Source organism: Nelumbo nucifera, chromosome 5, assembly GCF_055504915.1.
Source record: "Nelumbo nucifera cultivar China Antique chromosome 5, China Antique-T2T, whole genome shotgun sequence".
Lineage (NCBI taxonomy): Eukaryota > Viridiplantae > Streptophyta > Magnoliopsida > Proteales > Nelumbonaceae > Nelumbo > Nelumbo nucifera.
In genome coordinates this window covers 27,321,936-27,384,104 of record NC_142653.1, presented here as the reverse complement: position 1 = coordinate 27,384,104, position 62,169 = coordinate 27,321,936, and the positions used below count along the sequence as shown (strand labels likewise).

General features: G+C 37.8%; 1 protein-coding gene across 2 annotated transcripts; it reads left to right on the top strand.

Annotated features, from left to right (window-relative positions):
• The first annotated feature begins 11,421 nt into the window (after window positions 1-11,421).
• Window positions 11,422-61,033, top strand: LOC104607553 (FG-GAP repeat-containing protein). 2 transcript variants are annotated; one of them, XM_010273214.3, is made up of 13 exons: window positions 11,422-11,708; window positions 11,917-12,075; window positions 12,485-12,736; window positions 12,826-12,945; window positions 32,776-32,856; window positions 34,944-35,039; window positions 42,492-42,587; window positions 43,729-43,782; window positions 43,872-44,075; window positions 51,994-52,119; window positions 54,158-54,223; window positions 59,786-60,085; window positions 60,214-61,033. In XM_010273214.3, the coding sequence occupies exons 1-13, from the start codon at window positions 11,646-11,648 to the stop codon at window positions 60,688-60,690; spliced, it is 2,094 nt and encodes a 697-aa protein (XP_010271516.1). In that variant the 5' UTR covers window positions 11,422-11,645; the 3' UTR covers window positions 60,691-61,033. The 2 variants fall into 2 exon arrangements, with proteins under 2 accessions (XP_010271516.1, XP_010271517.1); XM_010273215.3 differs by lacking the exon at window positions 34,944-35,039.
• The last annotated feature ends 1,136 nt before the right edge of the window (window positions 61,034-62,169 follow it).

Here is a 62,169-nt window from a genome sequence, read left to right as displayed (position 1 = left end):
CCCATCCCTGTCCCCCCCCTGCCAAAGCAATCCCTATCCTCAACTATGCCGGGTTGAGAAAGTCATGTACCCATTGGGGTAAGGAAAATTGTTATACATATTATATTCTTAATATCATAAAAGCATAATAAAAATGAGCCTAAAAAGTACATTCAACTAAAAACACAATTGAATTCGAATAGATTAGGTGATGCTACGTTGCAAATGACTAGACCAAAACGAGAGGTGGGTCTTGTGCAATTGATTGTAGCTTGACACAAGGAATAACTAATCATGGAGAGCTTTATAATTAAGAATGATGGAGAAATTAACCAAAAAAAATAACAAAAATGAATAAGAATTTTGTGATTATGAATAACAAGGTTTTCAATTAATCATATGAATTATAAGGAAGAAAGTAATGTCGCCAAGAAATTATACCATTACCTCTCCATTTTCTTTAGATGGTTGTCTTTTAGACAAAATCAAAGGCAGCTATATTCATTTTTAATTGTGTCAATTAATATAAAGCATTTTATCAAAATATAATTACATGTATGTGCATCAAAGGTCTAAAAATATAGGGCCAAAGCTATCCAATGAAAGTTCCAGAAGCCAAGACCCCCATCCGCACCTTTATAAGTATAATAGATTGTACAAACAGTGTCGCCCATAGGCCACGAGACTGGGCTCCACTCCCTAATTTGTGTAGGGCGCAACTATAATCCATGTGGCACTGACACAACAAAACTGTGTCATGTTGGCCTACATTATATCTATAAAAATATATAAATAAATACATTAGTGGTAGTATTTTCAGTAAATATAAACATCCCAATGGAAGGTTTTATCATTTATAGAGAAACTTGTTTTGCGGCAACGAGAAATAATGATCATGTGACCTATAAATACATAATACGTCAAAGACCCCATAGTTATTCCCCCAAGGTGGAGTCTTTGACACTCAAGTTAGACGAGATAATAATAGAAAGGGAGGGAAGTTAGCTCAGGAGCTCATAAATTATTGTGTGTTGATGTGAGAGCCATTCTTGGTATAGCATAAGGCTCCTCATTGCATGGCTATTTATAGATGAGAGGTGACATTTTATGCATGGCCATTACCGACCTGGCATATTCAAATCGACAAAATTTCCACTTTACCCATAGCTCAATGTCACATATCAACTATTGATTGGTAGTCATTTCTGGTTGGATCACATACCCCCATTTATAAGGACAATGTGTTAACTATATATCTGAATAAAGTATCAAGTCACCCATTTTGCCCAATTGGCCTGTTAGGACGGACTTATCTTTCGCAAAGTTATCACACATTGTCTTTCCAACTCAAGTTGGCTTCACCACACTCCTTAATTGATGGTTAATTTAAGTAATGGTCTCTAAAGTGGATCTACGTATGTAGGCAATTGCCCCCATCGTCATTTGAAAATGTTATATATAGTTAAGAAGAAATTTGATTTTTTTTGGTTTGTTTTTTACAATTGTCCACACTCGGAATGAATTGCATGACACTTGCCGCCCATGAACCATTTAAAATTTGAAACTAAAATGAAATGATGAAAAGTTACATAAATCTTAGTGTCTTATTTTTCAATATGATAAGCATTAGCCCTAATAACTAAATATGTCATATAAACCATCTATTATCTTTTCAAATTTAGGGTTGGAGCAGGTTGTTGAACTGTCGAGGAGGAAATTGGGGAGACAAACCAAGTAGAATCCTTCCTTTGATCTCTATTCATTATTGAAGGACAAAACACACTTGTGTTTGTTGATGTATTATTGCCTTCAAGGTGAGAATGTGAGATCTTCCACTTGGTGTTCTATAACTAGGGGTGGCAATTTCTCATCGAACCCGTTGAATCCGCCCAACTCACCCAGTATCTAATTCACCCAACCCGCCCATTTACTTGACGGGTTGTGTAATTAACTCGTCACCCAACCCACCCATTTAAATGGGTTGGGTTTATTTTTTTCATTTGAATTAAATAATGTATAATTAATGCATTAATTTTCTATTAATTATTGACTAAATTTAGTTTTGTCTTAATCAACACACTTCACCCAACATAAATCTAAGTCAATTTGACCCAAGTTCAGACCAATTCAACACGGTCTGACCCGAACCAAATCCAAAATAGACCTTGGACGGGATGGCTTGGTACTGCTTGCTTTGCCCGGTTTGGGTCGTCCGGTCCAACCATTATTCATGTAGTCAGCTCAACCCGCCACAAGCTGATATGGGTCGATCTGAATCCAAAAACGGGTCGAACCAGGCGGGTCTGAACCCTGAACCACTCCGCTTGCTTTGCCTGGGTTGGATTGTCCAGTTTGGTTCATATCCGTACAAACCCGACCCGGTCCGATTTACTTCTTTTGACCTGCTTTGAGCCAATTGGTTCGGTCCCAAACCCGTGCACAAACTTGATATGAGCCCGATCTAAGTCAATCCACCATTGATTGAACCAGTCTGATCTGGTCCAACCAAACTAAACTGGCCCGGTCGAGGTCTGTTCCGACCGAACTAAACCAGCCCTGTCTGGTTTGGGTCTGGTCCGACTAGACTGAACCAGTTCGGGCGGGGTCTAGTCCGACCAGACTGATCCGGATCTAAATGGTTCAACCACTCTTGAACTTCATGTGATTACCTCGAAGACGATCCAATTAGATAGTTCAAGTTGGTATGACCGGTTTGAACCTATGTGGTTCGTCAAATCCAAAACCCGAACATAGTTAAATGGCTTTGCTGCTTGTATAAAAACAATATGCATGTAATGTGATTTAAACCTTCACCACTTGTGTAAATAGCAACTACCATTACCACTAAGTTATGACTAACTTATTTGTTAAAAAAGAGATTTTTTTTTTTTGTTTTAAGTACATAAATATAAGATTAATGGGTTTGGGCGGGTACGATTGGGTTAAAGCGGGTTTGAATTTAACCCAACCCATTTAACTTTATATAACCGAGTCATCAACGGGTTGGCGGGTTAAATTAGTTGGGTTGAAACTTAACTCAAACCAAGCCGAACCCAATCCGCCCAATTGTCACCACTATTTATAACCTATAATTTCTCTTTTTGACAAATAATTTATATAACAATTGTCTTAACCTTTTTGCGTTAGGAACAACATTTTCTTTCCTCTCTTTGTAGTTGTTAGATCTATATATCACTATATGACTTCGAATATCAAGAAAATAAATGAATAAAAGATGATCCATTTGGATCTTCAGATATCAACATTGTTTGTAGCAAGCCTTCAAACTATAAAGTTCTATTTGATTATCTTTAATTTATTTGATGTTATGAGTAAGTTATTGAAATGATAATGCCTGCCCCACTAAATAAAGGTCTTTAATCCACCACGGAGGATGTTAATACTCCAACACACTTTTTTATTTGTACCCATGGGGCTATATAATAGGAGGTATCCCATCCCCCAGACCCATAACCCCCCCAACCAAAGCTCAAAATTTTATCATGTATCAAGGTGTGATGTATTGCATCAACTTAGCCCCGATACACTTAATATTAGGTACTCGGTGTTTGGCCCCTAGTCAAATTTGAAAATATAAACAAAAAAAAAAGAGCAAGTGGATTAAACTCCCGATATGCAAGTTCGACATGTATTGATACTTTGAACCATGCCCCCAATTATATTGCAAGCGAGATTACACATTGCCAATATATAGATACATGATACACTTTAATCTTTGCAATAGTGCTTTTTTTCGTTTGGCGGGTAAGGATAATTGATGTGTTTGCATAAGCTTCGGATTTGTGCTTCCAAAGACGAAAAGCAAAAACCCTAATTTTAGGTTTTTTTCAGTGGGCTTGGAAGTGTTTTGGCAAATTAGGTTTTAGAGTATGATGTTTAAAGTAATTTTTTACCAAATGCTCAAGGCATTTTTTTTGCTCACGGCCGAGTGCTCAAAAGCAATAGCTTATTCAAATAGAAAAATATCTGAACTATTGGTTGAGGAGGGAGGAGCTATTGTGGTTGCAAAAATCTATAGTGACTTGGCTGCAAGCTGGGAACAAAAATACCAAGTTTTTTCACTTAGTAGCAAAAGGAATGAGCAATAGGGATAAAATAACAACTCTCAAAGCTGCAAATGGGGAGTGGTTAACTTCAGTAGAGGAAATCCCTAGGGAGTTGGAAAACCATTTCAATAGTATTTTTATATCTTCGAAGCCATAGTAGCAAAAGGATTTTCTCAGTTGTGTAATAGCCAAATTGAGCGAGCAGGAAAAATATATTTTAGAAAGAGAAGTCACATATGAAGAGATAAAGGAGGCTCTATTTCAAACAGATCCTAGGAATGCTCCAGGACCTGATGGGTTCCTAAATTTCTTTTTCCAAAAGTTTTGAGGAATTGTAGAAGCTAATGTGATTAAGGCGGTTAAAGCTTTTTTTTGAGTCAGGATACTTACTTAGGGAGTTTAATGAAACCTATATAGCCTTGATTCCAAAAATCAAAAACCCAGAGGAAGCTGCTCTCTTCAGGCCTATTAGCCTATGCAACTCTATCTATAAAATTATAGCAAAGGTTCTAGCTAATAGGATAAAGCCTTTACTAGGAGGGTTAATCAGTGAAAATCATAGTGTCTTCAGTATAGGCAAATACATCCAAGATAACATTCTGATAGCTCATGAAATTATACATTTTATGAAAAAATCCAAAGGAAAAACTCATTAAATGGCACTAAAAATGGATATGAGCAAAGCCTATGATAGGGTGGAGTGGGATTTCCTAAAGAGAACTATGATAAATATGGGATTTGGAACAAAGTGGGTAAATTGGCTCATAAATGTGTGTCTACTATCTCTTATAGGATCATGGTCAATGGAAACCTTAGACAAAAGTTTATCCCATAAAGGGGGCTGAGACAGTGAGACCCTCTATCCCCCTATCTTTTTTTACTTTGCTCTGAAACTCTATATGCAAAGCTTACTGAGCTTTATTCCTAAAAGAAAATAAATGACATTTCAATTACTAGAAACTGTTCAATTGTCTCTCACTTGTTTTTTGCAAATAATAGATATATATTTCAAAAGTAGAGATGGGGGAAGGGCAAAGTATTCTAGATGCTCTCAAATCTTATGAAGAGACCTCAGGGCAACAGTTACATTTCTCCAAATCATAGTTTTTTTTTAGTAGAAATTTGCATCATATATTGCAAAGGCTTTTGGCAAAAGTTCTAAAAATGAAAAGAGCATAATCTCTGTCTATATAACTAGGACTTCCCACAAAGATTGGTAAATCAAAGAAAACCCTCATCAACTTCGTAATTGAAAGAGTTGGGAAATTGTTATCCAAATGGCATGAATCTCTTCTATCTCAAGCGAGGAAAGAAGTTTTGATTAAAGCAGTGGCTAGTGCAATCCCAAACTATATAATGTTTTGTTTTCTCCTTCCAAATGAAGTGTACAATGAATTTAAGAAAATCCAAAATAGCTTTGGGGGGGGGGGGGGGGGAACAAGGGATAAGAGGAAAACACACTAGGTTTGTTGGGAGGTTCTTAGCAAAAATAAATGTGCGGGAGGATTAGGGTTTAGGGATCCTTATAATTTTAACTTGGCTTTGTTAGCAAAGCAAGCCTGGAGATTATGCAATGAAGAAAATAATCTATGGGTTAAGATTATAAAGACTAAATACCTAAAGAGAATAAATTCCTGACTAACAAATTGCCTACTAGGGGTTCCTAGGGATGGCAAAGTATGGTGAGAGCAAGCGATGTCCTCCAGAAAGGAGTCTGTTGGGCTGTAAATTCTGGTACAAAAGTTAGAATATGGGATGACCCTTGGTTAAGCCAGATTGAATTATTTATAACTATGGTGCCAAGGACAAATAACCCATAGTTGACTTGGGTTAAGGATCTCATGGTGGAAGATGGTAGAAGATAGAACACAAGATTGGTGGAAGAATTTTGTGGGGAGGCAATTGCTAAAAACATTACAAGTATAAATTTAGCTATGGGAAATTGGGAGGATAAATTTAAATGGACATTTCATCCAAAAGGGTTTTACACTGTTAAAATTGGGTACTATGCTTTAATAACACAAAATAGTAAGCCAGTGACTGAGGTCTCAAACCCTATCCTTGCAGTAAATATGGGGAAAAAGCAGTGGGCTGAAGTATGGAAAGCAAAAATTGACCCAAAAGTAAGAAATTTTATTTGGAAATGTTCACAAAATGCTCTAGCAATGAAAGAAAACCTTTATAATGAAAGTAGTTGTCCAATCTGTGATCAACAGACATAAACCATCATACACTGCTTATTTGATTGTGAACATTCCAAAGCAACTTGGTTTGGTTCTCACATGAACTTTCTAGGATTAAGGAGTGGCTGCTTTAGCTATTTCAATCATTGGCTCTCAACTTGGTTGGATTTGTGCTTAAAAGACAGAGACAAAAAAGATTAACTACTTTCTTTTTCTTTTATTTTACTTTGGAATATCTGGAAGGCTATGAATGGTAAAACTTTTGAGAATATAGACCCGATTCCCAAATCAGGTTGGAGGGAGAGAGTGATGATTTCCCAAGTATAATTGCGAGATTCTTCTGCTCAACATCCAAATCATAATGAGTTGAGTTGTTCTTTTTGGGAAGCACTAGGAGTAGGGAAACTCAAGATGAATGTAGATGGGACCTTTTTGTGTCATGGAAATTAAAGTTTTGGTGCAGTTTTAAGGAATGATGAAGGAATAGTAATAGCTACAGTTTTTGGTAAATCAACAGCTTCATCTCCCATCCAGGCAGAAGCGATGGCGATCCTCAAAAGTCTAGAGGTTTTGAGTATATACAAGGAGGAAAATATAGATGTGGAATCCGATTGTTAAATTTTGGTGCAGGCTCTGAAGGCAGGAAATTTGGACTTGGTCTCTGATGCAAACTTTTTGTGCATGAGATATTAAGTTACTAACTGAAGATTTAGCAATTTCTTTTAATCGTGTGAATAGATCTTGTAACGTTGTTGTGCATATGCTAGCCAGGAGAGGTCTAAAAGAGTCTAGGTTGTTTGTCCATGATCCACCCAGGTGGATCCAAGATTTCGCCAACCAAGACTTAATTAGACCTTAACTTTTGTTGTTTTTGTACTTTGTGTTTATTTTAACAAACTTTCTCTTGCTACTTTTTACAAAAAAAAAAAAACTATTCAAGAAAAATATTCATATCCTTAAATCAATAAGCTAAAGCAACTAGGCCCGAACTTATATTTCAGGCTACTGGTGCGTGTCGATTTAAGGTCCACGCTGATACTACACACCGCATCATAGGTGGACATGTTCATTAGTTGGATTGGGTCACACATTTCCTATTTATAAATAGAACACGTTAGGCCTAGACCAAGCTCGACTCTCATATAAAACCCAAGCTTGGAATAAGACGATTTTTTCTTTTGTTTTACTTAATAACAAAACATTTTTTTTTATTAAATGACAACAAAACCTAAGAATATAGGAAAAAAGTATAAAAATAGTATTTTTATTATATAAAATATTTCGGGTTACATTTAAAACTTTAAATTCGAGTTGTTTTTTAATATGAAAGTATAAAACTCAACTCTGGTCCAAAATAATCATATATAACTAGTAGAAAAGCCCGTGCTTAAAGATAAAGAAAAAATGAAACAAAAAACATAGGCATTACCTTCTTCATGGTGAAAGTTCAATGCTCAACACAAGACAATAAAGACTAAAATAATATTATCTTATTATTATCTATCAAATTTACTATTTCAAACATAAATATATGATAAAAATTATAAAAAGTCACACACACACACCAACCATTAATAGAGACAAAATTGTAGAACTGGAACTATTATAATTGGTTCGGTCAGTTTCAATCCATTTGGTAGACCTAGACCTATTCATGGCCGGTCTTTGTATATGTATCAACATAATACACTCAGGCCCAAGTCTTGAGTCCGAGCCCAACCTCATATAAAGCCCGAAGCCTGGGCCCGAGCCCAAGCTCGACTAGAAGGTTTTTTCTTTTTATATTCAATAAAAAGTGTTTTATTTATATTAAAAACCTTCAAAAACTCAAAAATAATAAACATCTCACTATTACATGAAAAAAAAGAGAAGAATAACAAAGAAAAAATATTATATATATTTATTAAATAAAATATATTCTTATTATTTAATATATAGTATAAAGTCGGGCTTAGGCTCGGGCCGGGCTTTTTTAAGAAAGCCCGAACCCGACTCGAAAAAAGTCGGGTCCAGTGCTTTAGGCCCAAGCCTGGACAAAAAAAAAGTCGGACCTGGTGCTTTAGGCCTGAGCCTGAGCCTATGGGCCTAAAATTATGACCAAGCTCGACTTAATAACGGACTGGGCCAGTCCATTGGGCTACTCGGCCCATGAACAAGTTTAGGTAGATCCAACCCATTGATAACCCTAATCTAGTTACCTTTTTGCTAGTAATTATAGTTTGTTAGTAAATTATTCCTTCCTAACTAAATAAATAAATCAAAAATAAAATAAAAAAGCAAAGAAGTACGGACATGCTCAATGCAGATTTCTGATTTCCACTACAAAGCTATAAACATTCAAAATGTCAAAAACCCCCACTCTATACATTGATGCCCGCTTGTGAATTCGCATAAATTCCGAGCTGGCACCTACCCCAACTATACTTTGGGCCTAAAAATTCTGACCCTAGGCTGAACCGTCATTCTCACAATAAAAAAAGTAATAAATAAAAATAAACAATATATTTTAATTTGATTAAATAAATAAATGTTTAGATAATATTTTATTAAACTGGATAAAATAAATAAATAAACAAATAGTTTATTGTATTGTAGAAGGAATATTGTTTTCCCATGAAGGCCGACTTTGCTCTTAAACTTTGACGTTTGCATTAAAAAATGTTTAAATTATTGGGCTTTTTACATAAAACACAAAAAAATCAGATACGTTTAGAAATATATTACAAAACATTGGTAACAACAACAAGTTTCTTTTTAGGGACCAAATTACCCTTTCTTAAATTTTGCACACCAACTCAAATTTCAATGGCACTATTCATTGCTCCCATCCTTTGGAACGCCACAACAAGGACCAACTTACCCGACCCCTTTCACTCTCTCTCCCTCTCCAACTGTGGAAACCAACAGTCATCACTGGTGATTGTTAACTGTATTTAGCTTCCTAAATTTGCAGTCATCACTAGCGGCGATCTAAACCCTTTACAATGCTTCTTAAATTTGCAAAGTCTGGATTTTATTAAAGAAAAAAAAAAGACAGAGTAACACAGTAGCAAATAGAAAAGTTCTCTTGCTAAATGAAATCCTACACAAATTCAAGAGAACAAAATCAGTAACCAGAACAATAATAAACCCAAAGTAAATGTCCAATAAAAAAACTACCAATTTTCAGAATTTGTAAGACATAAATGTGATTATAATGCTTTACTTAATTATTGTATATGTAAACAATTGTATACATCAAAATTCATATAAAATAAAAATTTTAAGTTTTTTTTTTTTCAAATTTTTTAAATAAGCCTTCAATGGCTTTGGCCCACAGACCAGACCAGCCCGTGGCACATCACGGGCCTGTACAAGCTCGGGCCATTGGCCGTGCCGGGCTGACCCCCCAAAACATCCCCAAAACCAAACAAATTCATTTAATTTTTTGATAGATTTTTATTTAATTAAAGGTATTTACCATATTTTATTTAGCGTTTGACCCCATTATGGGGCAGTCACATGCATGTATGATTTAGGTTTTTACATTTTTTTTGTTTATTGCAATAATATTGCTTTATTTGAGTTTCACTAATTATTTAATAATTATATTTATATTTGAATTAAGAAATTGAATTATTTAGTAATATGATTTTATTTGCTTAATAATAGTATTATTACTAAATAATTCAATTGTTATAATTAATGTTTTTAGTTAATTAATGAAATAATAATTGCATCTATAATTAATTAATTTGACTAAATCAAATAAATATTGGATAATAATAATATTATCAATTAAAATTACTGGTAATAATTAGCAGTAAATAATTATTAGTAATATATTAATAATACATTATTAATTATAAAAACCAATAATAATAATAATAAATTATTAAGAGAGAGATCCTTTGGATCCGTTTACACGCGAGACTCTGCCCGGACTCCATGGACAACATCATTTCGGGTCATCCGGTTTGGGTTTGGATCGCTACTGAGCGTGTCCTTGTTTCAATGGATGGTCGCAAGGATTTACTGTGATGAAGGACGCAGTTGATTTGAGCTCATCGGTTAATATCGGAACAATCAAGTCATAAACAATTAAGGCCATACACGTTGCACAACATTAACACTATTAATAGAAGAAGCATTTTAGTGCTCCTTAGGCTGAAGACCTCGAAGTCCAAAGGTCATTCAAGGATCAGGAACTTCAGCTCAGTCTTCTTTTTCTTCTTCTTCTTCGTTAGAATAATAAAAATAAAACCAGACAAGGTTACAGATGTTTCCATTGGATCCAACTTTTAGACAAAATGAAGAAAATTAAAGAAGAAAAAGCATGCAAATGGAAGAAACAAACCAAATAGAACCAAAGTGAGAAGAAAAATATCCACCAAATCCAATGTACCAATTTTGAACCAATCCAATAGTCCACAATAAGAATTTGAAATAGAAAAAGAAAAATCAAATTTTACAGAAAACCCACAGCGAGTAAGAGCGAGACCAATACCAGTGACAACGGAGATATCCATGTTTCTGCAACGATCAACAATGTCTACAGTCGTCACTGGCTTTAGCTGGGATAACCAAGGCTGCAGGCTATCTCTCTGTAACGATCAACAAATGTCTACAGTCGTCGCTGGATTTAGCTGGGAAAATCAAGGCTGCAGATTATCTCTGAAGCCGGACTCGCCTGTTAAGAGAGTCCCTGACAGACTCTCCTTTGCGAGACGCGACTGGATCCGTTGGAGCACAGGGGAGCCGGACGCGAGACTTTGCCTGTGACTTTAAGATTAAAGTCTCCGACTCCTTTGCGAGAGATCCTTTAGATCCCGTTGGGACCAAGCCGACCACGTGTTAAATACGGAATCCTCAAAACAGTAGACGTTTTGAGCATTTGGGTCACTGTATACCTCTAAATGTTTTAAGTATATAAATAGATATTTTGGCACGAACCAAAAAATCTTTTCTATTCGTAAATTAGCTTATGATGAATGTAAATATAATATAGTAGTGGACTAGTACGTAAATGCAAGTTATTCTTGTAATCCTCCTTGCTTAATTAAGTTTTTTTTTGTTATTTGGAAAAAAAAAAACCGTGGGCCTAAATTTGCGTCGAAGCCTGACGAAGAACGGGCCGGCCCGTTGGTACCCGGCCCATGAACCGGTATAATCATGGTTGGTATTCCGGTTCAGCTCAGCCCACAATCACCCCTAATCGGAAACGCAGCCTTTTCTTTTTCCCGAGTCGAATCCGACCAGTCGACCACCACAACCTAGAGCGAACGGCCGAACGCCGCTTCCCTCTCATAGGACTTTACTCCTGGTACCAAATTGAAAAAATAAAGACTCACTTCTCCTACTCTTTAGCCCCTTCTTTCCAAATCCTCCTCACGAAGTTGGATTTCGTGATCAATCAGAGAGACGAGGACGACGAGAAATGAGGAAACGAGACTTGGCCATTCTGCTTCTCTCTGCTTTTGCTATATTCTTCTCTCTTCAGGTCCGTATTTCATTTTTTTCTTTTGTTTTATTTTCTAGAAACGTTTGGTTGGCACCAGAACCCTAAAAGATCGATCAATATCATCATTCTCAAGTTCTGGTCCATCTCCTTAAAAATAGATACCTCGAGTTGATGTTGTAATTAAGTAAACCGTACAGATTCGAGCTGTCTTTGATAGCGCAAGTGGATATCCGTGTTTCTCTTTCAGCACGAAGGCGATTTTTCATTCAAGGAGGCGTGGTTTCACCTTTTGGACGAGTACCCCATCAAATATGAGGCTGAACGTCTCCCGCCACCAGTAGTTGCCGATCTTAATGGTGATGGAAGGAGTGAAATTCTCGTGGCAACTCATGACGCCAAAATTCAGGTGATTTATGCAGTAGATGCTTACTAGTCCGATCAACGTTTTACATTTTCATTTTGTGTTTGGTTGGCTGTGGCTCTTTCTTGACCATGAAGTTATTGTTGTATCGCTATGAGGTGCATAGATGTGCCTTATTTGGGGAGTGGTTCTGCCCTTATATTGAGGTTGATAGAGGATCCGGTATGAGACTTTGGATTTTGTCATTGAAACAGAGGAAAGCATATTTATTTAAGTTATGTTCCCGACGCGTTTTCTGAAGTACGATACTTTTTGGTTGCAATCTTGACATTATAAGGCTTATAACAAATTCTTTGCTCACTGTGCTCCTTTCTCAGACTTCACTTCCTTTCTTATTGCTGTTTTTATTATTTTTGTTTTATCTTTTTTCCCCAACTATCTATGGTTTCTTTAGATTTTGGAGCCTCAGAGTAGGCGAGTAGATGGAGGATTCACTGAAGCACGCCTGAGGGCCGAGGTCTCCTTGTTGCCTGACAAAATCCGCGTTTCATCTGGGAGACGTGCTGTAGCCATGGCCACAGGTGTTATTGATCGTACCTATAAACACGGGGAAGTACAGAAACAGGTCCTCGTTGTTGTCACGTCAGGTTGGTCAGTTATGTGTTTTGATCACAACCTCAAAAAGCTATGGGAGACGAACTTGCAGGTATGCAGAGTGTGTTTCGCCCTTTATAGTCATATTTTAGTTACTTTTAAGTTTCATAGATCCACTTATTCTTTTGTAGTTTTTGACAGGAGGATTTTCCACATGGTGCTCATCATAGGGAGATAGCAATTTCTATAAGTAACTATACCCTAAAGCATGGAGATGCAGGATTGGTTATCGTTGGAGGGAGGATGGAAATACAGCCACATGTATGTTCTCATATTCTCCCCTATTGTTTGTTTATCTTTGTTTTACTCCTTACATTTCATAAAATAAGGGAAAAGAAAAATTATTGTAGGGATTCTTTGGCAGATTTCGCAGTTAGTTATTTCATCGTTTTAGTTGGTTGTGTGGAACATGAATCGAATAATGGAGTTCAGATGGTGCAAATTTCCATTCCTCCCTGTACATTTTAGCATAGCCAAGGGACTGGGTATTTATTTTGAGTGTAGTATGATTCAATGAGTGTAATTTGCACCATCTAAACCTTATTTTTAAATAAATGAGTGTAATATGCCATTCTTTGGTAGGATTCTTTGAGTGTAGTAAGTTCTGCTGTGTATTAAATAGTAAGATTCAATGAGTGTATTTTTACAAGAGCTATTCTACTGGGTATTTATTTTGATCATTGAATAGAAAGATTTATTAAATCATAGCCAAAGAGAGTACAAATCAAGGAGAGGCATGAGATGCTACCTCCCCTTTAAGGAGGGGAGATGGAGGATTCTATCAACCCTTTAGTTGAATAAATAAAACAAAGGACAAAGAAAATTACAGAGAAGCCCAGTACAAAGTAACCTGAGTAGCCCCTTGTTTAGCAAGATAATCAGCTAAGGCATTTGCTGATCTACCCACCCACTGAAACCCAACTGTCATATTGCTCGTGAACCATTTAACCTTTTTTAAGACATCCTTAAAGCCCCAAGTGGCAGTACCCGGGTCAGCCAACCATCCTACTACCACCTTGGAATCTCCTTCAACTATTAAGTTCTGCACTCCAAATTGATAAGCAATCTGTATCCTCTATACCGCAGCTAGGAGTTCAGCCCTCACAGAGTCTCCTATTCCCACCAGTCCTGAAAAAAAGAAAGAATGTTTCTGTTCTCGTTTCTCAATACACCACCAATACCAGACGGTCCTGGATTGTCCTAACTATTCCCATCAAAATTCAGCTTAACAAAACCCTCCATAGGCGGAGTCCAAGTTACTTGAGTTTTGGGCTTCTTACAAGAAGTGAAGGCAACTGTAGACCAATTCCTCCTTATATCATTGAAGGAGTGTTTTTCAAAGAGCTTTAAGGTTTTCAGCCATAGAATAGCTCTTGTGAAAAATACATTCATTGACCTCAAGAATGGTTCTTTACTTCTTCTAAAAAATTATGGCATTTCTTTCTACTTCCCAAATAGTCCATAAGAGAGCTGCTCTTATACACTTTTAACATAATTCTCCCTCTTCTTGTGGGGCACACAAAGGTAGATGGAGAAAACAACAAATTTACCTCAGCCAGCAAGTTCCACCTGCACCCAAACAGATCAAATACCCAATTCCAAATAGCTGCAACAAAAGAACAATAAATCAGTAAGTGGTAACAGTCCTCATTCTGTTCACATGCTCTTCACCCATTCTACCTTTTATTGGCCTACAAAAATAGGGAGAATTATGTGGAGATGTGCTCATGCTGCCTTGACTTGGACTCTTTGGGAAGAAAGGAATCTCAGAATTTTTCAAGATAAGGAAAGGAATAGCCAAGATTTGAAAGACTGTGTGTTAAACAGGGCAATACATTGGCTGAAGACCTTGGAAATCTTTCGTCAATTCTCCTTTAATGACATTTGGAGAAATTGGTTAGCAGTAGCAAGGTGCTCATCTTTAAAGGCCAAATCAATTACAAGCTGGTCTCCTCCACCCGAAGGCTCAATTAAGTTGAACTTTGATGGAAGCAGCATGGGTAATCCAGGATTATCCGGAATGGGGGGTGCTTTGAGAAATGAGAAGGGAGAGATTTTGTTGCTCTACTCAGGTCCTTTGGGAATTGAGAATTCCATCAGGGCAAAACTTTTAGCTGTTGCACAAGGGGTTCAATTTGCAAACTAGCTGGGGGTACAACAACTAATAATCGAGGGGGATTCCAAAGTGGTGGTGGGTTGGTTGAAAAATTTTGAAAAGGCTATGTGGCAATACAAGAATGAAATGAAGAAATTTAGTTGATTGACAAGGAATATGTTGGTCACTGTACAGTAGGTGGGGAGATCAGCAAATACCTTGTCAGATGTGTTAGCTAAGCAAGGGGTAAATAGGGAAGAATTATTTTGGGCTCAGTTGTGATTCTTGTTTTTCTTTCCTAGTTTACTTGTAAGTTTCAAGGAGGGGCCGCAGCTTGCGCCTCTCACTGGGATGATGTATGAACTCACTCTAATTTGCTTCTGAATCAATAAACTTACTATTATTCATAAAAAAAAACAATCCTCATTCTGCGCTTTGCACAAGGTACGCTAGTTAGGGGATAAACACAAGAAAGGTCTTTTCTTCTACAGGTTATCCATCATGTTGATTTTACCATAGTAAACTTCCCAACAAAAATAGCTAATTTTGGGGGAATAGGCCTAGACCAGACTTCTTTAATTGGGAATGCCCAAGGAGAAGAACTAGAGCAAAAGGATTTAAAGAAAGAGGCACAAGTAAATGAACCTTTTGGAGTCAAAGTCCAAATTTTCCTATCAGAATTGAGCGGGTCTAAGCAAACAAAATCAAGTAACAATAAGAGCTCAGAAACTAATAAGGATTCCTCATCCCTCAACCCTCCATGGAAGCCACGGTCCCAATTTGTAGACGAGTATATGGGGATAAAAAGAAAGGTAAACACATGTTCTTTTTTTATAAAGGGAAATAGAGAAAAGAGAGGGGAACAGGTCCTTGAGGCGCAAATTTCCCATCTAAGTGTCTTCCTAGAAAAGATCATGGGTTCTAAAGCAAGCATCATACTTGACGAAGCGGAGTAATTTGGGGAGGATGCCATGAATTGCCTTCCAAGGTGTTGCAAGAGTAGCCTGTCTAGATATCCCTGCATCCTAACCATTTTTGGAACAGCCATGTATACTTGCCACCACCGCATGCCACAACCTCTCCCTCTCTAAAGGTCATCTCCACAACCACTTCCCTAGAAGAGCTTCATTTTTATGAGCAAGATTCCCTAATCCTACTGGATATTTTATTAGTTGAATACATGTATTACCTAGCAGGAGGAGTTTCATTTGCCCTTCCCTTTCAGAAGATGCTAATCTCAAGCTCCAAAATACAAGATTAAAGATCCACCTCCCAATGTTTGGTCTAATACTTAACAAACAAAGGGGTGGGTGACATAATGCCCTTGATTTGCAAGATCATATTTGTTCTGTATTTTCCTCCTTGCAGGTATATCTGGTGGAAGTATTTAATTTCAAACCCTTTCAGCAATGCCATTTACTTCATGGTTGGGGGGACATCATTCACCAGGTTGACCAGGATCTGGGAATTATTCTTCACCATTTCCTCCCCCGATCCCTGGTAGGGTGGAATCCATAGTTTTCAAGGCGTCTAGGCGATTCTGGGCGACATTGGGGCACCTAGTCGCCTAGTCGCCTAGGCGATAAAAGTTTTATAATATAAAAAACTGACTTTTGGCTAGTTTTTTAGTTTTATATACCATTCAGCACGTATGTTAATTGAAAAAATAGCAACTCTCTTTATTAAGAACATTAAATTTCTTCTATAAATGTGGCAAAATTAATTTCATTATTTTCATGTATTAATTTCCTAGTTTTATAATATAAAAATCTTTTACATGTATTAATTTCATTATTTTCAAAAATAATACTACTATAATATGTATTTAATAGAGCAAATTCATATTAATTAGCAGCTACTAAAGAAGGTTATTAACTTTATATGATAAATATTCAAGATAGAAAGTAAAATAGAAAAAAAAACAAGGATGCAGTTTCTGTTTTATTTAATTAGAGAGAGAGAGAACAAAAAAAAAGAACTTTATTATTCTATTCTTTCTTTCCTCTTTCTTTTCTTTCTTTCTTTCTTTCTTTCTTTCTTTCTTTCTTTCTTTTTCTCTCTGCAAAACCCTTTGATCTTTTAAATTTCAATAGTAAAACATTAAAACAAAGTATAATTGATATATATAGCATATAATAAAATGTATTAATACATACATTAATAAGATACATCAATATAAATGACATTATAAAAGGCGCCCACCTTGTCATTTTTGTCGCCTAGGCGGGCACTTAGTCGCCTAGGTGGGCGCCTAATTGCTAAAAGTCAAGGCGTTTGGGCGAGGTGCCCAGCCAAGGGCGCCTAGTCGCCTAGGTGATGCCTTGACAACTATGGTGGAATCATTTAACATTTGGCAAGGGCAAACTTTTTAAATGAAGGGGTTACTATCATATTAATAAGATAGTGAATAAAATTTTTAGAAGAAAGTATAATACACCTGATGTCCATCCTTGTCATCAACAGATTGAACAAACCTTTCATCTTCCGATTTATGCATGCAAGTTTTCTTACAATAACCAGAAAAGAGCCCCCTTGGATTCTCAATGAAATCTTAAATACTAGTGCAGCAGCCCAGATTTCAATTTCCGGCAACATCATCATTGGAGTGAGATTTTCCTATATTGCCAACCACTGGCTGAGGTACAACCCCACTTGTCAGGCATTTGACCTTGTAGGTATCTCATAACAACCAACACCATTATTCTTCCCTCTCCTCTTTCTACCTTGGGTCATCTGAGTAGAAAAAAGAGCACCTTTTAACCTCATTCTTTCCAATTTTATCCCTGTCAAAAGGATTGAAATTCCTAAGCCCTCATTTTTGAGAACCTTTAGGTAGTATATTTTGCAACTAAAGCTCAAGGGGTTTTTAGAACCTGAGATGCAAGACACGAGGTGGGGTATGTTTCTGAAGAAGTGAGGGACCACTTTTGGAAAAAATTTGAAAAGCAAAGATCAATATAGAATAATACGCAATATTGACTTTTGATGGTTTGGCACTCAACTGGATAGCCTATCAAGATAACTAATTGCAGAAAAATATGTCATGATCTTGGTACATCTACCAGCAACTATGGTTGGTTATTTTTGAAGGTATGAAAAACTTCTACCCTTTATTACTGAACTCAAAGTGAGGATCAGTGTGGGAAACAAAGTCAGGTTGTGGTTAGACACATGGTGTGACAGGCTGGCCGCTGGCAATGATGGAATTGTTCCCTTATTTATTTCTCATTGCTGAAAATGGAGAGGTGCTAGTGGCAAATCAATATGAGATAATTGGTGAAGAAGCAATGTGGATCTCCACTTTTGGGTGGCATTTGAATGATCGAGAGTTTGGAAATGACTTGCTTACTTCAAAAGATAGTACTTGCTCTCCTTAATCTAAGAAGAATGACATTTGACTTTGGATGTGGGATAAATCAGGTATTTTCTCTATCAAGTCTTTCTTCCACATTGTGAATATGTTGGAAGAAGAGTGCAGACGGAGATTGAAAGCTCCCTGTCCCCCCAAAAGTGTCTTTATTGGTGTGGACTGCAACCCTTGGTAAGTGCCACACAAGATACAAATTGACCAATGAGGCATGAGTATCCCATCTAGAATATTTGTACTTTAACCTTGTGATATGGAGAAAACTGGCGATCTATTTTTTGCATTGCCCATTCAGTTCATATTTATTTGCATACTTTTGTAAACTCACAAACTACAATTGTAAGCTCTAGGGTCTGATGGTTTTACAATGGCATTCTATCAAGATTGTTTAGTGAATTTTATAGAAGAGGGGTTATTAGCTTCGGTATGAACTCTACATTTTTAGCACTGGTCCCAAAGAAGAGCATTGCTAACCGGCTATGGGACTTTAGACCTATCGGCTTAGTCAACAGTATCTACAAGGTAATGGCAAAGGTGTTGTCTTTGAAGATTAAGAAAGTGATCTCCCATTTATATCACAATCTCAAGGGGCTTTTGTACAAGATGGGCAAATAATTGATCAAGTTCTAATTGTGAATGAATGTGTGAAGGCCCCAAAGAGATTAAAGAGGAAGGGAGTGGCTATCAAATTGGACCTGGAGAAAGCTTATGATTTGGTGGATTGGAACTTCTTAATTGATAATATTAGGAGGTGTGGTTTTGGAGATTTGTGGTGTAAACGGATTAGGAGTTGCTTACAATCTAGTCATTGCTCAATTATTGTTAATGGAATGGTGTATGATTTTTTTAAGCGCTTTCGTGGGCTTAGACAGGGAGGCCCCCTCTCTCCCATTCTATTTACTTTGGTTGCTGAAGTGTTGAGTAAGCTGAAGTGTGCAGAACAGTTAGGGGCAAGAGAGCTGCAAATTGAAGGAGACTTGCTTCTGATTATAACATGGGCAAAGCAAATTGAGTCAGTACCTTGGAAGCTAAGGTTCACTTTTAGATAGATTGACCAACTTGCAAATAGATTTAGCTCTACTTTCAATTGGGTTAAAAGGGGAGCTAATGAGTTGGCGGATGTGTTAGCCAAGCAGGGAGCTAATAGACCATTCTTTTATTTTGGGCAGTATTGTAAACTACTTTGCTATTGGAAAGCATTGTATCTTAATTTCAGATTTAAATCAATACATGATTTTCTTTGCTGATAAAAAAGTGTCGAGTAAGCTGCTTTCAAGAGCAAATTGCTTGCAATTATTTAGAGGTTGATCATTTGGGAGAGAAGATTTTGATCACTCACTTGCGGTTTGCAGATGACATTCTGATTTTTTGTGATGGAGACTGTAATGAGGGGGTGGAAAACTTGAAGTTGGTGGTGACACTCTTTGAAAGGCTGTTTAATTTGAGGATTAATTGGTCGAAGAGTTTAGTGTTGGAACCAACATTGAACAAGATGAATTGAGGGCTACAACAGGTTCCCTAGGTTGTGAGAAAGGTGATAATCTCAGATTCCCTAGTTTTTGGTCTCCAGTGGTGGAAAGGATTGAGAAGTGTTTAGCTGGGTGGAAAAGTAGCTGCATTTTGATGGGGGGGGGTAACTCTTATTAAGTCTACCCTTGCAAACCTTCTAGTGTACTATGTGTCAGTGTTTATGATGCCATGAGTGATGGTGAGGAAAATTGAAAAAATCGTGAGGGATTTTCTCTGGGAGCTAGGCGAAAAATAGAAGGATCATTTGGTTAGATGGGAAAAATGTGGTGAAATTGAAGGCAGAATTGGTATTTGTAATTGGTAATGTTAACTTGAAGAATCTGCCTTTGCTCAACAAATGGCTGTGGAGGTTCCCCAATGAAAATGAGAAATTATGGCACAAAGTTGTTGCAGGTATTCATGACATGTCAAACAATGGATGGGATGTTGGAGCTCTTCTTTGAGCTACCTTGGCTGCTCCTTGGAAAGCCATCCACGAAAATTTTCCTACTGTTCTAAATCATGTCAGGTATGACTTGGCTTCAAGTAAAAAAATCAGATTCTGGGAGGATGTTTGGATTGGGGATAACGCTCTGGGTGAGAGATTTCCTTCTCTTTTTGATCTTTCTAGGTTTAAGGGTAGACCTATTTTCTGACTTCATAGGTCAGCACCTTCATCCTTTAGGGCCGAACTGGAACTTTGGCTTTAACAGGAACCTTAGAGAATCTGAAATTCCTAGTGTGTCCGAGTTGTTAGGCTTGCTGAATTCAGTGTTTTTGGGAGGAGGCTTGGATTCTAGGGTTTGGGGCCTAAGTTCTGATGGGTTGTTTTCTTGTAAATCTTTCTTATAGCCACCTCTCCTTTTCCTTCCTTACCAGTCAATGAAATTTGGTACTTTCCCATTCCCCCTAGAATTAGTACTTTCTGTTTGGAAGTGTTTCATGGTTGTATTAATACCTATGACTTGCTTCAAAGAAAAAGATCAATTTGGTGTTTGCTCCCCAGTTGGTGTGTCCTGTGTAAGTTAAATGGTGAGACTGCATTTCGTCTTCTAATCTCTTGCCCTTCTGTTAGCTTTATTTGGAACTGGTTTTCTTCCTTCTTTGGATGTAGATGGTCTTTTCCTGACAGGTTGGAAGGATTGTTTAGCTCTATTGGCTTTAGTTGCACTAAAAGGAGGGGTAGGATCTTATGGAGGTGTACTAGAGCAGCAGTGCTTTGGACTGTTTGGGAGGAAAGAAATGCAAGACTATTTGAAGAGAAAGAAGCAAGGAAGCCTTGGTAGAAATAATAACTTTGAGAGTGGGCACACTGGGCAAAAAGCATGAAGATGTTTTCAGATTTTAAGGTTGAAGACTTTTTTAGGGCTTGGGGTGTTATTGTTGCCTCTTCATCTAGAAGACAGAAATCTGCTGAGACATGGTCGCGCTCAATAGGTGGCTGGAAGAAGCTGAACTTTGATGGGAGTTGTTTGGGTAATCTGGGTGAAGAAGGAAACATCCTTGCTTTATACTCTGGCCCCGCGAACAAGGTTATGTGGCAAGATCAGAGCTTTTGGCTGCAGTATATGGGTTTGAAAAGGCTAAAGAGTTGGGTATTAATAGACTGATGTCACTGATCATTGAGGAAGACTTGAAAATTGTTGTGAAATGTCTGCAGAAGGGGGAAGGGGTGACATGACATTTGAGGAATGGATTCAGGCGATTTAAATGGCTATCAAAGGACATGCCAATCTGAGTTAGATGGGTGAGGAGAACTGCCAACAGCTTGGTAGATGGTTTAGCTAAGCAAGTGGTACAAAGAACTTATTTGTTTTGGGCTCAATTGTAAATTTGGATTTGGTCAGCCCTCTAAAGCTGTGCTCTTTTTTAACAACCTCTTGTTGTAACCATGGTTTATTCTAATCAATGAAACCATTTCTGTGTTGCTGATAAAAAAGTCATTAGCTTAGGTGGTGTTCGCTACCGTGGTCATCTCGTGGATGGCCTCTTTTCGGTCCATTCAACGGGATGGCCACAGCATTCAGTTTGCCGTGGACGGGACTGGTCCACAATATATTGTGGGCTGGCCCCATCCACAACCCAAAATATTGTCTACTCATTAATCTCGTGGCTGAGTTCGGTCCCTAGTGTTTTGACAATTTTATCTCTCCCACTCATTGATAAGATACATCACACATTTCCCTTCTTACACTAACAAGGAATAAAAAATGTGATAAACCTGAGAGCTAGACCAACCACAATCAAAAGAAAACCATTGCATGCCATACCTCAGCTTGATGTCCAGCATGCAACCTAACACCAAATGCATCTTACATAACCTGCCAAAAAATGCCTTGCATGGGAAACCTCCTACAAAGGCACTAAAGTTTATTGATTAAAATTATTTTATTACCATTTTTGTTAAAATTAATATTTATTGGTTTATATTCAATTGTCTATGCCTTTTTTCCAATTTATTTATCATATAAATTGTAAAAATTAGACATTTATGATCGACTGTGTAGATTAATTCATAAACTTTATATGAGATACAAGGAATCAAACAAATGTTTGAAATGAATATCAAGCTCGTTTGATTGAGTGTAAGGAGGGCCTTGAAGACAGAGAGCATCTGCCCAACGCTGTAAGAATGTTTAGAAACAAGAAGCAATTATGAACTGTTTAAGTCTCAACAGTTTTCATCAGATTGAAGTTACTTTTGGGAGGCTGTCCTAGCAAGAAAATTAAGAAAGTCAGGAAACAGAAATCATAGTGTCTTGGGAAGGCAGGGGGGATTAAAAGGTTTATGCAGGGGTTAGATGGATTTGGGAAGCACTTTTGGGTGAAACGGTGGATGTTTCTTGGATGGGGCTGGTAGGGGTCTATGTTTCTTTTCAGGGCCTTGGTCTTTTTCTTTTTGCTCTTCTTCAGTTGAAAGTTTTTGTGTGTTTGTTTTTAGTTGGAAAGGATTTAGTTGGTTGTTTTGTCGGGTTTGTGGTGCTTTTCTATCTTGGGCGATAACTGTGATATCTCATCATCATCTTTGTATTTCTCTTTATTCAATAAAGTTTCCTTTTTTATTTATTCACATTGCTACTTTACATATCTACAATATTGTCAATTTGTCATCAACTTATGCTAATACTATCTGTTGTACTCCTCATAGTACCGGTAGTGTTCACTGGGGAATATGTTGATAGTAAAATTTTGTTTTGCTACCCATGGAAATGGAAATATGTCATTGAAACCATCTCTTGTACTCCACATAGTGCTGACAGTGTTCACTGGGGAGTATGTTGATTCTAGTAAAACTTCGTCTTGCTATCCATGGAAATGGAAAAATGTCGTGGAATGATTAGGAAATATAGGGACATATTAAACCATGCTTGGAAGTCAATTATCAATCTGTCCATATCTGGCTGTCTCACAAACTGCACACCCTGCAATACCCGCTTGAAACTCAGCATAGATAGAGTCCCCCATTCCTACCGGGCCCAAATATAAAGCAATTATATGCCCTCCTACATCCTTGAAAACACCCCCTATTCTTGATGACCAGGTTTCAAGGCTGCTACCATCAAGGGAGAAATGGGAAAAAAAGATTCAAGGTTTTAGCCTAATGTATATCCCTACCATGGTTTCAAATGTCGCTAATGTTGCCCGACATATGTCGATGTCGAGGCTCACTGACATGAAAATGGATGGTAATATAAAAATTACATTATGTCGGTTGACATTTCTGATCGGTCCAAATAACCAAAAAAATACAGTTTTTCCTATTAAATGTACATTAAAAATATAATATATTAGTATATTATATTAATATATATATATTATATTAATATAATACAGTATATTAATATAGATTATTCCATTAATAATTTCTATTTAATATTTCAAAAAAAATTATAAAAAGAATTAACAAAATATAAAAACAAAAGAATAAATTAACTACTTTATAATATAAAACATAAAATATTTTTCAAGTAATAAAATATTAACTAGTTAGTATTTTTAAAATTTTTTATTAAAATCAGAAAATGTTTATTATAAAAAACTCAGAATAAATTTAATAAATTTTTATACTAAATCTTAATTTATTATAAATTTAGTATTAAAAATCATAATAAATTCATTAAATCTTATAAGAACTCAGAATTTATCATAATCTTAATACTACAAAAAGGAGAATCAGTTTGTTAAATTTATAATAAAACATAATGCATTATAACTTTAATATTTAAAAAATCAGAATAAATGTATTTCCATTTACTAGTGTGAAATAAATATATTAGAATTTATAATAAATCAGAATTAAAAATAAGAAAAGAAAATATCAAATAACCTTGTAAAAATATCAAAATGCATAATAAATCAGTAAATTGTCATTTACTAATTTGTTATTGATCTTAGTTTCTTAGCTTTATATAATGGTTGGGAATAAGATACAATTATAAAAAAAAATGGTTGGGAATAAGATACTAGTCTAGAAATATGTATTAATGCTTCTTTTATCATTTTACAAAATATCTTTGCATATTTCCACATATTTCATAATATTTCCACAATGTCTCTAATTTTACAATATTGCCCCTCGACATTTCCGACATATGTCCTATATTTTGGTAAGCGACATTTCCATCGACATCGACATTTTAAACCTTGATCCCTACTGATGAAGCATTCCCAAACAACCTCCGCCCTCCTTTATAATTGAAGATTGTAGCATTTTTTTCCTTCCCAAATGGTCCAAACCGACACAACTCTAGCATATCTCCACGGGATTCTACCCATCCTCTTAGACCAACTGAAGGTAGTTGGGTCAAAGAGACCACTGACCTGTACAGGCGTAGATCACCTACACCCAAAAAGTACAAATGACCTTTCCCAAAGGCTTGCAACCATTAGACAAGAAATAAACAAGTGTTAACTACTTCCATCATTAACTTTACAGAGGATATACCAATTTGGAGAGATACAAAGAAGAAACTTTTTTTTTTCCCCGAATTGTCCGACGTATTTAAGTTTTCATGATAGGCTTCCCAACAAAGAGCACTAATCTTGGGTGGGATAGTTTGGACCAAACTTTTTTTTTTGATAATTTAAAGAAACAAAATCTGAATACAACCAAATAAACAATGTTAAGATGACACCCCAGAAAGACTCCCACCTAATTTGAGACAAAAATCACAAGAGTAAGCTCAAAAGAAACCAAATTTGTACTAATACATCAGAAGCAAATTTGCTACAATGAAGCTCAATTAATCTGCAATCTCTCCAAACTCTTCACAACCTCCTTCCTCATCCCAAATTTCTCCTCCAAGTGCACCGACAATTTTTTTTGAAAAAGATGGTAACTTTATTAATGAAAAAGAGGGTACATAAGATGTACACAAAAATTACAACTCAAGAGTTAAGTAGGAAGAGAACTATCACTAAACAAGACATCCCTGTGAGCTTTTGCTAGACCATCCGCATCAGTGTTTAGCTCCCTAGGGATCCAACCCAGCTGTGCATTTAGGTTGAGAAGGATATCCCTTGCTTCAATCAAAAAATGAGCTGAAGCCCATGGCTCACTGCCATGGTCAGCTAGCCACCTGATTATATTTGCTAAATCTCCTTTTGTGGTGATGTTCTGAAAACCCAGATCTCTTGCAATCCTGATTCCAGTTAGTGCTGCCATAATTTCAGCCTTTGTTGAAGAGGCTATCCCTATTGGTCCACTGAAAGCCAAAATAACTGTGCCATCTCTTCTGAAAATTCCATCGATTCCTGCTGCACCTGGGTTTCCAAACGCACTTCCATCAAAGTACAAGGTTATCTCCCCTTCTGCCACAGAAGAATGTGGGGTAGGGAGGATTAAGGATTGGTGTTTGGAGAACAGAAATTCTGCAGCATTTCTTTGGAGGTCAGAAAATGGAACCCCTTTAAAATGCTCTGAGTTGGAGGTCCAAACGAAAATTCTATGGGAAATGATAGACAAAAGCTCCTCAAAGTTTCTTTCTCTATTGTTGAAAATTCGTTTATTTCTTTCTTCCTAGATGCTCCATAAGATGGCATGTGCTACGGAAATCCATAGAATCCTTCCTCTTTTGCTTAACCTTGCTGTCCATTGTTTGAGACAGTCTATCACATGTTCAGGGAATGTCCAACTAAAATTGAAAAATTTGAGGAAGAAATTCCAGAATTTTTGGTTTCCTCACAGTGGATCAGAATGTGATTTGCTGATTCCCTGGCTTTTAAACACAAACAACAAACATGAGGGGATAAATAGGACCTTCCTTGGTTCTTTTTTTGGAGAAGGTCCAAAGTGTTGAGCTTCTTCAAATTGGCTTCCCACGCAAAATAGCAAACTTTGGAGGAAATGTGAGTGCTCCAAACTGTCTTAAACGGGAAAAGTTCAGTTAACTGATCTTTCTTGATTATAGCCCTGAAGTAGGACTTGGTTGAGAACTTACCTGTTGGGTGTAGGGTCCAGACTCGAGTATCGGGGGTGTTTGGGGAAAGGTACACTTCTTTGACAGTGTAAAGGAATCTAGATATTTCTTCAAGTTCATTTTCTCTCAGAGGTCTTCTAAAATCTAGGTTTCAATTGTACTGGGAGTGATGTGAGGATAGGACAAGGGAGATGGGAGCTACTTTGTTTCAGGTAAGGCTATAGAGATGAGGAAAGGATTCGGCCAAGGTAGAGTCACCCCACCAAACATCAGTCCAGAATTTTATTTTATCCCCATTTCCCACTTTGTACCTGATAAAAGAGATGAATTTTTTGTAGGTTGAGAGTATACCTTTCCAAGGGTTTATGTCCTTGATCCGGTTCAAGTGCAACTTGCAATCCCAACCGTTTGCATGTTTCCCGTACGTACTGCTGATGGTCTCAGTCCAAAGGGCATTTGGTTCCAGAGGAAATCTCCACAGCCATTTACTCAGAAGAACTGTGTTTTTTTTCTCTCAAATGACCTATTCCCAAACCTCCTTCCTCCTTAGAATTGCACACATGGGACCAATTCACGAGATGGGATCCCTTTTCCCCACTTCCCTCCCATAGAAAATTTCTTTGAAGTCTTTCCAGATGATTGACAATTTTGGTTGGCCTTCGAAAGGACGAGAGATAGTATGTGGGCAAGTTTGCCGAAGAAGCTTTGATTAGGGTGAGTCTCCCACCTTTGGACAAGTAGTCTCTTTTCCACATGGCCAGTTTTTTTCACATTTTTCTATTATTGGATCCCAAAAACTTTTGAGTCTTTGGCCAGTTTAATCCATTCAAAACAGATTATGATCCTTTTCAAGTCGACAACATTGTCTTCTTCAGCCTCTAAAAACATCATAATGTCATCTGCAAATTGAAGGTGTGTCATTTGAATTGAATTTCTTCCAACTTCGAAACCCCTCACTAACCCTAACAGATTTGCCTTCTTCACCAATTGGCTAAAAATTTCCATTATGAGAGTGAAGAGTAAGGGGGAGAGAGGACATCCTTGCCTTAATCCCTTACTAGCCTCGAAGTAGCCTTTAGGTTGCCCATTGATTAGAACTGAGAACCACGTGGATTTAACACCTCCCTCTACCCACTGAATCCATCTTCTTCCAAACCCCATTAGCCTTAGGGTTTCTAATAGACATTCCCGATCCACTTTGTTGTATGCTTTTTCCAAGTCTAGCTTCACAATCACCCTCGGCTTGCCATTCATTTTCCTCTCTTCCACGCCTGCTATCAAAATGCTATCAACAATTTGCTGCCCATTTACAAATGCAAATTGATTAGACGAAATGATCTCACCTAGAACTTCCTTTAATCTCCTAGCCAACACCTTTGCTAGAATTTTGTAAACACTTCCAACTAAATCTTTCACTTCAGGAGTGCCTTGCTTTTTTGGAATCAGACATATGAAGTTGGAGTTATTCCCCTTCTTTACTATGGCCGAGTGGTAAAAGTCTTTAAACACCTCTAGTAGATATTGTTTAATGGTATTCCAACAAATTTGATAGAAAAAAAGAGGAAATCCATCTGGCCCTAGTGCCCTATCATCGTCCATATTGAAGACTGCTTCCATCACTTCTTGTTCTTGAAATTCCCTTTCTAACCAGATTTTACTTATCTCTGAAATTTTTGAGCCTTCCCAAGAACTTAGATGAGAGTTTCTACTTTCAGTCTTTGAATAGAGATCTTTGAAAAAATTTACAAAGGCTTCAGAGATTTCTTTGGGGTCCCCCATCTCTCTTTGCATGATTTGTATTTTTGAGCTATGATTCATTTTCCTCCTTCCAGAAGCATGTATAATCTGGAATTTTTATCTCCTGCTTTCAGCCATTTGATCCTTGATCTTTGTCTCCAATACACTTCTTCACGCCTTACCACCTTTTCCCATTCTTGTCTTAAGATGGTTCTCCTTCTTCCGCTCTCCTCTAACTGGCCAGTTTGCTCCTTTTGGTCTAGGTCATCTAATTCTGATAGCAAGAGTAGTTTCTCTTCCTTCAAAGCTTTAACTTCCTCTTCCCCCCACCTTTTTAGATTTCTTTTCACATACTTTAGCTTTTCCAAAAATCTATAACTTGGCCAGCCCCTTCCACTTTGCATTCCTTTCACCAGGTTGCCACCTTCTTGGAAAAGTCTTTATGCTAAGTCCATAATTTTTCCAATTTGAAAGGGGTTTTCCCTTGATGCTTCAGATTTATGGTAAGTGCGATTGGCCAATGATCAAAGATGCATCGGGGCTTGATCTCTTGATAGGTCAATGGATAGAGATCTTCCCATTCTGGTGATATAAGAAATCTGTCTAGCCTGCACCTTAAAGCATTCTCCTACATGTTGGACTAAGTGAAATTACCATTTCTAAGGGGAGGATCATGCAACCTGTGTCTAGAAATGAATTTGTAGAATTCCCTCGTACTTATGTTTACTCATTTCCCGTTTGAGTGCTCATAACTGAATCTAGTGACGTAGAAATCCCCCACCCACAACCCAGGGGATGTCTGCCTGTTCATGAAGAGAATCCAACTCCTCCCAAAACTGATTCCTCTTTGAGGGGGTGTTTGGACCATAAATTGCAGTTAGGATCCAGGTGAAGTCCTCTTCCTTGTTATTGAACAAGATTGAAATCGTGAAATCACCTTTGTCTATTTCTACTCCAGACACTACATCTTCTCTCCACATTATGATAATTACTCCTGAGGTGCCTATGGCCAGAAGGGCTGCCCAATTTCTGCCTCTTGTTCCCCAAATTGATTTTACCAATCTCCTGTCTACGGATTCTTTTTTTTGTTTCCTTTAAGAGAATTATGTTAGGATTCTCTCTTCTCAACGTGTCTTTCACTATGCTTCTCTTGACATCACCACCCAACCCCCTTACATTCCAGCTCAATATCTTCATTAGTTTACTCTAGTTGGCTTTCCCTTACTTAATCTTCTACTCTCTTCCCCTATGCTATCCGCATTCTGGCCTACCATCCCCCATTGCAGACGCTTTAATTCCCTATTGATTCCCTTTCTTTTTCCTTGCTGTAAGTCGTTTACTTCCTTAGGCTCACGAACTTCCTTTGTGTTCTTTCTTTCCAAGCTCAAGATCCCACTAGTTCCACTATAGTGAATTCCTAGTTTCCCTACCATCTCTATAACTTTAGTTACTTTCTATTTTTCCTTTTCTCGGCTTGCTGTAACTTTGGCCTCTGCTTTGGCCAGCGAAGTTTCCTTTGAACTAGAACTACGATCGTGAATACTGGGATTGTCCAACGGTTGGGATTGTTGGTCGCCTGAACCTAGATCACAAGGAAACAAATGACTACAGTGAGAAGGAGGAAAGCTACAATGATTAAAAGGACGAGCAAATTCGAGGTTAAAAGAAGAGCAAGATCTGGATGAGGTTGTGTTCAAAGAGTGCAGTGAGTTTCTTCCTCGTTCATCCTCAGGGCTTCTGTAAGTAGGCAACTGAATCCCATACTCCGGATCAAGTAAACAGACTTCTTCCAACAAATTGACGCACCCCCACTCCTTTCCTCCATCAAGGAGAGCTTTGGCTCTGGAAAGTGTCACTTCCTGTGGGTCGGCCTCTGTCTCCGTCTTGTAGGAACTCATACCTTCATCTGAGTCTGACTCTTCTACTTCTCCGGAGTAGCTTGACGATGGGTACTCGAGTGTCGGTGAACGGAAGACTTCTTTCTGGCGAGATTTTGAGCTTGGGGGGGTTTTAGGGAAGTATCGTCCATTGTAAGTGGGAGCTGAAGAGAGGCTATGCTGAGTACCTTGACACATGCGAACAACTTGGGAGAGGTGGGTTTGGCTTGAGACAAGGCTAGGATTCTTAGCTGGATCATGTTTGTGTTGATGTGGCTCATCCGAACCCAAAAGAAGCACCTCTTTCTCTGAGCTGAACTTTCGAGCCAAGGCTCCTTTTAAAATTTGAAAAGGCTTCCTAATCCGACTCTTTGAGCTATTCTTTCTTGCTTCCTCTCTCTTTCTATTTCTCGGTAGAGCAAAAGCCCGCCTATTCCCGACTTTGCCCATCTCTTCAAAACCCACCACAGGTTTTCCTTCCTTTGCACGTAATCGATCTGTGCCATCTCTTGGTTGATCGTGGGCCATAGAACTCCCATGTGTTTGTCTACCGTTGCTTCGAGATGACTCAACGAGTTTGATAGTTGACTCGGTTGTCTTCTCCACTATGACCAAAGCAAAAAACTAGACATTCCTATTGAGGATTGGTATTGATCGAGGGATAGAGTGTATTCCTCGATTTTTCACCTTCAGTCAAGCCTCCCTCAACTCAGACAAGCCTTTTGTTTTGGGATTGACTTCTTCTAGTCCTCCACACAGACTTCCGATCAGCTCGAAAACTTCCTCCTTCCACAAGTGAAACGGGAAACCATCCATTAAAGAGTAGATTTGAGGGGACAATGTTTGCAGTTGGCCACCAACAGTTTAGCTTCACCCAACTTTCGTAAATGTAGAAATTCTCCATTCTAGCCCAAGCAAAGGCTAGGTCTTTAGAAGGAGTGAACCCACCGCTTTGTTGCTGGAGAATGGGTAAAGACGGATGAGGGTCGGAGAGTGAAGGTTTGCTCAGAGGTCGAGTTCGATTTCATTCCAACCCAGTTTGTCAGTTCTGGTGCACACAAACACATTCTTTCAATAACCAAAAGGTCTTTCTTGGGTGGCGATAGAGATATAGGCCGAACCTCCAACCTTCACAACTTTACTCTGCCCGATCGTCAGTGACGGGAAAGTAGCTGGGGTTTCAGAGACTGAAGGTCCGAGCTTAGGGGTGGAAGAGTTGAGCACTTTGAGAAAAATTTTCCAACCTGACTTCTTTTCTTCTTTCGGTATGCAGGTTAACCTTTGTTTTTTGGCGAGTTCCCAACAACTTAAACGGATGAATCTACCCCAACGATTTTTACTTTGTTGAATTAATACACCTTCCCTCTGTGAGCGTGTTTGCGCTCTTTACCTATTCCCGTTTGCATGGAAATCACCTCTCGGAGGAAATCTCTCATCCAGGTTGTCTCCTCTGCTTTCAAGGATATTATCGACCAACCACCCTTTCCTTTCTCAGTAAGCGTTATGAAATCATCTTGTTTGAAAGGTTTTGTGTTGAACTCAAAGGATTTTGAACTGATTGCTATTGACTTTCTCATTGTTGTAGTAATCTAGGACTTGTCGCAAGTTTCCGGTGTTAACGGTCTCTGGTGTTCGCAATCTCTTGATGCCTCACCTTTCTCACCGATGACATGCTCCTAGATCAGTTCAAAGAACAAAACCCAAGCAAACCCCTCTTCTGAGGTTAAGTTTGATTATGAATTCCATTAGGATTTCAATCCACAGTGTACCAACAAATTTCCTCATACTTTCTTCCTCCCTCTTTCTTTCAAAGGCTTCAATAGCTTTCCTAGCAAAACTCTCCCCTCCCAAAAAGAATAAGCCCAGGGACTTTCTGATTTCCACCTCTCTATCAACTAACTTCTTTAAATCTAAACTTCCCTTCTTTTTCTCCTCCTCCAACGCCACATTGGAAGAAATCTCAAGGCTTTTATTAACATCCAAGCAAGCCGTCTTCTCTACCAAGTCAACCTTTTTCAGTTCATCACCTTGGGGGTTTGCTGGATTAAACTCATTCCCATCTCCAACTTGTAGAGATTGCTTCTCCACTTGTGCGCTCTCATGAAAAATATTTTGAGAGTTTGCTTCTCTTCTTTTATAAATTCTTTTGTATTTGCTGGTCAACCTTACTCCTACCAAACCATCTTTGAATATTGAAAAAACCTATGTAACATGGACAACATTAAACTTACTTGAGTCAACACCCTTTTCAACATTAAACCTATGTAATATGGATTTTTAAAATTCTGTGCTTTTTGCTTTTTTTTTTTATTTTTTTTTATTTTGAGCCTAATGGCTGGGATGGGGGACCCCCGCCCACCCCCTCGAGGCAAGTCTGAACAAGTCCATGTTAGGGTCTTAAATTCTTATTTCTCACATAAAAAATAATGATTTTATAACCTTAATTGCCTTTTAAGAAGATGTTTTATTGAAATGAATGAATGAACACCATTAGCAAATAGGGGGTTAGGTGTGGTACAAAGGCGACTCAGAGAATCAAGAATGCAATATGTTTTACATCACATTAGCTACTTGAAGTAATGCAATTGAGGAAAAAAAGAGATTGTGAGTTTTACATGCTTGAAAATTCTTTATATGTTTGCTTTTATTTTTAAATTTTCATTTGAATACACTTTACATGTTATGTTTATGTATTTTAATTTTAGATAATAGGTTTTTTAAAACATTTATTTTAAAATTTAAGTTTATATTTTTTTATTAACATTATGTTTAACGTTTTTTGATTTTTGATTTTTTTTTGAATTTTCTGACATTTTTTTTTTACTTTTTGACATTTTTATTGTAATTTTGTGCCTCGCTTCAAAAAAGGCGCGTGCTTTGCCCTTGTGCCTCAGGCACAAATTGGCCCTTGCGCTTTTAAAACACTGCTTATGTGTAATGTATGATCTTCTGGTATTGTGGTGATATATATCCAACATGAAACTTACAATTTTGCTTGGTTTATGATTAGAGCTTAAATATCTTTTAATGTTTGTTTACCTCTTTTCTTCAATGCACTAACAACTATTAGGACTTCATCTTTTCTAGATTTCCCTAGATCCTTTTGAAGTGATTGGAATGACAGAGAAAAGTGCTGAGCAGCACAGAAGAAGTGCCACTGAGAAGGAGGTATTCACCTTTTGTTGTTTATGCACATTAGATTTTCTGTATCTCATTTCTTAGATGCCATAAAATCTGATTTGATGTGCATTTAATTTCTTCTTTGATGCCATATCCTTTGATGTGAATGCAATTACTTTGGCATACAGTGCTTGCACATAGTTATGCAACTAAAAGTCTAAAACTTAAAGCTTGGTTATTGATTTGACTAATGGGACATGTTACAGTCATTTGCTCTAGTTCCATAACTAGAATATGATTACCTCATTATCAAAGTTGTTGGTTCAAATACAGATTATTTAAATTGGGTATGCAGTTATTTTATGTACATAATTTGGATGGTGATGCTATGAAACTGAATTAGACCCAGTGCCTCAGCCTCTTCTGTATCAGACCTCATGGGTCAATCCACCAGATTAGAGATACAAACTGTATGATGAAACTAATGCCACTGTGTAAGAACTGACAGTGGAGAGATCAGGCAACAGAAACTCAAGAGGCACTGACTACAGTCCTATGTCCAAAGGATTCTCACCACTCATGGCCATTTTATGTGGGATTCTCAAGGAGTGGAACCATTAACAAGCTTTCACAGGGACAGTAGAGGACTGAACAATAAGGAGAAAACAATTACTTTGGGTTTGTTCCTTTGAATCAAGTGGATGTGTTGTTGCCTGGGGTTAAAGCCTGATAAGGCAAGTTTAGCACTTAAAGTTAACCTTTTAGTTACCATTAGTTTCATATTTACCATAGCTCGTTTTGTAAACTCAATCTTTACTAGATATGATAGTTGGCATAAATTTTGAACATAAAGAAATACTGAGTTCATTGCAAATTACACAGCAAATTCTCATTGTGAATGTGCAACGGATTTTAATTTTCACCACTCTTGTAAACTGTTTAAGTCATTGCCTAACTTGTGGACTTTACTAAGATTTTCAGAAAATGGTATCCTATAACTTCTGCCCAGTCAAATAAGAGGATCCATTTAGGTGGTATTCTGCATGGGTCTTCTGTCTCCAGGAAAGATTTCTCAGTCTTTTCCATTTTCCATAAGCTGTTTTACTTATTGTCTTGTTCTTATTGTTGTCACATTCCTCTATATTATATTTATCTATAGTTAATTAGCGATTGTATGATAATGCTGTTGAGATGTTTCTTCCTCATTTAATAGTAAAGCTGCTTCTAAGCAGTTTTGTTCTTTCTTTTTGGTTTTTTCATTAACAAGAAAAGTTGTAATATTATATATTTGAAAGTTGCAAATTTCTTTTACTCTTTAATCAGAACATGATGAGGAGAGTTGATTTTTACACATATGCAGAAAGCACATTATCAACAAAAAATGCATCAATTTTCATCACTCAAGATGGATTGCCATAATGCTATTAGATGAAGGTTTATGTGTGTGTTTCATCTCTCCCTCCCTCTCCCCATCTTCCTTCAAGGTATAAAGTTTTTGCAGGTTTTGGATACCTTAGTTTCAATGAGAAAAGAATATGCAAAGGAAAGTTGGATTCTTTTCCCTTCTACTGAATTGCTATGAATGGTCTCCCATATTTAAAAACAGTCAGAAATCTACCTTTGGAAGGAAAGATCAGATATTTCAGTCAAATTTTGGCATTGAACATGAGACATGTCCATTGAACCCTTCCAACTGAGAACTATTTCCTAATTTTGATTAGAGTCCTCAGGCCGTAGTTCTTCTTCTACAATTAAACAAGATTTCCTTTCATGTCATTGTTACACTTTAAAGGGTATTTTTGTTCCTTTTCTTTTGTCTCTTTCGTCTTCTTCATGTCTCCCTTGGTTCTATTCACCCATTCCCAAAAAAGTAAAAAATAAAGAAGAATGAAAAGGAAAAGAAATGTGCTTGTCACATCAAATCATTTAATTTAAAGCTTGGTTGCATTAACATCATGATTCTTTGCTAACAAGTCAGTCACTATTTTTTTGTTGCCCTTTTTGCTTGTTACTTTCTCTGATGGTAAGGTCAACATTAATTAGGTTTTTATGGAGCTAATATAATGTGCTTGAGTAGGAAGAACATGAATGCATATTGTGAAGGTATCATGTATATTTTTTTATGCCCTTTATAGGCTTTTGAGAACTCTGGTACTGTGGACTTGCGACATTTTGCATTTTATGCATTTGCTGGTCGCACTGGAATACTCCGTTGGAGTAGAAAGAATGAGGTAAATAATTGTTCTTCTATTCTACTCGTATTTTATGCTTTCTTGGGATATTTCACTCATATATTTACTTCTCATTGCTGACCAAAAAGAAAGTAAATTCTCCTTGGAAAGATAAGCCATTTTGGCACTATTTTAAGTACACTTAACAGTCCTTAAGGAAGTTTTGTTTTTGATATTGGATGTACTGTTTTAAAGGCAGAGGCATGAGCCAAGGCACTAGGATCTGATGTGTGAGATGTAAGCTTCGAGATCTTAAACGACTTAACCATTGGCATTAGGGGTGGCCAATGCTACTAGAATTTGGAAAAACTGGAGTTAATAGAATTGCCAGTATTGTAGATAACTAATAACTCTTAAAAGACTTGATCAATGACTTTGAAGTTTTAAACACAAACTAACTATGACTATGCAAATCAAACTATTAGGCCAGATCCCACAGACAGTGTGTAAAATGACCAAAATAGTCCTGCTGTTGAACATTACATGAAATACATAAGAATTCAGAAATTTCCAATTTTGACTCTTTGGTTCCTGCATCATTCCCATTTTACCTTTCCCGGTTCACCCCAACATAAATTTTCTTTTGTTTTTTTGTTTTTTTGATAATAAACTTTCCTTTGAGTTTGAGACACCTGAATTTGCTAGTGGATCAGCCATACTATTTGCTGATCTAGGCAGCCACTTGGACTCTGACTCTCTTTAATATCTTACCAAGAGTGTGAATCTCATGGCACTTCTTTTCCATATTTTTCGATTAGTAACAGTCAAAAATTTTATTGATCAGTAAAAAGAATAAGTAATGTACAAGAGAAGCATGCCCTCCTTTCTAATAAAGGACAATATGCGTCAGGCCTCTTTAGATTTGCTTTTAATCTTACAGCTAGGCCTATTGGCTCCCTGCTCTATTGGGTGATGTGACATTTCATTTCCAAATTTCAACCAATTTATTACCATTTGGCAGTCTTACTGCACCTGAACCTCTGCTCAGCCAGCTCTTGAGGCAAATTTTAACCATTGGTATGCAGCAAGTAGCTCTGCTTTTTGTGAATTTCCAAAACAATTGGTCTTGAGATGATTAGAACAATGCTTCCCCTGTCAAAAGGATTCTTTTAGTTGACCCCACATAGTTGGACAAGGCTTAGACGATGATGATATGTACGAACTTGTCATTTTGCATTCCGGTCTTTGTAACTTCTTCCGTCTTACAAGTTGCTAGTGTGTGACATCACCCAATATAGCTCAACTGTTTTCCAGGAATTTTCTCTCTTTTTCCCCTACTTTTTTTATTAATGACTGCATTGACTTTTTGGAGTTTCTAACGTTCAAATGTTGAATATTGTCAGAAGCACATGATATGTATTTTTTCTGATGAACAATTAAGAAATCAATAACTATAGCCTATATAGAAAAGAACAAGTCACACACTTCTTTTGTTGACCTCAGCTTTTTTTGTTGGAATTTCTTTTTTGCCCTAAAACTTCTCCTTTTATATGATTTTTCTCCCTTCTTATATTTCATAGCATTTTGTCTTTACTATTCAGTCAGATCTCTTCAGTTCTACATCTTGAGATCCACATAAACAATTGTTATTTTGGGTTAGATTTATGTGGCCCTATCCTGTCTGTTACATGCCATACTCACAACTAAGTATTGGTTCTCTACAAGTACAAATTCTAGTGCAAATTGCAGAGAATTCTAGAAGGTAGCTTTGCTTTAGTTCTCAAAAAATATGTGGGCCGAACCCCTATTTTGTTATAGGAAAAGATAGTGTGTTGATTAGACAAAATTTTAAGTTCTTCCTTATTGGTTTGGTTTTTTAAGTCTTTGAGGGTTAAAGACAGCATTTAGCAATGTCTGTGTTGATTAAACCCTAACAAATAAGAAAATAGTAAAAAGAAATTAGTATATAAACACACAAAATGAATATTGTAGTTTAATAATGTCTATTTTATAATTATAATCTAAAAAATTAAGAATATAAAGGTATTTTATAACACTGTATAAAACTGCTTGGCGATTAGGCGAGGTGAGCTTCCATGGGCACCTTGTTGCCTAGGCATTGCCTTGACAGCAATGACCTGTTCTTTTGTAACCTTTTTCTGAATTTTCTGTTTTTTTTTTTTTAAAGATTTCTGCATCAAACATAGCACCTTCCCTGATCTGATGTCTAAAACATCAAAACTTGCACATGCCTTCCAGGTGCTGTACACATCTAGTATTGTTAAGATAGAAGAGTTTCCAACCCCAATATGCTCACTCACTAGCTGAGCCCAGTCTGGCCTACAAGAGGAAAGGGCCAGGCAACCGACAAAGGAAAGAAGTTGCACCTCATTTGTAGGCTACATCCGCAATGAGATGCTGAGTTTTGATGTTGAATACCTTAAGGCCTCATTTGTGTCTCGGTAAACGAATTATTTGGGTAAATGCACTTATCTAGACAAGTGTTTCTTGGGAAACACTAATACCAATATGAGCACTTATCACTGTTCTTCTATTCCTAGGTAAAGCTGTACAATGACCGATTTATCCATAAAAGTGACATTATTGAAAGGACAATATTGACCCATCACGTATTAGCGATTTTCGGTGCGCATGGATAAGCAATTTACCCAAGTCTAAGGAGAGTTTTGTTTCCCAGGTAAAGGAGCTGCTGGGGAAGTGTTCTTTTCTGCGGGACCCACTAAGTACTGGAAAATGAACGTATGTTATTTCTTTTTCGTGGGACCTACCAACTTACCCGCCCATACTTTCAGAAAACGAATGAGGCCTAAAAGTTACTTTTGATGAGATGCCTGACCTAGATGTTAGAGATTTGGGCATCTCTATAATTGTTTCTAAACCTTGAGGAGAAATGAGATCCATCTCTCATCCAAACAATAACAACATTAGAACAATGTTTTAAAATGTGGAGGCATGACGCGAGGCGCTCCACTACCTAGAGGCGTAGGGTGTATAGTTCAGAACGAGAGGCGTAAGCCTCTTTAAGAGGAGGGGGGATCCGAAGGGGTAGGGGGCAAACCACTTTCTTTCCCCTTATCTTTTCTTCCCTTCCCTTTCCTTTCCTTTCCTTTTCTCTTTTTTTTTTCTTCTCTTTCTTTTTCTTTCCCTTCCCTTTCTTTTCTTTTCTTTTCCTTTCCTTTCCTTTTTTTTGTCTTTTTATATTGGATGTGCATTAGGCGTACGCCTCTAGCATGCCTCATGAAAAAAGCGCAAGAGGCATACGCCTCAGAGGTGTTAGTGCCTCTGGCATACGCCTCAAGGCGTTTTGGGAGCGCCTCGCCTGGAGGCGTGCCTCCAGGCGTACGCCTCCCATGCCTTTTAAAACACTGCATTAGAATCACTCTCCATGAGAACATACAATTATTTGTATAATGTTACTGTTCTGGAGTCATTGTTATAATGCACAGAGAGCAAGTGTTTTCTATATTTTTTTATCAATAACTGTGGATTGAATTAATATTAAAAATATGTGAAAATTACAGTGCAAGGGGGCTAAACAATCTTAGCTCCCAAGAACAACCATTAAGCATCAAAAGAACAAAAATTACAAGACAGCCAAAAAAATAGAATGTTTATTCACCCCTTGTCTAGCTAGACCATTTGCCAAAGAGTTCACACTTCTTTTTACCCATTTGTGTTGGATTTCCATGTCCATAGTCAGCCACTTGAATTTCCTCTTTTCATTACTGTAATTCCAAAGTCTAAGACTATCCTCTTTCAGCCAGTTTACCACCACTTCAGAATCTCCTTCTATGATCAACTTGTTAATATGCATATCTTTGATTCTTTGTACCCCTTCAAGAGCTGCAAGAATCTCAGCTCTCAAAGAATCTTCCACCCCAACTGGTCCAGAATACATAGCTAACAGCTTCCCTTGTTCATCTCTTATTACTCCTCCTATTCCGGATGGCCTTGGAGCCCAAGCTGCTGCCATCAAAGTTCAGTTTATCAAAGTCATGGGGGGGGGGACCCAACAAACATTTGAGGCCTTCCTCATTGGAACAAGTTCTGCTATCTCCTTCCACTTTCTTTGTAGCTCATCAACTGAGAATTCTACGAACAGAGCCAAGGTTTTCAGCCAGTGTATAACCCTAATGTGGATGACCTCCAGCATTGCTTCCAAACTTCTCTCCTTATCTGTAAATATTCGTGAATTTCTCTCCTCCCAAATAGTCCAACAGATTGCAGCCCTTGTACACCTCCACATAAACTTGGCCCTTTTTGTTGGCCGAAATGGCATACATGTGAATAGGCTTTGCACATTCGAAGGGGGGGGGGGTCCACCTGCACCCAAACAAAGAAGTAACCTCTCTCAAATGATGTTAGTGAACCGACAGGAGATTAGTAAGTGATATCCAAACTCACCATCATCTTTACAGAGGACACACCAGTGTGGACAAAAACAACTATTGGGTCTTTTTCTTTGAAGTAAATCTGTTGTGTTAACTTTTTCCAGAAAGGCTTCCCAATAGAAACTCCCGACCTTAGGAGGTATAGGATGACACCACACCTCTTTAACAGGGAAAGACAAGCCCAGAGAAGAAGAATGTGTGAGAGCACTAAAGAAAGAGGCACAAGTGAAAGAACCAGAGGGGGTGAGAGTCCAAATTCTACTATCTGCCTTTGTTGGCTCTAGGAACACCCCTTCAAGAATGGATAACAGTGATGAGATACCATCAAGCTCTATATCCCTGTTATCTCTTCGCAGGCCCAAGTTCCAGCCGACCTCATAAATAGAATTAGAAGGAACAATGAATGAAGACACCGATTCAGTTTTAAAAGTGGAAAGGGCAAAAGGGCTTGGGAATTGGTCTTTTAGGGCGGAGTCCCCAATCTAAACATGTTCCCAAAAATTAATGAGATTGCCTGAGTGCAAGTCATACCTGATCCATGAGAGAACAAAGGTAGAATAACTTGAATAGCTTTCCAAGGAGATGCTCTTGTACTCCTTGCCAGAATCCCAGAGTCCCATCCATTTGCTGCAACACCATGAATACTTTCCACTATTTTCACCCAAAGTTTGTCCTTCTCCAATGAGAACTTCCAAAGCCATTTCCCTAGAAGAGCCAAGTTCCTATTCCTTAAATTCCCGATACCCAAACCTCCCTCCCTCATACTCTTACAAACCATCTCCCACCCCACCCTACGATCCTTCTTTTCCTCCCCCGGCTCCCAGAGAAAGTCTCTCATTAGTTTTTCTAATCTAGTAGCCACCTTTGTCGGAATCCTGAAGATTGACAAAAAGTAAACAGGAATGTTAGCTAAAGTAAACCTGATTAGAGTGGTTCTCCCTCCAAGAGACAAATAGTTTTTCTTCCAAGTTGCTAATTTCTTTTCAAACCTCTCCACAACCGGAACCCAAAACTCACATTTCTGAGGGTTATCACCCAATGGCAAACCAAGGTAATTAAGGGGCCAGTTTTCTATTGCACATTCTAAGATGTTTGCAGCCTCATAGATCTCCCCCTCGCCCATATTTACCCCAACTATACAACTCTTCTCAAAATTCACCTTAACGTTTGATATTTCCTCAAAAAGTCGTATAGTGAGCTTCAAATTTCTAATCTTATTAGGGTCCCCTACTTCACAAAAGAGTATGGTGTCATCTGCAAATTGTAAATGTGTGAGTGGCCCAAGCTCCCTCCCAACTCTCCAACCTTTGATTAAGCCCCTGGAATCTGCTCTAAAAATTAGTCTCCCCAGAACTTCAGCTACCAAAGTAAATAAAAAGGGAGAGAGGGGGTCTCCTTGCCTAATCCCTCTTAAGGCTGGGAAGAAATCGACCACTGTCCCATTTACTAGTATGGAGTAATGGCAGTTCCTGATACAACCCTAGACCCATCTGCACCAATTATCCCCAAAACCAAAATTGGTCATCACCTCCATCAAGAAAGACCAATCCACCAAATCATAAGCCTTTTCCAAATTCTGTTTACAAATCACCATTTTTTCTTGGATCTCTTAAACTCCTCGAAGCTCTTATTTGCTATCAGAATCTGATCTGTTATCTGTCTCCCCTTCACAAAGGTTCCTTGATTATCCGCTATAATTGTTGGGAGCACTTTCCTTATTCTGATGGACAACACCTTGGTGATAATCTTATAAAGGATGCTGACTAGGCTGATCGGCCTGAAATCCTTTGGGTGACATGCACTCCTCTTCTTAGGAACTAGTGCAATAAAAGTGGAGTTCAGCCCTGGGTTGATCACCCCTCTATTGTGGAATTCATCAAACACAGTCCATAGATCTTCCTTTAATATCTCCTAGTAATCTTGATAAAAAGCCATCCTAAAACCATCTGGGCCTGGTGCCTTTGATCTATCCATTAGAGAACATGCCTCCCTTATCTCTTCCACTTCAAATTTCCTTTCCAACCAATCCTTGTCCTCTATCTGCAAAGTTGGCCATTCCATACCCTCAATCCACACCCTACTATTTAGGGGTTTTCTAAAGATAGACCTAAAGTGATTTGCAAAAGCCCCTGCTATTTCTCTTTGGGTGGATATTGTAACCCCTTCAATCTCCAAACTTAATACAAAATTCCTTCTTCTTCCACTTGCCACCGCATGAAAAAATTTGGTATTCCTATCCCCCTCCTTCAGCCATTTACACCTTGAATTTTGTCTCCAGCTTATTTCCTCTTGAAGAAGATAATCCTCTAACTGTTTATGCAATTTTCATCTTAGCTTCTTATCTTCTTCTGTAAGACAACCCCTTTCTTCCTTGCCACCCAAGTCCTCAATTTGTGCAGTCACTATTTGCTTTCTTTCCTCTAATCTCCCAAACTCTAATAGATTCTACTCCTTGATTTTGCCTTTCAGATATTGGAGCTTCTTATGAAACCTCATTCCACTCCATTTCACTATTGGACTGCTTTCTAGCCACCACTCTTTGACTTTCTTTATGAACCCCGGGTGTCCTAGCCACATGTTTTCAAACCTAAAGGGAGCAGGACCAGCACTTCTCACTTCCTCCCTACAGATTACAATATGCCAATGGTCAGAAGTCACCCTTGGATATGGTCTAGAGTTTAGATTCCCCCAATGTTCTTCCTAATCATTTGAGAATAGAAATCTATCCAGCTTAGAGCAAATCGGGTTCACTTGGAGATTGGACCAAGTAAAACAGCTGTGTGATAGTGGGATCTCTTTAAGCTCGTAAACATCCACAAATTGATTGAATTTCCTCATACTCAAGGTCGACCTCCGCCTTAGACTATTTGTCTCTTCCAGGAATCTTATAACATTAAAGTCACCTCCAAGGCACCAAGGCCCTTCCCATAGTTCCCTTATAGTCCCATAGTCACCTCCAAGACAGCAAGGGTTTTCTATATAAGTTTTGGGTTTTGCTATATTTATCTATTGATTATGGAGATGTTATTTTTGATACTTCTTTAAAGATACAATACTACTAGTTTTATTTATTTATTTATTTAGTCATGTGGTGTTTCAGAATATTCAGATGCAATCGTCAGATACTGCAATGTTAATCCCCCAACATAATTACAAGCTTGATGTTCATTCTCTAAATGCTCGTCATCCTGGAGAGGTATGGTTTTAAGTCAATTATCAAAATTTGTCAGTCAACATGTGGTTGCCAATTTTTGATACCTATCATTTTTATTCTGTATGCATAAATATTGGGAAAACAACATTTTTATATTTATGCTTGTGTAGTTTATCAAAAAGAAAATTTGTTTTTGTATTTTCTGGATTGGATCTAAGTTCTACCTGACTTTACTAATGTTCATTGAGACTCATTTGGAAATGATTTTTGGTCCACTTTACAATATTATAATCACTCTCCTTAAGAACATATATTTATTTTGTGTGTCCATTTTACCATGTCAATGCTTAATAAGACAATGCATTCTTCTACCTCCCTGTCCAACAAAGGTCTTCTACTTCTGGCACCAGATTACTTGATTCCCTCTACCTTCAAAGCATTGAGAGAGATTTGGTGGAACTTTGGGTCTCGATGGGTAGAGGTTGTAAAATGGTAGAAAGGGGAGGTCTGAAATCTACGAGTCAATGGTTTAAAAGATGCGCCTAGGTGCATTTTATGGTATGCACCTTGTCTAGGTCACAGACGCAGCACTTTCAAAAGGCGCATGCCTGGTGTGCAAGGCGCCTAGTGTGCCTTGGGTCTGGACTTGTAAGATATGTATCTCATTCTTTTAGATAAATTGGGCCATTAATTACAAATTAAACCTTATTTAATCTTCTGAATTAAATGGGGAAATCAAACCCAAATTTATCACATGAGTAGTGGATACCAAACTTACTCGACAAGGGCCGGCATCCCAATTGAATAAAGGATTCAATCTAGAAATCAAATATCACATCTCTCTGATCATTTTTCTAAAGGCACCTAGATCTTTCTCTAGGGCATTATCCATGTTGGTCCTGGCTATTTGGATGGGATATTTACCTAAAGGTAGGCATCTTTTGCACAAAGTGGACACATTCAGACTTGGATCTGTGTTCTCACACATGTGAACCTAAGGTTCTATTGCACCAAGTAATAGAAGCCCCTTTCTCCTCATCTCGCTTGTCCATAAGCTAGTTGTTTTCTGTCAAAAGTGCTACTGTACTTGGTTGTTGCTTAAAGCATTGACATGGTAGTTAAATTTTATTTTGCTTGTAAAAGAAAATTCATTGTGGTGTTACTGAAACATGTTAAACTGCAGTTTGAATGTAGGGAATTCAGAGAATCAATTCTTGGGGTCATGCCACATCACTGGGTAATTATCTTATGCTTCCTCTTTTCCCCTCCCCTTTTAGATTGATAAGAGTGTTGAATTAAATCACATTATGGTTGCATCTTAATCAGGATAGGAGGGAAGACACTTCTTTCCACCTGACAAACTTCAGAAGGCACAAACGAAAATCATTGAAGAGAGTTCCTGGGAAAAGTGCAAATTACCCTTTCCATAAGCCCGAGGAAAACCATCCTCCAGGGAAGGACTCAACAAAGAAAATTGCAAATTTTATTGGGAAAGCAGCAAACTATGCTGGCTCTGCAAAATCCAAGAAGGTAAAATTTACTATATTTATATATTATGTTACAAAAGCAAAGAAGCTGCATTACCTATAAAAATACTTAACAATATCATTTCAACAAGAATCCATGTAATTGATGGGAAGTTTTTCCAAAGAACTATGTTATTAAGTCATATCATCATTGTCTTCTTATCTCAATCAGGATTTAGGATTGGCCTTCTCCTCAGTGGTCTTCATAGAACATTTTGTTACTGTTGTTATTATATGGTTAGTATGTTATTTTGCAGTCAGCATCCTTTTTTATTAGATTGTGCTGCCTGGTGCATTATTGTAATTTCTCCCTTTTTATTTTGTTACCCTATTATAAAGGAGAGGGTGCCACCTGCCTATTCTTTTGGTTCCCTAAACACTTTCTTCTCTTCTCCTCTCAATTCTCTGTTGTTTTTTGGGTGAAAACATGGTATCAGAGCTGAACATTAGGCAGTAGAAGCATTAGATCTCTGTTCTTACCCAAAATCTTTATGTTTTTTGGAATGTGGAGTGTTGACCTCTTAATTGGTCTGATCAAATCAGCAATTTTCTTTTTCTTTGTTCTCTCTTGGTAGTAACACCAAGGAGAATAGTTGGTGACAGTTCGATGCAGTAGAGGTGAGGTTTTTTGGGGTGTGTGTCTTCGTATCTGTATGGAAAAGGAGTTGTTGACTCCTTCATAGGTGGTATGTACAATTCTTATTGCTGCATGGTGTATGTGAACTGAGGGTGATTAAACCTTGGTGTATATGAACTGAAAGTGGCTAAACCTTCAGGTTCTAGTGCTGTGCAGCTGTGGCTGTTTGGTGTTTCAGCAGTTCAATTGACTCCTTTGAATAATTCAGTTGATGTTTTTGTGTCCCTATTTGCGATCATGGGTGTTGGAGGTGAGTTGTGACCAGTTGTACACTTCAGCTTCTTCCTACTTTAGTTTCTAGTGTTTGTTTTAATGGTCACTGATGATTTTGCTTCTTCTGCAGTTTCCTTGTCATGTGGGACAACTAGTTTAGGGGTTGATAACATGGCTTTCCTCATGTCGACCACCCCCTTGAATGGCTTGAACTATTTGGATTGGTCTATGGGTTTAAAGCTCCATGTTACTGTAAGGGGAAAAGCTGGATATATTAATGGAAAAGTGAAAGAACCTAAAAGTGGAATTGCTGAATATGATAGGTGGGACCATGAGAATAGTATGGTGATGTCTTGGCTTCTTGTAGCCATGAAGCCCGATGTGAGGAAGAGTTTTTTGTGGACAGATACTGCTAGTGAGATATGGGAACAAGCAAAAATAACTTTGAGCAAAGGCATTATGCCAAGATTTATGAATTACAGGCTGAATCCTTAACTTGTAATTTGGGGGATTGTAGTTTGTCAGTCTACCACTCAACCCTTATCTTAGTGTGCAAGGAGTTAGACCACTACCTAGCTATTGAGTGGAAACATGATGATGATGCCAAGACATATGAGAAGTTGGTCTCTCAGCAGTGGGTATTTGCCTTCTTGTTGGGGCTAAAACCCTGTGTATGAGTCCCTTAGAGTTCAGATTTTGGGGAGTAGTGAGCTGCCTTCAATCCAAGAAGTGTATGCCCTGGTCCAGGCTGTGGAAAATAGACACAATATGATGGTTACAATTGATGGGAAAAGCAACAGGTGGCTTTACTTGTAAAAGGTGGCAATCATGTGATGAAGAAGAGTGATACCAATAAGTATGATGATAAGGACAAGTTATGGTCTACCCATTGCCGCGTTCTAGACATACATGTGATACTTGTTGGAACCAAGGTTTAAAATGTTGATGCCAACGGAAATCTTGGTTACCCAAATATGGAACATATGTTGGAAATGTTGGATGGAAATATTGTAAAAAGTATAGACATTGTGGAAGTATTCTGAAATATGGGGAAATATGGAATGATGATTTTGTGAATTGATAAAAGAAGCATTAATACACCATTCTAGACTAGTATCTTATTCTAATAAGTAATTAGTTTAATCATTTTTTTTATTTTTGTTTTTTATGAATATTTTATCTAAACTATTAACTTTCTTATTATTTATTCATTTTTATTGGCTTTATATTAAGGGGTCTACAATATTATTGTACACCTACATGTATTGTAATAGGAGTTTACTAAAGATTCTATTCATAAGTTTTCTATTATGAGGTTTGTAATATTACATTAGACCCTCTTGCATTGTAACATGTTTGTAGGTGTTTTAAATATTATGTTTAAAGGCTTTCTATCCTGATGGAGCAATTGACATTGTTAGAATACCAAGAGATAAGTCCAACCCAACCAGGTACTCTTGTCCTTGTTGATTCCTTTGTTCCCATTTTAGTTGATGACCATATGGATGACCTAGACATTCCCATTGCCCAAAGAAAGGATGTCAGACCATGCACCACTAAACATCCCATCGCCTATTATATGTCCTATGACCATATTTCTCCCTCTTATTGTGCCTTTTTGTCTGTTGTTGACAGTATCCCCTTATCCAAAAAGTGTTGCAGAGGCCTTAACATACTTTGAATGGACAGATGCTATGAAGAGGGGGATTAATGCCCTCCATAAGAACCATACTTGGGAGTTGGTGGATCTTCCAAAAGGGAAAGACCCAATAAGGTGTAAATGGGTGTTCACAATGAAGCACAAGGTGGATGGCACAATAGAAAGTACAAAGTAATGTTGGTGGCAAAGGGGAACACTCAAGTATATGGCATTGACTATGATTTGCCCTAGAAGCAAAGGTGAATTTTATCTGGGTTCTTTTATCATTGGCTGCCAATCTAGACTTGGAGTTGCACCAACTTAATGCCAAATGTTTTCTTGAATGGTGATCTAGAAGAAGTGTATATGGTTCAACCACCAAGTTTTTGTGCCAAAGTACAACAAGGTGTGTAAGTTGAGGAAGTCCCTATATGGTTTAAAATAGTCTTCCAGAGCTTGGTTTAACAGGTTTCATATGGTGGTTTAGTAAGTAGGGCTTAAATATTGTCAGTCTGTCACACCCGTTTTGTCAAGTGGTGTTAGGGATGGATTGTAGTGTTGATAGTGTATGTAGATGACATCATCATCACAGGTAACTGGGGCTTTGAGATATAGAAGTAAAAGGAGTTTCTAGTCACCCAATTTGAAGTGAAAGATCTAGGACCCTAAAAGATTTCCTTGGGTCGGGGTTGCCTACTCACAAAAGGGTATCTTTGTCTCTAAAAGGAAATACATCCAATCTCAAATGAGAAAAAAATTAATTCAAGCTGGGAAATTGAAGGGGTAACACTATCTAATCAAAGGGAGATTGCTGGAGCATTTTCTGATCATTTTAGATATTTTTTTTAAAAGACCCAATGATTTAAAAGGCATGCCTAGGCGCATAGGCGAGGCACATTTTAGGATAGGCGCCTTGCCCAGGTCCTAGGCACAACACTTTCAAAAGGCACACGCCTGATGCGCCTTGCACCTTGGACTAGGTGTGGGCCTTTTGAAAATTGTATGTTTTTTTTGCCTTTTTTGAACCTAGCCGCTGGGGCCGAGGGCTCCGTTCCTAGTCCCTCGACCACGCCCCTCGAGGCAAGCCCAAACAAGTCCATGTTAGGGTCTTAAAATCTTAATTCTCGCACAAAAGTTAATGAATTTTAATTGCGTTTTAAGAAGATATTTTATTAAGATGAATGAATGAACAACATTAGCAAATAGGGGGTTCTTGAAGCGAGCTCACCGAAGCTCCGAGAACCCCCTTTTTTCTAATGTTGTTCATTCATTCATCTTAATAAAGTATCTTCTTAAAAGGCAATTAAAATTATAAAATCATTGTTTTTTGTGTGAGAATTAAGAATTTAAGGCCCTAACATGGACTTGTTTGGGCTTGCCTCGAGGGGTGTGGCATAGTGGCGACTCATAGAATCAAGGATGTAATATGTTTTACATCACATTAGCTACTTGAAGTAATGCAATTGAAGAAAAAAAGAGATTGTGGACTTTACAAGCTTGAAAATGTTTTATATGTTTGATTTTATTTTTAAATTTTCATTTGAATATGCTTTACATGTTATGTTTATGTATTTTAATTTTAGATAATAGGTTTTTTAAACCATTAATTTTAAAATTTAAGTTTATATTTCTTATTAATGTTATGTTTAATATTTTTTATCTTTTTTTGCATTTTTTTGAAAAATTTGGCATTTTTTTGAATTTTCTGACACTTTCTTAATTTTTAACAGTTTTTTTGTATTTTTGCGCCTTGCGCTTTTAAAACACTAAGAAGACCCATAAATAACATGGTGTGGCTTGAGGGGTTGGATTGGCCACCCTTGAGTGTAGAGGATAGGGAGTGATTGGGGGAGGGAATTTGACTTGGAAGAGGTGAAGGAGGCTATCGATAGGTCAAAGGCACCAGACCCAAATGAATTTACAATGGCATTTTATCTGGACTTTTGGTGTTTGATGAATTTACAAAGAGGACCTAATGTTGGTGTTTGATGAATTTCAAAGGTGTTGTCTCAAAGATTCGTGCTTGGTGAACAGTTTATATAAAATCATTGCAAAGGTGTTGTCTCAAAGAATAAGATTCATGCTTCCCTTTATCATATCCCCAAACCAAGGAGCCTTTGTAAAAGATAGACAGATTGTTGACCAGATCTTAATTGCGAATAAAAGTGTTGAGGATTTCAGAAGAAATGGAAAGAAGGGTGTAGTTTGCAAGCTGGATATGGAGAAGGCATACAATTTGGTGGATTGGTCATTTCTGGTGGAAGTCATGAAGAACTTTGGCTTTTGGGAGAAATGGTGTAAATGGATTCGAGGTTGTTTGAGGACTTGCCACTCCTCAATTTTGGTGAATGGGATTGTAGTTGATGTCTTCCCAGCCATTAGAGGGATCAGGCAGAGCAACCCTTTATCCCCCTTTCTTTTTACTTTGGTAGCTGATGTGTTAGGGAGGCTAATACAAAAATTAGATTCTTGGGACCTGGTGAGAGGGTGGAGAGTGGGAAGAGATAGAGTGCCTATTACACATCTGCAGTTTGCTGATGTCATGATTCTTTTTTGCGAAGGGGGTGACCTTAGATGGGTAAGGAATCTAAAGCTAGTGGTCCAACTCTTTGAGCAAATGCCAAATCTGAAGATTAATTTTGATAAGAGTTGTGTAGTAGGTGTGAATATAGATGCAAGGGGGGATGTTAGATTGTGCTGCTATCCTGGGTACTTGGCCTATAAATTACTTGGGCCTTCCACTAGGGGAATAGTCCGAGAAATGGCAACTTCTGGAACCCAATGTTGGAGAGAGTCACAAAGAGATTAACTTCTTGGAAGAGGATTTACCTTTCTTTGGGTGGGAGGATAACCCTAATCAAATCGACCTTGGCCAACGTACTTGTTTGTTTTCTATTGGTTTTTAAAATGTTAGTGGGGGTCTCCAAAAGTCTAGAGAAGATAATTAGAGATTTCCTATGGGAACTTGGGGAGGAAAAAAGGGACCACAGGGTCAATTGGGAAACTGTAACCAATGGTTTGGACTTTGGAGGATTAGGAATTGGCAACTTTTAGAAAAGAAATACAGCCCTACTAAGGAAGTGGTTGTGGAGGTTTCCAATAGAGAAGGATATACTGTGAGCCAAGGTGATTTTGAGTATTCATGGGTTGAGGATTGAAGGTTGGGATGCAGGAGTGTTGGCTTGAGCTACTAGTGCTTCTCCTTGGAAGTCGATGCATGCTATCCTACCTTCCTTCCTTCCTTTTATAAGGTATGACCTTTGCTCTGGCAGCTTGGTTAATTTTTGGGAGCACTTGTGGGTAGGAGACTCACCCTTGAAAGATTTTTTCCCCTCTCTCTATGCTTTGTCTGATTATAAGAATAAAACGGTTTCCAACTTCCTTTCTTCTAATGCTGATGGTCTTGAGCTTGATTGGGATCTGGGTTTCAGAAGGGGAACCAGGGATTCAGATCTAAACAGCCTTTTGTCACTTCTTCATATCTTGCAAGGTGTCTGCCTGGACCCTTCAAAGGCGGATTCACGTCAATTTGCAAACTTTATTTGGGAATGGTTTACTTCTTTGTTTGGATGCAGGTGGAACTCCCCATTGAATGTGCCAAGCTTGTTTACCTCTTCTTCCATTTGGTCAACAAAAAGAGCAAAGGTTATGTGGAGATGTGTTAGGGTGACAGTGTTGGACTATTTGGGAAGAAAGAAATTCAAGGATCTTCTCAGAAAAGGAGAGAAGTGTGGAAGCAGTGACTCATATAAGGGTAATTTATTGGCTGAAAACCTTGGATCTGTTTGCAGAATTCTTAGTAGATGATTTGATTAGAAATTGGAAGGAAATTGCAAATTCAGCTTCAGGTAGGAAGGTCTCAAGCTCCTATTGGATCCCCCCACCTCTTGGTTTTACCAAACTGAATTTTGATGGCAGCAGCATAGGTAATCCAAGGCCTTCTGGAATAGGGGGAGTTATAAGGGATGAAAAAGGGAATGTGTTAGCCTTGTTCACTGGTCCAATTGGAGCAGGAGACTCACTGAGAGCTGAGATATTAGCAGCTCTGAAAGGGATTCAAAGGGCCAAGGACTTGCATATAGGGGATAAAAAAGGGAATGTGTTTGCCTTGTTCTCTGGTCCAATTGGAGCAGGAGGCTCACTGAGAGCTGAGATATTAGCAGCTCTGAAAGTGGTTCAGAGGGCCAAGGACTTGCATATAAACAAGCTGATCATTGAAGGTGACTCTGAGACTGTAGTGAGCTGGTTAAAAGAAGACAACACTAGGCTCTGGAACTATAACAATGAAAAGAGGAAATTTAAATAGCTGACCAAAGACATTGAAGTTCGATGCACATGGATAAAGAGAAGTGCAAATTCATTTGTAGATGGCTTAGCTGGGCAAGGGGTGAATAGGAATTTTGTTTTTTGGGCTCAGTTGTAACTGATCTTGTATTTTGGGTATACATTGCTAGTAGTGGGGAGTTAAGATATTTTAGCTCCCTTCATATTATTTTCCTTAATCAATTAATGAATTATCAGTTATTGATAAAAAATCCTAAATCTCTTGCTAGACAGGCAAATTAGGTGCAAAGCCAATTGATACCCCTATTGATGTTAATCATATACTAGGTGATTGTGATGGAGAACCTTTGAAGAATGTAAAACGATTTCAAAGGTAAGTAAAGGAACAATGGTAGAGCCACTATTTTATTTAAGTTAAGGGAATTAGAAACAGAAAATACAAAAGAAAAAAGAAAACTCTTTGTCATTCCCTTCTTTCTTTATCTCTTCTCAAAGCCTTGGGATCTTTTTATTTTTAATAGCAAAACTTTAAAACAAAGCATAAATGATATATATGGTTTATAATATATAAGGTGCTCGTCTTGTGATTTTTGTTGTCTAGGTGGGTGCCTTGTTGCTATAAGTCAAGGTGTTAAGACAAAACACCCAACAAAGGGCACCTAGTTGACTAGGTGACACCTCAGCAACTATGATGTGACTTTTCATTTTGAAAACACGAACTTAAATAGATGAAAGCATCCTATAGCCATGATGCTACATAAGTCATAAGCTGAGTGTGTTTTCCTGCCCTTATACCTGGCCATGTTTAATGAAACTTATATTTCTTTTGGTAAGTTCTGTTGAAGTCCACTTTTTGTTGATGGAAGTATCATGATTGCATTTTAACGCTTAGCATGTTAACATATATGTGTATCTTAGCTTCTAGTAAGTTAGATTGTCCTTTACTATATTTTCCAATGCTATGAGCAAAATCAGGAGTCAATTGCTTATATTTTATTAACATGCATTTTGCATATGGTGTATTGCTTATACTTTCCCTTCTAGGACTAATGCAACATAAAAGATGTTTTTCCTACTGACCTTTACCCCAAGATGGGTCACTTTGGGTTGCTGATGCTCTTCACTAACTTCTTAATTTCATTAATGCAGCGGTTACCTTATTTTCCCACCATAACAAATCACACTCAGCTATGGTGGGTTCCTAATGTGGTAGTGGCTCATCAGAAGGAAGGGATAGAAGCAGTTCATTTGGCTTCTGGCCGCACTGTTTGTAAGGTAAAATCTGGTCATCATGTTTTGAATAGATACTTAGACACACATATATGGTATTTGGAGACTAAAAAAATATTATATCGTCTGGAGACTAAAAAATATTATTATATGGTATCTGGGCTGTGCCTCCCTCCCCTAGAATATTTTGGGGGGTCGGCCCAGCACGGCCCATGGCCCGAGCCAGCACTGGCCTTCGACCCAGGCTGGGCTGGTCCGTGGGCTGACCCTTGGGCCAGGCCGGGCCAAAGTTATATATACAACAATTAAATAAAATAGTATAATAAAATTGAAAAAATTGTTTATTTTATTAATATATTATATACTATATATAAAATATATATATGGGCCGTGCCAGTCCACGGGCCATGGGTGGCACGGCATGACAGTGTGGCCCATGCCGAAACGGCCCGCTGACCTGAAATCCCAAGCTCGGCATGGTCCATCGGCTACAATAGTGCAGGGCTGCAGCACAGGTTGTGGGCCATTGGGCCGGGCCGGCTCAAAATTGTGTCGGGCCGCGTGCAGCACAGCCCGATTTACACCTCTAGTAATCCCTGATCATTATTTGATGGTCCTTGAGATTAAAATTGGATATGGGATAATTTTATTTGATGCATGAAAAAAAAATTCCAGGTTGATTCAGAAGCCTCAGGCGCTGGCATTCATTTATCAAAAGCAAATATGGTCTCAAAGCTACTGAATAGGATGCAGTGCCTACGGGGAGGGGTTACTCTGGCATTTTATTGGAATTCTTGATCCCATCCTTTTCTTATCCAGTTTGTTTTATGATTCAATCTTTTGTAGTGTTCAGTTTTCTATGTGATGGGCTTCTTAGACTTCAATCCATCTTCAGCATCTTACACCCCCATCCTAGAATCTAGGCTTTCATAGATGATATAGGATCTGTCAAGGGTTCTGGGCTCCCTTAACTTGACACAGGGTGCATATTAAAAGGTTTGAGAAAGCATTGTCTACCACAATAATCATCATAATTTGACAAATTTTAACCATCTCATGGGTGCATTAATTTGGAATCTTTCTTGAGCTTTAACAGGATTTTTTCATGGTCCAAATAAAAAGCATAAAATCATGTAGCTGTGATATCTATTCAACCTGATATTTGGCCAAGTCAGTCTCACAACTGGTGCTCATCCTTTGGCTGGTTTTAACATGCACAGCATAGGGAATTCTGGGAGCTCAGGTTCATTTATTATTGGGTCCTGTAGCCTTGGTCCCACAACATCAATTTATTGGATGCTTTTTGAAGATAACCACAAACAGTAATTTGAAAGAGATCCTAGGGGATGTTCAAGCTTTATTGTTGGGTGACTCTTGAGTCTCGTCACTTTTATCCCCATTGAGTATGATATAGCTAATCCAGTCCTTCAGCTTTGATCATGTGTGCAGTATCTTAGCCCATTCCAGACAAATCCTACAATTTATTGGGCTCTTCTCCTAGGTTTTGAACTCTTTCCTAAGTTTTGACTGCAAGGAATTTGTCTTGGATGGATTTCGTCTTAAGAAAAATGGAATTGTGTTTTATTAAGTAAATCAGCATAACAGTAGATAAATAAAAATAAGGTAAAAATATTAGGGGGAAGAATGGAACCAATGCTAAAACATAAAGAGTAGGGGGAAGATTGTCACAGAAACTCATGGAATGATTTCTGATGCCTTGTATTTTTCTGAGCCTATTCCATAGTGCTTAACAGATGTATATTTTGCTTGAGGAATCTTTAAGTTTTATAAATGTTGAATTCAATTCCTTCCAATCGTAAAAGCTTGTTTAGATTTTGCCCTAAAGTTGCAGTATCTAAACTGTTTTTCTATCATTCTTCATCCACATGATTGAGGGGTGGTCTCTTATACAGTTATACCACTATTGGTGCATTGTCTTAGACCCGTGTCTTCTTATGCATCTGAATATAAGATATACCATGTGATCATTCTTTATTTCACGATATTATCTCTCTCTCAGATTTGTTGTTATATCAGCATCAATAGATTTGTGTAATGAGATTTTCATTCTATCTTTTTCCAGCTTCATCTTCAAGAAGGTGGCCTCCATGCTGATATCAATGGAGATGGCGTCCTGGATCATGTTCAGGTGCCAAAATCTTTTTACTTGGACAATGCCTGCCTTTATATCTGATAGCTTTTTTCCTTGCAAAATGAAAATTGAAATGCAAATTCCATCTGAGGCATGCAGTGCAAATTCCATACGCGGTATGAAGTATTTAGGATGAGTTTTGTTTTAGGAGATTAAATTAGGTTTGATTTGTAATTAGGCAACCTACTTTATCTGAAGAATGGTACCAGCACCAATGTAACACTTTGAAAGCTTTTGTCTGGGTTTTCTATTTGAATTATAAAACTGAAATTAAATTTGAATATTTGATTTGATATGAGCAGCTCTCTTGCTTTGGTTTGGAAACAACATGATTCTAGAATTTAGGAAATGGGGTTTAGAGTCAGAGTGGGCCCAAGACCACTTTTTATTTTGAATTAAACTATATTTACCCTTTTCTGAGTGGGAAGCTAGCCACATGTTTGAAGGAGAAGCCCTCCTGTTGGAAGGCTTTGCTTTAATATAGATGTATTTTTAACTCATGACAATGATTTCACTTGTTTGGATGCTACTCAGTTATTTTAAATTTTTAGGTGATTTTCATATCAACTTGCATAATTTAAACCAGTATTTCTACAACCTTGAGATAAGCATATGGAGCTGTCAAGTGTCAACTGGTTGAATCTCCTGTTCCTTGTATTCTCATCATCATCTTCTCCATACCATCAGTGGCCCTTTCTTGATGTGATGTATTGGACAAGGCATTGATATCTGTGGATCACTTGTAGTTTCTTCTATTGGCTTATAAAACAACACCACATGTGAACCAGTCACCAGAGAAACCTTCTGTTCAACTTAATGTACCAATTAAATCAGTGAAGTAATATTAGAATTCTGAAGGCATTAATGTCATAGAAATATATGAGTAATCTAATACATACAACTTTGCACAAGTCGATTGGATCCCTAATGTATTGATTTGAATATATCCATATTAATCCAAGTAATTCTTAATGGATCCTGCCAAGGCAATCTGAAAGATGGTGCATATCTAGCTTAATCTGATTGATTGCCGATCAGGTTCCAACCCATTGACAGCCTATTTAGCCATGTGATGCTGGGTGGCTCAGTCACATGATAAATAATACTTTATCACAAGAATGTTGAACAAAAGATTGCAAACATGTTAATGGTTTTCATTTTTGCAAGCCAGCCATAAAATTGTTGAGGTAAATACTTCAAGATCTTGGAAGGAACTGAATATGGATGTGATGATATAGGGGGGAAGATAATGTGGGAATGCATCAGGGTAGCAGCCTTGTGGACAAGCATGACTTGGAAAGAGAGAATGAAAGAATCTTCAATGGAAACAAAAGATCAGAAGAAACATTAACAGAAACTATTATCTGTGACAGTTACATAGGGCACTTTTGATCTCTTCTTCATAGATAGCATCCCCGGTGGATGGTAGATGGTGGCATCTTCATCAACGGGCAAAGGATGGAGTGTACCTTGGACTCCACCAATGACAAATCAATTTAAGTTAAATTTTGATGAGTGCAGGAGGCGGCATTCAGGGCATGGGATTATACTGGCTATGTATTCTAGACTGGTGGGCAATGCAAATTACACAAGAGCTGAACTATTGGTGGCACTACAAGGATAAGGAATGGGATCGATAGATCATTCTACTGCAATTTACAGGTGGAAGGAAACTTAAGGTGTTGTAGGGATCAGAGTGTTGGGTAGTTAAGAAAAAGCATATCCAAAAAATGAATGTGTGGCAAGTTACCAGAAAAATGTGGCAGAAATGTGAATGCTTAGATGGATGAGTGGTAAAACTAGAAAGAAAAGGGTCTCATATGAAGGAACCTAGGAGTATCTCCAATAGATGATAAAATGAGAGAATGTAGACTGCCATGATTTTATGTATTATTTTTAACACTAGGAGTATGCCTTTCCTTTTACCTTATTTAACACTATTGGTATTGCTAGCTTCTCTTCCATTAGCACCCTCTCTTGGTTTTCCATCTTTGTTTGATTTCCTTATGTTTTACCAAGACTCTTTGATCTTTATTTTTAATGCGTCTAACATGTTTTTTTTTTTTTTTTATCAATAACAATCAGCTTTTTTTTTTTGATCAATAACACCATCTTCATTAAATTAAAAGAAAAAAAAAGAGGGAAATATCACAAGATATAGGGGAGGTAAAATGACTTAACTGCCCATCAACAAATTACAAAAAGAGATAAATTAGAAATTAGCCCAAAACAAAGACACCCTACCCTATTTACCCCTTGCTTAGCTAACCCATCGGCAAATGAGTTGGCATTTCTTTTCACCCGGCTGTACTTCACCTCAATGTCCCTAGCAAACCATTTGAACTGTTTTCCTTTCATTGCTATAGCTCGATATGGTACTGTTGGGCCTGAATACAAGGCCAGAATAGACCCTTCCTCATTCCTAAAGACACCCCCAATCCCAGACATCCCTAGATTTCCAAAATGACTCCCATCAAAGTTCAGTTTTATGAATCCAGAGGGTGCGGAAGTTCAAATGGAGATAGAAATCCTCTTAACTTGAGCAGAGTTTGCTCTCTCTTTCGAATTTCTCAGCAAGTCAGTCATGGAAAGGTCTGCAAAAAGGTACAATGATTTCAGCCTGTGAACCACCCTTAGCTGTATCAAATCTGTTTAGCTCTTCGCTGTTCTTTCCTTGTCTGAAAATATGAGAGTTACTTTCTTCCCATAAGGGCCAACGAACTGTTGCCCTGATGCATCTCCACATAATCCTCCCTCTTTTCTTAGGCCAGCTGAAAAAGGACGAAGAGAATAGACTTTGCACATTCAAAGGGGGGTTCCAATTACACCCAAAAAAGGGAGAAAGCCCACTCCCAAATAGATATAGCAAACATGCAGGTAAACATAAGGTGGTAGCAAGTTTCCCCATCAACCTTGCAGAGAGAACACCGATTTGGGGATGAACAAGAATTAGGTCTCTTTCTTTGAAGCAGGCCACTTGTGTTGATTCTTTCCAAGAAAGTTTCCCAGCAAAAACTACCAACCCGAGGAGGAATGGGCTTACTCCTAACCTCTTTAACAGGGAAGGGCAACCCAAGAGGAGTAGAAGGATGAGTTAAGGTTTCAAAAAGAGGCACAAGAGAAGGCACTAAGGAGGAGGGGGTCCAAATTCTGATTTCTTCTTTAGTGGGGTCCATGAAAACATTATCAAGGATGTTTAACAAAGTCAAAATGTAATCCAAATCTGTATCCCTAATGGCCCTTCTCAGGCCTAGGTTCCACCCAAAGCCAGAAGTTGAGTCTGAAGGAACTAAGAAGGAAGAAATAGGTTCATTCTTTAGGTCTGACAGGACAAACAATGAGGGGAACTATTCCATCAAAGGGAAATCCCCAACCCAAGTTTGTTCCCAAAATTTTATTAGGTTACTTGAGTTCAAGCCATACCTGATCCAAGGAGAGAATGCTGGAAGTATATCATGGATAGATTTCCTCGAAGATGCAGCTGTAGCTCTTGCCAAAATTCCAGAATCCTAGCCATTGTCCTCCAGCCCATGAATGCTAGCCACAATCTTCATCCACAATTTGTCCCTTTCCAAAAGAAATTTCCACAATCACTTCCCTAGCAAGGCCATGTTTCTTTTCCTAATATTCCCTATCACAAGACCTCCTAGGCTTTTACTTCTAGTTACCACCTCCCAACCCACCCTATGATCCTTCTCCTCTGCTGGCTCCCACAAGAAGTCCCACATTAATTTCTCCAACACTTTTTAGGCTTCTTCTACATTCACCTTATTTTTTAACACTAGGAGGCACTAAATAAGATGAAGGAAAAGGCATTAGGACATGACGGGATTCCAATAGAAGTGTGGCAATGTAGGAGAGATAGGCTTGTTATAGCTAACTAAGCTATTTAGTAAGATAGTAAAAGAAGAGGATGTTGTAATGACTGAGGGATTAAATTCATGAGCCATATTTCTTTTGAGACGATTAATGCGCCATATTTCTTTTAGAGAACCAATTTGGCTTTATGCTAAGGAGATCAACCATGGGAGCTATATTTCTTTTGAGACGATTGATAGAAAAGTTCAGAGAGAAGAAGAAAGATCTTAATATGGTGTTCATTGACCTAGAAAAGGCTTATGATAGAATTCCTAGAGAGATAATATGGTGGATCTTAGAAAAGAATGGGGCTCAAAATAGGCATATAGACCTAATTAAGGATATGTATGAGGGGGCAACAACCAATGTTAGAACACCAGTGGGAGGGACTTTAGGTTTTATAATTATGATTGATCTTCAGCATTTATCCCTTATCTATTTGGGATTGGTTATAGATGAATTGACTAAACATATTAAGGTGCATGATGTTTGCGGATGACATTGTTTTAATTTATAAACGAATGAAGGATTAAATGCAAAATTAAACTTATGGACAAATGCCCTAGAAATAAGAGGTTTAAAATAAGTAGGACTAAAACAGAGTATGTGACATGTAAATTTAGTAATAATAGGAGTGTAAATCAGAAGACACTTGGGATTGGAAACCAAGAGATAACTCAATGTGACCATTTCTGCTATCTTAGTTCAATAATTCATAACAAGGGAGAGATTGAGGAGGATGTCACCCAGAGAATTAGAGCAGGTTGGGCAAACTAGAGGGGTGCATCTGGACTTTTGTGTGATTGGAGAATGCCACTTAGATTAAAAGGAAAATTTTATAAAATAGTTTTAATGGAGTGGAGTGTTGGGCAGTCAAGAAACATGTTCAGAAAATGATTGTGGCAGAAATGTGAATGCTTAGATGGATGAGTGAAAAAACTAGAAAGGATAGGATCAGGAATGAAGCCATCCGTAGAAACCTAGAAGTAGCTCTAATATGTGATAAAGAGAGTAGGCTAAGATGGTTTGATTAGATGCATAGAAGACCACCAACAGATCCAGTTAGGAATGATTTGTTAAAAGTGGAAGGGATTAGAAGAGCTAGGGGTAGACTAAACAGGACATGGATGGAGGTAGTAAGAAGTGATTTAAGCACTAATAATTTAACAGTGGATATGTTTTTAAATAGAATGGATTGACGAAGCAGGATTCATGTAGCCGACCCCATATGGTTGGGATAAGGCATGGATGATGATGATGATGATGATGATGGCTAGGGGTGTCCATTTGGTTAGTTCAGTTGTAATTGGGAACCTAACTAATTTTTTGCCTTGACCCTTTTGACAAACCGAACCGAACAAAGTTAAATTGGTCTGGTGTTTGAAATCGGTTTTACGGGCAAAGAGGGGTCGTCCAGTTATGTATAATATAAATATAAATATTTATAATTTAAATTTATATATATATATATATATATATTAATTTGGTTATTTTGGTTTTTGGTTCAGTTGAGAGATTTTCCAAAACCAAACTGAAACCGAAAGCCAAGTTTTCAAAAATATAAAACCGAACCAAAACCCAAATAAACTGAACCGAATTGGCACTGATGACATAAAGTTTGAAATCCTCAAGGTAAACTGTAAACATTTTGGCAGCAACTTTGCATGAATGTAATGATATAAATTTCTGAACTATTTATAGGTTGTTGGAGGTAATGGTGTAGAGCAGACTGTGATAAGTGGATCCATGGAAGTCCTCAGGCCATGTTGGGCCGTAGCCACATCTGGTGTTCCTGTACGAGAACAACTCTTCAATGCTTCTATATGCCACCATTCCCCATTCAATATGTTTCAACACGGAGAGTTCAGCAGAAGCTTTGGTCGCAGTCATGATGTAGGTTCTTTAGAGGTAGCAACACCCATTCTCATTCAAAGAAATGATGGTCATAGGCATCGGAAGGGAAGCCTTGGTGATGTTATTTTCTTAACAAACCGGGGGGAGGTATGGATTATGAACATAGTTTCATTTTTTCTTAATCTCAATTAGTGTACATTGTGCTGAACCAACTAATCTCTTGCTACTGGTTATTATGGTGGTGATTAACAACCTATGAATGTGTGCTTTTATAGGTGACATCATATTCCCCAGGCTTACATGGTCATGATGCTATTTGGCGGTGGCAGCTTATAACAGGTGTGACATGGTCGAACCTTCCATCTCCGGCAGGGATGATGGAATCTGGAGTAGTAGTGCCTACACTGAAGCCATTCTCCCTGCGTGTACATGACAACCAAGAAATCATTCTTGCAGCAGGAGATCAAGAAGCTGCGGTTATATCTCCTGGAGGCAGCATACTAACTACACTTGATCTTCCGGCACCTCCCACCCATGCCCTGATCTGTGCGGATTTCTCAAACGATGGCCTCACTGATATTATTCTTGTGACATCCAATGGGGTATATGGGTTTGTACAGACTAGGCAGCCGGGTGCCCTCTTCTTTAGCACGCTTGTGGGTTGCCTTATTGTTGTGATGGGAGTCATATTCGTCTCCCAACACTTGAACTCCGCAAAGGGAAAACCTCGACCTTCTACTGATTATAGATAGATGACAAATACGGTTTTTGAATAGATGCGGCTTCTGAGCTTCTTATTTTCTTCCAACATCACTGGCCTGATAAGGAATCACCTCCGCCTGGCCCCTTTCAGGGCAGCAAGGGATTACAAATTGTTCGAAGTCTACCCGAACCGTTTTTCCTCTTCCAACAGCTATATTTACCGTGTTATCTGACGAGTTTATGTATGTTGCTTGTATTATTTCTGTAATGTAGGTTATTAAGAGATTCTGAATCTGAACTAAGGCTCCATGTCTTTCCATAGATTTCCAAAGATACATCTTACAAAATATTATAATTTTGTTAAATTTCTTGATTAGTCCTTTAACCTGGATATATCTTCTGCTGCTACATGGGCGGTCATTCCCGTCTCTATTTCATTTTGCTTTCTGTTTCCTTTCCGTGCATCCGTGGGATAGATTTGGGGTCATTAAACGACTGTCGGAAATATCTAAAAAATGTATTTTAGTTCAACTTTTCAGGTCAATTTCCCTTGGGACAATCAACCCTCAAAATATAAGGTGTTATACTCTTTAATATTTTTTTATAACATTAAATGTATTTATATATATATATATATATGTATATTTTAGTAGATTCTATAATATGTGAAATGCAACGTTATCTACTTTGTAAGTTAAGAAAATATAGAAATATATATTTTTTAAAACTAAACTGTGCACAGGTTCGTGACCTTTCGTTAAATGGCTTGAAAAAACTATGCAGAGATTTTTTTTCATGCATCATAATTTTTATTTTATTTATTTTTGGTATTTTTCTGAAGAGCTAATTTGTGGTATAACCCATGTGTTATAGACCTGGCAATTGGGTTGGATGGGTCGGGTTCGGGTTGGGTCAAGACTCTTTGAGTTGATTTTGGGTTGGGTTATCAAATGCTAGACTCTAACTCTAAATGTTCGGGTTAGGGTTGACCCATGAGTCAATTCTGGTCATCTCAAAAAATAACTGATTTAAAAATATAAAAACTATATGAAACATGCCAAAATTAAAGGAATTAACCTTAAAATTCCAAATATAAAATAAAAAAATTGAACATTTAACAATTTAAAGAGTAAAAACTAAATAGAAAAAATGAAAGAGTGGAAACTTCTAACAATGCATAAATAATCCCTATTAGACTTGACAATCGGATCAACGGGTTGACCCATGACGCAACCCAACCCAACCCAAGTTTTTCTGAGTTGGGTCATTCTCGCATTCAGGTAGATAATTATGAGACCCTAACTCTGTTTTTGAGGGTTGGGTTGGGTCAGGTTCACGGATTGGATCAACTTTTTACAAGGTCTACATGTGTATATTTGTTATGTTTATAATTAGGGAAAGGATAGATTATTTGTACCTCTTGTAGGGCTTTGATCAATACAAGGAGAAATCATCATCTCGGGTTTACCTATTTACTTAATTTCTTGTAATCTAGGATTAAACTAATCGTTTTACCCCTCCATGAGCAC

What these genes read in the sequence shown, in the direction of transcription:
- LOC104607553 (XM_010273214.3), top strand. Translation starts at nt 11,646, where the DNA reads ATGAGGAAACGAGACTTGGCCATTCTGCTTCTCTCTGCTTTTGCTATA. An exon ending in CTCATGACGCCAAAATTCAG is followed by an intron (nt 12,076 to 12,484) that starts GTGATTTATGCA and finishes TGGTTTCTTTAG; the next exon opens with ATTTTGGAGCCTCAGAGTAG. An exon ending in TCTTAACAAACCGGGGGGAG is followed by an intron (nt 60,086 to 60,213) that starts GTATGGATTATG and finishes GTGCTTTTATAG; the next exon opens with GTGACATCATATTCCCCAGG.